The sequence below is a fragment of the Medicago sativa genome, chromosome 5 (genome assembly GCF_051527215.1).
Source record: "Medicago sativa cultivar Bolivia chromosome 5, Bolivia_mono, whole genome shotgun sequence".
NCBI classification, from domain to species: domain Eukaryota; kingdom Viridiplantae; phylum Streptophyta; class Magnoliopsida; order Fabales; family Fabaceae; genus Medicago; species Medicago sativa.
In genome coordinates, this window is record NC_140753.1 from 75,713,047 (window position 1) to 75,773,994 (window position 60,948).

The 60,948-nt window shown below is 34.1% G+C and overlaps 6 protein-coding genes across 11 annotated transcripts; 3 read left to right on the forward strand and 3 right to left on the reverse strand.

Moving 5' to 3' along the window:
* Positions 1–1,432: 1,432 nt before the first annotated feature.
* MAP65-1 (microtubule-associated proteins 65-1) lies at positions 1,433–5,815 on the forward strand. Its single transcript, XM_085710031.1, has 10 exons — positions 1,433–1,510; positions 2,666–2,759; positions 2,847–3,050; positions 3,186–3,434; positions 3,552–3,767; positions 3,939–4,094; positions 4,173–4,484; positions 4,804–4,891; positions 5,026–5,174; positions 5,319–5,815. Exons 2-10 carry the CDS (start codon positions 2,688–2,690, stop codon positions 5,622–5,624), a joined length of 1,752 nt encoding a protein of 583 aa, XP_085566157.1. The 5' UTR covers positions 1,433–1,510; positions 2,666–2,687; the 3' UTR covers positions 5,625–5,815.
* Positions 5,816–7,963: 2,148 nt separating this feature from the next.
* Positions 7,964–11,367, forward strand: EXT-LIKE (hydroxyproline-rich glycoprotein family protein). Its single transcript, XM_085710032.1, has 6 exons — positions 7,964–8,136; positions 8,227–8,327; positions 9,361–9,470; positions 9,818–9,893; positions 10,040–10,180; positions 10,291–11,367. Exons 1-6 carry the CDS (start codon positions 8,046–8,048, stop codon positions 11,236–11,238), a joined length of 1,467 nt encoding a protein of 488 aa, XP_085566158.1. The 5' UTR covers positions 7,964–8,045; the 3' UTR covers positions 11,239–11,367.
* Positions 11,368–13,754: 2,387 nt separating this feature from the next.
* Positions 13,755–25,581, forward strand: LOC146925065 (phosphoribosylformylglycinamidine cyclo-ligase, chloroplastic/mitochondrial-like). Its single transcript, XM_085710034.1, has 9 exons — positions 13,755–14,027; positions 22,461–22,651; positions 23,358–23,452; positions 23,535–23,636; positions 23,724–23,783; positions 24,506–24,678; positions 24,755–24,857; positions 24,949–25,107; positions 25,222–25,581. Exons 1-9 carry the CDS (start codon positions 13,909–13,911, stop codon positions 25,390–25,392), a joined length of 1,173 nt encoding a protein of 390 aa, XP_085566160.1. The 5' UTR covers positions 13,755–13,908; the 3' UTR covers positions 25,393–25,581.
* Positions 25,582–27,755: 2,174 nt separating this feature from the next.
* On the reverse strand, positions 27,756–32,914 carry LOC146925066 (indole-3-acetate O-methyltransferase 1-like). Its single transcript, XM_085710035.1, has 4 exons — positions 32,544–32,914; positions 31,745–32,164; positions 29,637–29,912; positions 27,756–28,577 (listed from the first exon to the last, which is right to left on the reverse strand). The coding sequence occupies exons 1-4, from the start codon at positions 32,652–32,654 to the stop codon at positions 28,221–28,223; spliced, it is 1,164 nt and encodes a 387-aa protein (XP_085566161.1). The 5' UTR covers positions 32,655–32,914; the 3' UTR covers positions 27,756–28,220.
* A 9,006-nt stretch (positions 32,915–41,920) lies between these two features.
* LOC146925067 (tRNase Z TRZ1-like) lies at positions 41,921–49,740 on the reverse strand. Of its 3 annotated transcripts, none has more exons than XR_015010349.1 (8): positions 49,250–49,740; positions 45,474–45,636; positions 45,293–45,363; positions 44,653–44,748; positions 43,833–43,946; positions 42,815–42,921; positions 42,633–42,707; positions 41,921–42,251 (listed from the first exon to the last, which is right to left on the reverse strand). XR_015010349.1 is itself a non-coding variant. In XM_085710040.1 (8 exons), the coding sequence occupies exons 1-8, from the start codon at positions 49,619–49,621 to the stop codon at positions 42,177–42,179; spliced, it is 1,035 nt and encodes a 344-aa protein (XP_085566166.1). In that variant the 5' UTR covers positions 49,622–49,733; the 3' UTR covers positions 41,921–42,176. The 3 variants fall into 3 exon arrangements, 2 of the variants coding, with proteins under 2 accessions (XP_085566166.1, XP_085566167.1); XM_085710040.1 differs by having other exon boundaries at positions 42,815–42,883; positions 49,250–49,733; XM_085710041.1 differs by lacking the exon at positions 44,653–44,748 and having other exon boundaries at positions 42,815–42,883; positions 49,250–49,735.
* Positions 49,741–49,890: 150 nt separating this feature from the next.
* On the reverse strand, positions 49,891–60,482 carry LOC146925068 (RING/FYVE/PHD zinc finger superfamily protein). 4 transcript variants are annotated; one of them, XM_085710039.1, is made up of 8 exons: positions 59,730–60,482; positions 58,472–58,850; positions 56,665–57,861; positions 56,480–56,589; positions 55,963–56,076; positions 54,973–55,127; positions 51,703–51,800; positions 49,891–50,298 (listed from the first exon to the last, which is right to left on the reverse strand). In XM_085710039.1, the coding sequence occupies exons 1-7, from the start codon at positions 60,138–60,140 to the stop codon at positions 51,752–51,754; spliced, it is 2,415 nt and encodes an 804-aa protein (XP_085566165.1). In that variant the 5' UTR covers positions 60,141–60,482; the 3' UTR covers positions 49,891–50,298; positions 51,703–51,751. The 4 variants fall into 4 exon arrangements, with proteins under 4 accessions (XP_085566165.1, XP_085566164.1, XP_085566163.1 ...); XM_085710038.1 differs by having other exon boundaries at positions 58,421–58,850; XM_085710037.1 differs by having other exon boundaries at positions 56,480–57,861.
* Positions 60,483–60,948: the final 466 nt, after the last annotated feature.

The window sequence follows — 60,948 nt, forward strand, 5'->3', positions numbered from 1 at the left end:
TTTGCTGTTCTCTTTATTATTCTTCAATATACAAAAAGTTGGAAATATCATCTATAAGGTGTATTTTCCTAAAAATAAACCATTTACAAATTTAATATATCGTTTTTTTATAAAAGAAAAAAATTGTCATGTGTGAACTCATGACTCGTCGAACACGTGGTTAAAGTGACACATGGTATCAAATGTTTATAATGGTTAGAGCATCCACAATGGAGACACCCATTTTTGGGTACTTAAATGGGTCCCACACGTACACATCACTCTTTTATCATTTTTTAATAGTAGTACCTAATAAGCACTTAATCCCTCCAACCCAGATCTCACACAAAGTTCTTAAATGGGACCCACTAATCAACTATCAATAACTTTATATCACTACATTTCAATTTTTTAATATTAAAAGCGTGCAGGTCCCGTTTAAAGTTGGAGGTCTTAAATAAGACCCCGGGTCTTAAGAGACCCCCAAAAAAAAATTCCCCAACAAGGGTACCTATTAGGTACGGTGTCTTAATTGGTAAAGACACCATCATTGGGGATGGTCTTATGGTTTAGGTTAGGTTCCAAAAAAGTAATTTCGTTATAAGGCTTCAAGCTTGCATCAGTAGGATTTTACAACGCAAACGTACTCTTTTGACATTTAGAGCAAATAATATAACTTTGGCCTAACACTTTTACTCTTTTAGGTGTAGTTGGAAAATTCATTTGTCCATGTAAATGTAACTCAGTTGACAATAATAATGCATTGTTATTTGTAGAAGTCAAGAATTAAACTCTACACTTTACTTATTTACTTTTATAAAAATTGAATTCTAGTTACCACTTACCATGCCACTTGACAAAAAAATAAACCTCATTTTGACTAACAAAGTACCATCTTTTTTACTAATGTATTTATTTATTATTATGATGTTTCGAAAAATATTATTCTCTCAAAAAAAGTATTTATTTATTGAGAAATGATATTTGTACAGTAATTTTTACAATTTTTTCTAACGTATTCATGTTATATTTTACTTTATCTCACTTATGTTTCGTCAATATATATTTTTTCTTTCTAAATTCAAATAACATAGAGTACATCTTCTTTATTTATGGAAAAAGTAGGAGGTAATTACGCGGGGAGAAGTGGACGGTGGTGAAATGCAGAGTGTCATATATGTAAATAAGATAGAAAATGCATGGCAATTAAAGAAATAAATTATGATGATGAGACTATAGAAATAGAATAGAGATTGTTGTGTGGGTCCATCCCCGCACTGTACGCTCTCTGTCTTCTCTCTTCTTCTTCTTGTTCATCGCTTTCTAATATCTACTACTTCTATCTATTTATACTAATCTAAAATCTAGTAGTTGTGTACCAATCTAATCTAATCTAATATATTTATTAATCACTCATCACTATAAACAATAGACTATACTAGACTTTGTCACTATTACACACTCACTCTCAAGAAACACAACACACACTCTGTTTCTTTTCAGATCTGAAACTTCACAAACCCTAACCCAGGTAACCATTCTCTCTTCTTCTTATTCTTCCTTTGATCTATACTCATACCTCTAAGATCTACTTCTTCTTTTTCTCAATGCATGCTCTCTTATATCTCATCTTCATTTCTTGCATTTCTTCAACTTTCTTTCTTTCATCGTTATTGTAATGCACTCTTTTTGCTTACTTCTTAATGGATTCATTTTGTTTTTCTTTGTTTGCTCAAGTGCGTTTTGTTGAAATTGTTTTGATCTCAACAGCGACTTTGATTACCTTAGTTGTGCATTCAATTATGGTTATATATGCTTAATGGAGCTTGATTTGTTTAAAGATTTGATTTGATTTTTATATGCAATTAATGGAATGCAACAACACAATTAGTAATACTAGTCATAATTTAGAAACAAAAAAAAATTGGCTTAATTTTCGAAGATCCTTGCTTTAATTTGTTAGTTTTATGTATTCATATGGATAATTCAGTGCACTGGAGTTCAATGTTTTTACTCACATTGAATTTTGAGTTTGCTTTGACTGTGGTTTTGTTGATTCTGAATTCACATTGTCTACTATTTTCTTGTTGGTGTAATTGTGTGTTCCCATAGTCTTTGACCAGTCAAAGTCGCTAGTTTTCATTCCCTAGAATCAGATGTAGAATTTTTTTCCTCTTTTTCTTTTTGTCTTTTGCTTTGTTTTAGTGCATTTTTGGATTTGCGGTGGTTTGTTGAAATCATGGTTACCCATCATGATTTTGCATAGTTTTTTGTAAAATCACCTGGTTCACTGTGATTTCAGCAGAAAAAAACTTGAATTTTGAGTTTGATTTCACTGTGCTTTACTTGATTCCGAATTCACATTGTATACTAGTATATGGTTTAGTTGATTCTTATAGTTTTCTGTCCCTAGAATGAGATGCAGCGTTTTTTTGTTCCTCTTTTGCTTTTTTTGTCTTTTCTTTTGTTTTATACAGTAACTTCGTTTTTGGTATAAAGATCAGTTTTTGGAAATTTGCTTTCAAAGATGAGTTTGTTTATGACGGTATTTGATTCATGTAGCCGACCCTACATAGCGGATAAATCTTGTTTCTTGTTGTTTTTGTTCACTGAAGAGATTTTTCTATCTGTTGGGTTGATGGAGCAAGACATTTCTGATTTTTTTTTTTTTTTGTGGGGTGTGCAGGCTAAGTTGCTCTGGAACTTCAATGGCCGTAACTGAAGCTCAAAACCCTCTTATTGGAGAGAACACATGTGGTTCCTTGTTGAAGAAGCTGCAGGTAACTTCATTTGCTTATTCATCTTTGCAACATTAGATGCACATGACTTTTGGATTAGTAGGTTTATGTTATCTTTATTTCTTGTAGGAAATATGGGATGAGGTTGGTGAAAGTGACGAGGAACGGGACAAGATGCTTCTTCAGTTAGAGCAGGAGTGCTTGGATGTGTACAAGAGAAAGGTTGAACATGCTGCAAAGTCAAGGGCACAACTACTTCAAGCATTGTCTGATGCTAAGCTTGAGCTTTCTACACTTCTATCAGCTCTTGGCGAAAAGGGCTTTGCTGGAATTGTTCGTAACTAACTACTTAGCTTTTTCCTTTTATCAGAAGCGTACATCACAATTGCTGCATTTATAGCGTTATGATGCATTAAAATAATAAAATTCTGAACTAATATACTACGCATTTCTTTTATTCTTTCGCAGCCTGATAATACTTCTGGAACTATCAAGGAACAGCTTGCAGCTATAGCACCAGCACTTGAACAGCTATGGCAACAAAAGGAAGAAAGGATAAAGGATTTCTCAGATGTACAGTCACAGATTCAAAAAATATGTGGAGAGATAACTGGGAGCTTGAACCTTAATGATGTACCTGCAGTTGATGAATCAGACCTGACCCTGAATAAGTTTGAAGAATATCAATCTGAGCTTCAAGAACTTCAAAAGGAAAAGGTAATTTTGGTTTTCGTGTCCAATATTATATCATCTAGTCGCAGATTTGAAAACTCCATTTGATATCATTTACCTAACAGTTCATCGACAGTTTTCTTACATTGCTTTGTTTGGCAGAGTGACAGGTTGCAAAAGGTTTTTGAATTTGTGAGTACTGTGCATGATCTATGTGCTGTCCTTGGTATGGACTTCTTTAGTACAGTAACTGAGGTCCATCCAAGCCTGAATGATTCTACTGGTGTGCAATCCAAAAGCATAAGCAATGAAACTCTAGCTAGGCTTGCTAACACAGTTTTAACGCTGAAAGAAGATAAAAAGCAGAGGTTGCACAAGGTTGTTAACTATATGCTTTCAATTGTTTGTAATTTTTACATACTGTTGTTTTTGTCTCACAAAATATCCATGCCTATCACACTTGGAAGTAAATTTACCTTTATCATTTTGAATTCATTTCTGATTGACTTTTAGTCTATGGTATAATTTATTTTGCTTCAACCATTGCAGCTCCAAGAATTAGCTTCTCAATTAATTGATCTGTGGAATCTAATGGATACTCCTCCAGAGGAAAGGAAACTGTTTGACCATGTTACCTGTAACATCTCAGCTTCTGTTGATGAAGTCACTATTCCTGGTGCCCTTGCTCTGGATCTGATTGAGCAGGTACTAGAGACCATCTGAAGTTTAAAAGTTTGGGCTCCATAACTTATGCTAACATATTATTTTGTTCTTTTTATGAAGGCTGAAGTGGAAGTTGAGAGACTTGACCAGCTTAAAGCAAGCAGGATGAAGGAAATTGCTTTCAAGAAGCAATCAGAACTTGAAGAGATATTTGCTAATGCTCATATAGAAATAGATTCGGATGCTGCAAGAGAGAAGATTATGGCATTGATTGATTCTGGAGACATTGAACCAACTGAATTACTGGCTGACATGGACAATCAAATAGCGAAAGCCAAAGAAGAAGCTTTAAGCCGAAAAGATATACTGGACAAGGTTGAGAAATGGATGTCAGCATGTGAAGAAGAGAGCTGGCTTGAGGACTATAATCGGGTAATTATAATCTCCCTTGTGCGTTTTTCTGTGTCCGTGTTGTTGGTTGTGCACAGTTTTGGTGAGAGAGGTGAATCAAGACATTTACTATCATGTTAGCGAAACTTGTAATCCTCTGAACTGAGTCAATTTGCATTTGCCTTTCTTCTATAGTCTATCAGTATCAGTGATTTGCTTTTTGATAGTGCCTTGCCATATTTCCGAAATTACCAAGTTTTAGCTTTACTGCAAGTTTGATCATTGCATTAAATGATTGCATAAGTTTGTCCAATATATCATTTTGGATTTAATAATTGTCTTACACAACAATGCAAAACAGGATGACAACAGGTATAATGCAAGCAGAGGTGCACACTTAAACCTCAAGCGAGCAGAGAAAGCTCGGATACTGGTAAATAAAATTCCCGGTATGTATGGAATGAAACCACAACCACCATCAGATACTGTTATTATTAATTATATTTGCTGTCAATATTAAGTAAAACAAAAAGATGCTACATTATTGGAAGAATTAACATCGTTTCTTTTGGTGCCTATGCAGCTTTGGTTGATACATTGGTTGCCAAAACACGTGCATGGGAAGAGACTCATGATATGTCATTCACATATGACGGCGTTCCTCTTCTTGCCATGTTAGATGAATATGCCATGCTTAGGCATGAACGGGAAGAAGAAAAACGAAGAATGAGGGTAAGTTTCACTGGTATGATGATTAGGATGACTGATTATCGAATTAACTGGAGCATTTGCTAATAATAAGACTGAGCACTTGACGAAATTCTGTTCACTACACAGTTTTACTGACTCATTTACTCTGGACTTTCCACTTTATAGGATCAGAAGAAATTTCAGGAGCAGCAAAGCACGGAACCAGAAGCCCCCTTTGGTTCAAAACCCAGCCCTGCTAGGCCAGTTAGCGCTGCTAAGAAGGTAGGTGGCCCTCGTGCTAATGGAGGAGCCAACGGTACTCCTAGCCGACGGCTATCGCTTAATGCTCATCAAAATGGAAGCAGGTCCATATCAAAAGATGGAAAAAGGGATAATACTAGACCAGTTGCTCCTGTGAATTATGTGGCCATGTCAAAAGAAGATGCTGCTTCCCACGTTTCTGGTACTGAACCCATCCCAACATCACCCTAATGAGAGCTTTGTTTCCAACCTCAATTCATCTTTGTAGCGTTGTCATATTACTAGTTACTGTTTTAGGAATATAATATGTAAGTGACAAGTAATTAGAGAGGAACTGTTCTGAGCTGTGTATGGTATATTTTCCATTTGGAGCTTTACTAATACATGTTGGATTATTCAAATGAAGCCCTTTAGTATGAAAATATACGGTTGTAGTCTTGTCTTTTTTCGTATTCTTCTTCCAAATCGTAGCTTCTTCCAAATTGATTGTGACCACAATGTTTTTTCAAAAAAATTTGTTGTTTTTGTTACTCCTTCCCTTTTTTGTTTAATACCTTGGAACGGCGTATTAACTTAGAAGCCTAGGTACGTCAGGCCTTAGAGGTACATTGGGATCAAGGAAGGGTTTAAGGGCCATAGATGCAATTATACAGTGCTTACCAATGAGGTCCTCCTCGTATTCCACGTTCTTGTGACTTTGAGATCAAATATGAATTGCTTAACTATCTCCTTGTTGGTAATTGGAATTTTATAAATGTTAAGCGTGGAATGGAATGCATTCTCCTTTCCTAGAAACTGGAAAGTCATGGCATTTCATAAATATAATTAAAGATGCAATACAAGGGGACTAATTGTGAATTGGAATGCTCGTGTTAATCGTTAAATATGTACACAACTTAAGCGTGTGAATTGTGAATTGGTCTAAGTTGAGTAGTTGGTTTGTAGGATAAGTAAACGTAAATTTTGTTGCAGTTCGAATTGTTATGATAAAAAAAAGCTCAAAGGGTTTGAGTTACAGCAAGGAACACCCTTACACCTCAGTGATGGCTCCAAAGGCAAATTCAATGAATGCAATGTGAATTGAGGATCGTTAATGAGATCTACAACTACTTAACAGTCCATCACAATGAGTACTCTTCCTAAGTTCACAGATGAGAGTCATTGAAGAGGATAACAAACCTAGGGCTTCACCTACCAAGACCTGGAGATTTTATGAAGAAGTAAACGTACATGTCACATAGAAAACAACTTAAGAATCCAAAAACACAAGCCTCAGGAGGTATAACTTGCTCTACATAATTTCAGAATCTGGTTGAAAGGTATGAAAATAATGTCTTACTCAACAACTGAAATTAATAAATCTGAAGCTTTTCTGAACCAAATAAAACTACAAAGTTATTCAAAACTCTGAGACCCAATATATACCTTAAAGTATCACTAGTGAAGATGGGTGAAAACAGCTAGTTCAGCTCAAATCTAAGCTTTAAAAAAACATAACAAATCAAATTTAAACAATCCTAATTTAGATTTGAATTAAAAGTATAGCAATTAAAATAAATTAGTAACTATATGATAGAATTTTGTCCAAAAAATTAAACTTTATTTTCGTCATGATGAACACCGATTATGGTCTGTATTATATAAAAGAGAACAAATAGATATTGTGAAGGTGTATACGCTAGTATTTCTTTTTTTAGTGATGGTCGGGGTTTGAACCCCAGACCTTGCATGTATACGCTAGTATTTCTAAATAATGTCAATGCTACTAAGGACTAAGAGAAGGAAAATTTAACAAAAAAGACAAACAATTAAATAATTTTATGAAAACTATAGAAAAAAAGTGCATGTTATATGAACTAAAAGAATAAGCATAATATACACACACACGCTTGAATTCGATTTTGAACCGACTTTATTTATCTTGTAGCTGAAATATGTATTATAGGGTCCATTCTGTAGAAACCGGAGAGTTAAAAAAAATATACCGCAATTTTCAACACAAAAAGTAAATCAATTGTTTGTTTCGTAGATGAACGAAATGATAAATAATTATTGAAATTTACACACATAAGTAGAGAGGAGCAGAGTTTTGAATATGGTTATACGGTTCGACCTTGTAATTCTTATAATTTTGCAAGTTGAGTTAAGACTTATGTTTTTTTTTTTTAATTACATAGACGTATCTTCCTCAAGGTCTCATGTTCAATTATCTTCGATGTCAATTTGTGTTGGTTAATTTAACTTCTTCAAATGAAATTACAGAGATGTATATGTGTTTTGCCAGAGGACCCAAAAAATGTTGGTTGACCAAGCATGTTAACTTATTTGGATAAAATCCTCAATAGAAAAAAAAACTTTTTGGACAAAATTAAGCATATTAATTAAAAACTTTTTTTAACAAAATAATCTATTAATTAAGAATGTCAAATCCTGGTTTAATTTGATTTAAATATTTTAAAACCACCACCAAAAATATAAAAATCTTTTAAAACCAAAGACAATCTAAAAAGTAGTAACCAACACGTCAGCTACATACATTATTTATTTCTATTTTATTATTACCGAAAATCAGAAGCTTTTTTCTTCTAGTCGAAGGCACAAGCGAATAAACGACGTCGTTATTGTGCAACAGTTTCTCTCCGAGAATTTTCCATGGCGGAGAACGAACCAGCGAAGCCTTTGTTACCATACCTTCAACGCGCCGATGAATTGCAGAAACACGAACCTCTCGTTGCTTATTACTGTAAGATCAATTCTTACGTTTGATTATAGTTTCATGAATTCTCAATCCAAAATAACCTAATTATATTAATTATATTTTTTGTGAATTTAGGTCGTTTATATGCGATGGAAAGAGGATTGAGGATTCCACAAAGTGAACGCACCAAAACTACCAATGCTCTTCTTGTTTCTCTCATGAAACAGCTTGAAAAGGTTCTTAATTTAATTAATCTAATTTTGTTTAACTATGTTAATTGTGTTTAATGACACTTTATAAATTTATGACTTGTATATTGATTGATCCCAAAGTTATTGTGCATGAATGGACTGAGTGCATGTTTAGTATCACCGTGGATTTGTCACGTTACAAGCTGTAATTTTGTAGAAGCTACACTTTGTAGCTTTTGAAAAATTACAGTGGCTCACTGTGATTCTGACAAAATGACCGTGATACCAAACATGCACTCAGGTTTCCGGCTATCAAAATATTGTGTTGCGTAGTTAGTAAGTTAAAGATGTTGAATGAAAATTGAATGAATTGAATTCATTGGATGTGCGATCTTCTGATTTAAGATCGAAATACTCTGAGACCATGCAGTCAAAATTTCGTATAGTTAGATAGGAATCTAAACGCTTAGATAGATGTTGAACGACTCACATCATGCATTGACAAATCAATAGATAGGAATCAACGACTAGATTGTGTAGACTATAGTGATCGCTGACTGCAGTGTTTACCAAGAAAATCACGCATTCATGTTGTTGCTATGTTGGAACTTAAGGATAAAGATCAAACGACTCATTTTAAGTTTGGTGAATCTGGTTAGATCACTGACTAAAGTGACCGCTGACTGCAGTGTTTCCTATGAAAAGCACACATTCATGCAGTCACTGAGTCAACCTTTGAATGAAGATCGAACAACTCATTTTAAGAAAGGAAACTTGGATTTGAGCTGTTTGATTTTCATCCGCTGGCTCAATACACTGACTTAACTGCAAAGAGTTTGAATCCTTCAATTTACTATTATTTACAGTGACTGCGTCATTTTTTAGCTGTAGTGAATATGCGTCATGCTTGAATTTTGATGTTGATAATGTGAAATTTTACATGACAACCTGTTTTTTTCTTTATCACTTGAAAACAATTTCAGCGCCTGACATAGTTTGATTGGTTATATTTGTTGATTTTTTATTTAACTGTATCCTCAATATGTTTATAAAATTATCGTTGTATTATTGTTTATAGGATAAAAAGGGACTCAAGTTGGGGCCTGAAGATAATTTATATCTTGAGGGATTTGCTTTGAATGTGTTTGGGAAAGCAGACAAGCAAGATCGTGCTGGAAGAGCAGATGTGTATGTTAAATCGCTTCTTTTTTAATGCAGATATATCATCATTATATTCTTATAATACTCATGTTCCTTTGTTATGCCTATAACAGTGTTGTTAAATAGCAGCTATAGCGGCGCTATATCGCTAAATCGTAGTGGAATTTAGACAAACCGCTATTCCGTGACACGCTATTTAGTACAAAATGTTGTCAAATAGCGGGTATAGTGGCGCTGTACCCCTATTGCCTTGCGAAATATTAACAATCCGCTATCCCAGATTGACAGCACTTCTATCACATAACTTTCTTGGATATTAATTATTTCTTTCATGTGTGATAGTTTTCAAGATATATTTCTGACCTTTTTTGCAGGAATACAGCCAAAACATTTTACGCTGCTAGCATCTTTTTTGAGATTCTTAATCAATTTGGAGAACTTCAGCCTGATGTATGTACTTCAATGCATTGAATTATTTGTAACAATGTCTCAATTGCATTTGCACAGTTGCTAGCCTGTCTTATATGGCAACAACTTGGGGAAATAATATACCTTTGTGTAATTGTATTTTTAATACTTCCGAGTTTATTTTCCAGCTGGAGCAGAAACAGAAATATGCAGTATGGAAAGCAGCTGATATAAGAAAGGCTTTGAAAGAAGGAAGGAAGCCTGTGGCTGGCCCACCTGCTGGTGACGAGGACCTGTCCGCTCTGCCGAGCTCTCCTAGTAATATATATGTATGATTCAAAACTCAACTCGGTCTGTTATGAGTTTGATCAGTGCATATAAATAAATAGATATATTAATAAATTATAAGCAATTAAAATTCAACTGTTTATTCCTGCAGGATATCGGGACTACTGAAACTTCTGCTTCTGGTGCTGGGTCAGAATCCGATTCAACACATAGTTATCATAACCCTGTCAACTACCAGAATCTGCCAAGCATTCCTCCTGCACCTAAATTCAACGACACTCTTAATGATCAAAATTCTGCAAACATTCCACCATCTTTGCAGTTTCATGATAGGGTAAATGATAATAAGCATTCTTCCGTTGTTTCTCCATCATCTCACTCTTATACACCTGGAGTTTATCCTTCCCAAGACTACCATCCTCCTCCATCTTCCCAGGATTATCATCACCCACCACCTTCCCAAGAATACCATCCTCCTCCACCTTCCCAAGAATACCATCCTCCTCCACCTTCCCAAGATTACCATCCTCCGCCGTCTTCCCAGGATTACCATCCTCCTCCACCTTCTCAAGATTATCAACCCCCTCCACCATCCCAAGATTACCATCAGCCTCCGCCTGCAAGATCAGACAGTTCTTATTCTGACCCCTACAACCACCAACAATACTCACAAGATCAGTCACAGAATTTAGGTCCTAATTACCCTTCTCACGAAACTCCCCCTCCTTACTCTCTTCCCCATTTTCAATCTTATCCAAGTTTTACAGAAAGCAGCCTACCGTCGGTACCAGTAAACCACACTTATTATCAAGGTCCCGATGCTTCATATTCTTCCCAGTCAGCTCCTCTGACTACAAACCATTCATTAAATTCCCAAAACAGTTCCAGCAGCAGAAAAGGTACTGTCCCGGAACCCAAGCCAACAACTCCGACATACCAGTATGACAGTAGTTACCAGCCTCCACCTGAAAGAATAGCAGAGGCACACAAAGCTGCAAGATTTGCTGTTGGGGCACTGGCATTCGATGATGTCTCAATTGCAGTAGACTACTTGAAGAAATCACTCGAGTTGCTAACAAACCCATCAGTTGGCCAGTAAGATTTTGTGTAAAAATTGGTACTGGTATGAATGGTGTCTTGTTTTGTAATATATTATATTCATTGTGCATTGAAGCGTGAAGAAATTCAGTAAACATGACTTGAATGAAAATCATGAAATTTGTCTGGAGTGTTTAGTTGTCATTAATATAGAATTGAGATTGGTGTCTTTGTCAAGGGGTTATGAGACATGAGATATCTGATTGATGAATTTCATTGTCTGTCTGGATCAATTTATTTTTATTTTTAATTGGTCTTTCTCTAAACTCAATTTAGGTCCACATTCGTTCATTTCTTTACCCTTAAGGAATCTGAATCTCAGCAGTAAAATTCCTAGGAACGGCATAAAACTTCTTTTTTAAGAAGTTCCATTCAGAGATTAGTACAATTTGGTCTGGTATAAACTAGATTAGTACAGTTTATAACTACATTTTACTATTTTAGTTTAAGGCTGGTTGTATTTTTCACAGCTGGACAGCCACATTTTTTTGACTGGAATTGTCATGTATCAAATGAGAACCAAAGTGGAACAAACAGGTTTGGTAAGTTGAAACAAAGTTGTGCTTAAAGCTAGTTTGGATAAATTTTTCAACAAACACTTGCAGAAAAATAAAACTTAAAATGATTTTCCAAATGAGTCTTCTAAATAAATAATGTTCTTCATTTGTTGGAGTTAGCTTCTGCATTTTAACTTTTTCATAAATTATTTTATCATCTAACTAAACCATGAACACTTGTACACTTATGACAACCTATCATCGAAGAACCGAAGTCACCTATTTTGTTTTTACGTGTAAAACGTAGTAATTACCTTGCTTTAAGATCTTTTATGGAATTAAATAAATGCTTGCTTTTAAACAACTTCAATCTCGCAAAGAACTAGATTATAGATAGATTGTTAAACAACTTCATAATGGAAGTGATTAATGTTTGCACTATTTGGAGACAGCTTCCGCTCTAGGTGTAAGAAGATAACATAGTTGATTTTCAATCCATTCGGATGGCTATGGGACCATTATTGAATTCTGCATTTTCAGTTTAACTTTTTTGCTCCTTGAAATCGACAAATTGCTCTCCCTGGAAAGAAGTCCATGGTTAGGTAAATTGGACGTGAAATAACTTTAGAATTCTCAAAGAGAGTTTGCCATTCATTTGAATTCCACAATATTTGAGTGATTAGCATCTACAATTGTATGTATAAGATGTGATTAGCATCTACAATTGTATGCATAAGATATCCGATTTATGTCAATAATCAATTGATAAATCCTCATAACTGGTCTTTAAATATTAAATAAAAAATTAAAGTCCATCTAATTAGTTAAATAATAAAAATAAAACCATTATTATGGTAGGTAAACCTGTCCTGCTCATTGTCCGTTTTATTATACATTGTGCGAGGCGAGGAAAGACGGACAACGGATTGGGTTATATAACTTTGTATTCCTTACCTTTTGGTGATTTTTGGCATTTTCCATAGATAGAAAAGTGAGAAAGAGAAGAAAAAGGAGAATAAGATGAGAGAGATTATATTGTAGAAGAGATGTTGAGAGAAATGTGGATGATGATAGTTCTCTCTGTAAAATCAAATAATTTTCTCAGCTCAATTGTGTAAAAGAGCAGTTAAAGGCCTAATGATAGTAGAGGGTTCAACATCATTTGAGTGAAGTTTCTCTCTTATTGATCTTGCAATCTTGTCTTCACTTCAATACAACATTGATTATGATGTTGTCTCCAACTTGAATATTCATGAATCATGAATTCATCATGATCACTATTATGGATATTCCATAAACTCCTGCACGAATTTTACTGCTATCTATAAGATGAAAATTGAGGTTACACAAGCGCCTATGTATAAAATGAAAATGAAAATGAAAATTGAAAGACCAGTTATTGAAAATTGAGGCCGGTTTCTTAACCATTTAGATATTTTTCTAATTATTTATAAAATGAAAATTGAGGTTACACAAGCGCCTATGTATAAAAATTAAATAAAAGCCAAGATCAATAAAAATTAAATAAAGCCATGTATAAACATTAAATTGTCACTGTTTATCCTAATAGTGATATTTGTCAATTAAGGATTTAGTTTGCATACACCGACAATTTAAATCTTGTTTTACACATATATATTCAATCATATCACACAATATTACCATAAAATATTTTTTAAAATATCTAAATTATGTGATTTGATTGAATGTACGTGTAAAAAGAATTACATTTTGCATTAAAATTAATATCTATAAAACTGTTGAAATGGAAGAAATTCTAATTGCTGATAATATATACACATATTTGGGATTATAAAATACGAACGCAGTTCGAATGTTTTTGGATTTTATAATCTGAAATCCCATGAACATTTTTGTAAAAATTATAGGATGCGTAAAAAGTAGATAGGGTGGTAAAAGTAAAAGTTTTTTTTATCTGTCCATCCAGCCCAGCCCATCAGACACTCTTTCCTTCTGATTTCAAAACCCACCATCGCGTTTCCTTCTTCTTTCCGAACACGCACGCACGCGCAGCACAACCTTGCCACCACCGTCACCGGCCGTCGTCTCTCCTCTCTCAGGCCAGCACCCCGTAGCCGCCTCTATTCCACCCTAACTAGCCTACGCTTCTCTCTTCATATATTTGTTCCATTCCACCACTCTTCAACAAAGCAATGAGTTTCGGAACTTGCACAGAGCTATCACATTTTCGTGCAGTTGCATCAGTTAAACCTAAAGGCACCGCTACAATCACCCACATTTTGCGCATTGCAATCGGCGGTAACAACAGAGCACTATTGTCGCGTCATTTTTTGGAGATCAAGGCTATTTGATTAGCTTTTGACTTACTTTTTATTTCACGACTTTGAAAAAATTTATTTAAATTGGGGGGTCCGGGGGTTGGTTATATTTAGGGAAGGTATTAGCACCCTAAATATTCGTAGTACTCTACGAGAACCTTTTGATTTTATTTAACATTTTGTGCTATAAACTTGCTTGCTTTTATTTTTAAAAAAATGAAACTTTGAAATGATTAAAAAAAAAGGAAGACCTAATTATCTACATTTTATTGATTTGGAAGGACGAGTGTCCTCTGCCTACGTACCCGTGAGGGATCAAAACCTCGTAGTTCGGGGTTAAACAAATGACGTTTGATTTGTTTTGTGTTTTTTATTGGTTTTGAAAAAAGGTTTTAAAATAAAAAGCCAAGTGGCAAATGAGAATTTGTTTGTATTTTTTATATTGAAAGAAAAATGGACTCAAGGTATGATTAAATTGATTGAAGTTTGATTAAGAAATAAAATAAAAAAGAACGATCACTTGATTGAAAATCAAGGTTTATTATGAAAATATTTTTGTGATTTTTGATTTTTTGAATGTTTTTGTTGTTTTTGGAATAATAAATGAAAATTAAACTAACGGAGCAATAAAATTAAAAGCGCGTGGATTTTTGTGGTGACGTTGGGTCACCACAAAATCCCTAATCTAATTTTTTGTATTTTTTTATATATATATAAAGCGATAAAGAAATAAAAGACACACACCCACACACACACACTTTTCTTATTTATATTTACATTGGACCTAAATACATTCTAATTGCAGGAAAATAAATGACAATAATTAAAATGCTAAATAGAAATAAAATAAAATGCTAAAAATAAATAAAATGCAAGAAAATAAAAGAAAGGGAGAACCGAAGGGACAAAAATTACCGAAGGGAAAAAATTCCGAAGGGACTTATTCCGAAGGGACAGAAAAAAGAGAGAGAAGAAAAGAATAGCTCGTCAACACAAGCTAAATGAGGGAGAAGAGAGAAAAGTTCTTTGACAACTCAAGAGAACTTTTGGTGTCCTTTGAAGTGTGGAATGAGGGCTCTATTTATAGGTGAGGAGGTTGATGAGAATGGAAAAGTGGTTTAATGGATTTTGATGGTGATTTGAATGATGTTTAATGGTGAATTTTAAAAGAGGAATGTGAAAGTTGACACTTGACTTGAAAAATTTTGGACCATGGACATTTTATTTTTGGACTCATTAAAAAAAGTTATATAATAAAAAATAAAAAAAACTTATAGAAGTAATTAAACTAAAAATAAAAAAGGTAAAATGGAAAATAATAGGAAAAAAAGTTTCTGACTCTGAGATTGTGCCTTTGAAAGTGGCGTGTAAACAAGACTTGTACTATGTTTTTTGGACATTTTCTTTTGGACATTTAAAAAAGGAAAAAAAAAAGTGACTAAAATAAAAGAATAAAAATAACTAAAAATTAAAATTAAAATTACAAGAAAATTAATAAAAGATGGAAATTTTACTAATAAAAAAGAAAGGAGAGAAGAGGGCCCAATATCGGAACAAAAAATGAGGTATTTTAAAGTACCCCTCTACCGAAATTTCCTTGAAAAGTCAGAGACTAATCAGGGTCAAAAGGCACATGAATGTAGGACCTTAGGTCAAAAATTGGGGTATGACAGATGCCCCTATTTAAGTTTCTTCGTCCGGAGATTTGAAGATGGAATCTTCGAGTTGACGGAACGAAGAGACTTAAATACAAAAGTACACCAATTTTGGACCTAAGATGCTGTCAAATGCTCATGATATAAGTATGAATGCAAGACGGCAAAGATGATTTGACTGGGGAGAGAAACAACAACGGGATACCCAAGTTTGTTAAAGAAAGGGATCCGACTCCGCTAGGGAATGTAGTTTCACTGGGGAAAAGATTGTCTACAAGACTTTTAGCGACATCTCTTGAACAGCTAAGCTGGGAATGACACTATTGAAATTGAAAGTGATTAGTGACATCACTAGAACAGCTAAGCTGGGGATGACACTATTGAAGTTGAAATTGACCGGTGACATCACTAGAACAGCTAACGCTGGGGATGACACCTCTGAAATTGAAATTGACCGGTGACATCACTAGAACAACTAATGTTGGGGATGACACCATTGAAATTGAAATTGATTAGTGACATCACTAGAACAGCTACGCTGGGGATGACACTTTTGACATTGATTTGATTAGTGACATCACTAGAACAGCTAACGCTGGGGATGACACTTTTTATAAGACAAGAATTTTTGCAAGCTATTCACTTGACACTGGTGATGACAAAAGAGGCTTGCAAGCTATTTGCTTGACACTCGTGATGACAAAAAGAGGGTTGCAAGCTATTCGCTTGACACACAGGTAACAAAAGATGTTTGCAAGCTATTCGCTTGACACATAGGTAACAAAAGACGCATGCAAGCTATTCGCTTGACACAAAGGTAACAAAAGATATTTGCAAGCTATTCGCTTGACACTCGTGATGACAAAAGAGGGTTGCAAGCTATTCGCTTGACATACAGGTAACAAAAGATGTTTGCAAGCTATTCGCTTGACACAAAGGCAACAAAAGATATTTGCAAGCTATTCGCTTGACACACAGGTAACAAAAGATATTTGCAAGTTATTCGCTTGACACTCATGATGACAAAAGAGGTTTGCAAGCTATTCGCTTGACACGCAGGTAACAAAAGATGTTTGCAAGCTATTCACTTGACTCATAGGTAACAAAATATGTTTGCAAGCTATTCGCTTGACACCAAGATAACAATAGAGGTTTGCAAGCTATTCGCTTGACACGAAGGTAACAAAATAAGTTTGCAAGCTATCCACTTGACACCAAGGTAACAAAATAGGTTTGCAAGCTATTTTCTTGACGCACCATGAGGGAAGATCGAACTGAAGGGATACGACAAAACAAGACTATGGGTGACCAATGCGGTTATGTATGAATGATGTTGTGTATATGCTGGGTATGAATGAATGTATGAATATGTGAAAGTATTAGTGTATGAATGTCTGAATGTATAAATGTATGAATGTAATTCGTATGACTGTATGAAGTGTATATGACAGGTGACTTGATGAAACGAGACAAGACAGGTAAGACAGGAGGCGGACTGACATCGCAGCACAAACACTCGACAAACTTCCTTGGAGATGATATTATTGTGAACCAATCGAGCCATTGACGAGGTAAAGTCAGGCAAAAGGTAGCAACAGATGTCTCCTGGGGATAAAGCCCATTGTTAACCAAAAGAATCTGGAAGAAGTTGCCATTTTGTAAACCGACGCGGAGTGTTCTTCCACTGGTATGCTTCAACAGTCATTTTTTGTATATTTTTTTTTGAAAATCCCTAACTTTTGCCTGGACCGCCCTTTCAGGTTTTCAGTCCACCGGGAGTATATTCCTTTTTTATGCCCCTAATTTTTGCCTGGACCGCCCTTTCGGGTTTTCAGTCCACCGGGACGCTCTCTATTGCCTAAGCCGCCTTTTCAGGTTTTCAACTTAGCGAGCTTTTATTTTTGTATTTTTTTTGTATTTTTGGACTGTGATAGCATCTTGCTCAAAGCAGAGGTCCTTTCCACATTGCTTAGCCATGTTTCTATTTCGGAGTGTAACTGTTTTCGAGGCGGATGCTGATGTACGCTTCACCTACTCATAAGTTCAAAGAGAGCGTGTTTGTTGTTCACACTTTTCAAAAGATGTAAAAAAGTTTTATATTTTGAAAATTTTTGCTTCAAGTATTGCCATCAAAAATAGAAGAAATTTTGCAAATAGAATAAACGGGAGTTCCAAATAAATGGGCACAGGCTCAAATTTGATGAATTGAGTGGGGACCTGCCAATGGCATGGCTCCACGGATCTTTGAAAAATTTGGAAAATGGTAAATATATTGGAAGGTACATTGAACACAATAACCGTTATACTCCCAAACAACTTTGAATGCCCCTGTTTCGAGTCTTTGATTTGCAGATGCTTCGAATCGAAGGTTCTTTGATAACATGTATGCCCCAAGTGGATTGTGCCTGACTGATGCAGTTACTTTGTCATGATCCTTAACTTTTGCATAGATCGCACTTTTCGGGTTTTCAATCTATCAGGATAAATCATCATTTTTTTTTGTCTCTAATTTTTGCCTGGACAGCCCTTTTGGGTTTTCAGTCCACCGAGACGCTCATTTTTGCCTAAGTCGCCTTTTTAGATTCGCGACTTATCGAGCTCATATTTTTGACAGAGTATTTCTTGACTGCACTGGCATTCATAGGACGTGTGAGTTTGTTGCCGTCCATAATTGTAAAAGTCATTGCACATGGGCCTTCATAACTAGGCATCCACTTGCCCCTGGAGTCTGGTTGGAAAGTAGTACAAAGTTCCCTTCTTGAAATTCATGGGGACGGACCTTTTTGTTAGAAGCTTGTTTCAAACCTCTTTTGATATATTTGTACAAGGTCGTCATGCGTTTAAATTCAATCAAGCTTGGACTTTATCAGAACTCCTATTGACGGGACTTCGATCTTCGCGGGAAGCACGACCTCCATGTTGCATATTGGGGAAGGAGGGGGGGCTGCCCCTGTTGAAATGTGTATTGAAATACGATATCTGAGAAAAGCGAATGGTAGCACCCCGAGCCAGTCTTTGTAATCGAAAGTCATCTTCTGGACAATCTCCTTTTGTTTGCAGCTTCAATGGCTAAGATGCCCCAGTATGTGAGAGATCTCATCGGGAATCTCTTCATTCTCCTTCTTCAGCTTCGGACACAGGGAACTCACAGTTGGAAGAGAGTACATGGTTAATGTGTTCAACGGGTTTATTAATGCATGATTTGATTATTGATATAAACATTATGATTATGTAGATACGTGGAAATGATTAAAGGAAAAAAATAATTTTTTGGTTTTTTGTATTACCATTTTTTCCAAGAAAAAAAGCACAAAATAAAAACAAAGTCGGGATCAAAGCGACTTTTTTAATGATGAAAATACATAAAGCAAAAAGCCATAAACAAGTTCACTTCCATCTCGGGTGGGACGAAAGGATTTTTTTTGAAAAACACAAAGCAACAAACAAACATATTAATTGAACAGATGAGTAATAGAAATAAACATCAGCAACGACCCGATTGCAGATTAAACATTTCATGTGTCAACCTTAGATACCAAGATCTGATAGCGGATTAACTTGCACATTCAAATTCAAACTCTTCGAAAGGTATAAGGTTTTTTCGGATCAACTTCTGAACTATCTTCTGCAACGCAAAACAGTGCTCGATATCATGACTTGGTGCCCCTTGATGGAAAGCACAGGATAGGTCAGGTTGATACCAAACCGGCAACCCGTTAGGCACCTGAGGAGGCGCTCTAGTTTGGACAAGGTTCTTCATGAGCAAGATGGGAAGCAGCTCCGCATATGTCATTTGGATTGGGTCAAACTGCATCCTTGGAGCCTGTTGTCGAGGCTGTTGATATTGTCGTTCGAGCCCTTGCTGGAACTGCGAAGCTACCAGTGAAACTACCAGGGTACTCAATCTCTTTAACTCGGCCTGGAGTGTTGTTGCCTCTTCGCGAATGCTCGTGGATTTCTTGTTCAAACATATATGTTCTTTCTTTTTGTTTGCACGAGTGTTGTAAGTGCGAGTTGACTTTGGATGAGAACAGTCGGACCACTTTTGAAACGGGTTGACCTTTTATGGAAAAGAAGAATTTGTGAGACTCGGAATTGAGACTATGAAATGTAAAATGATGCATGATGCTTATGCAAAAAAAACACATTTTTTTTCGAATGACTTGTCAAAGTAATTGTAAACATCATAAGGAATGTTATTTCATTTGATTATTTTGAAATATTACATACAGTTCCATTAAGAACAAAGCAAAGCCAAAGACAAAGTCCCCAACAAAGCTAAGGTCTATTTTAAGACTTATGAAATTGTATTACTTGGTATTCCTTTTTACAAGGTCCATACCTCTGATATTTATAAAAACTTATCTAAGTCCTTCGGTATTTAATGAGAAAAAGTTTATGAATGAATGCATGTATGCATGATTATGCAACAAGAACGATGAAAACATGGTGAGGTTTAAGTCCATATGTTGGAGTCAAGGGTAACAACGCCATTTGGTAAGGACTATGGTTTCAAATGTACCTGTATCACGGGTTCTACAAAGTTCCCAAAGTTTTCAACCACTTCCGAATATTTGTTAGGTGACGAGAGTACTCTCGTTCCAACAAAATTCGTAGGTTAGTCTCGTTTGGGTGTAGTATCGCGTGTCAACCAATACGAGAGTACTCTCGACTAGCCACCGCACTACGTCCTAAAAGGCCAAGATGGGTTAAAGGTGACTAAAAGTTCTCAACTTCGACGGTCACTTGAAAGTAACATGCCATACGCGAGTACTCACGACGACAAAAGTATACCTCCAAGATCCCTCCATTGAGTGGGTTATCACATGTACCAATACCGAAGAGTACTCTTGGCATGGAAACTATGATTATACCCGGTCCTATCTTAATTTCCCTCAAGTCCGGGTGTAGAACTTATCTCACCACTCACGTTAAAAGAAAGAAGAAAGAAGAAGGGGAGAATATACATACACGTATTTCCATCTTTTTTTTTTTTGATTTTTTTGGATTTTTTAAGCAAGTTTAAAGCACAAAATTTTAAACAAAACCAAGTTAGGCTTAACCCTCTTAAGGTATCCCCAGTGAAGTCGCCATTTTTGTCGCGTCATTTTTTGGAGATCAAGGCTATTTGATTAGCTTTTGACTTACTTTTTATTTCACGACTTTGAAAAAATTTATTTAAATTGGGGGGTCCGGGGGTTGGTTATATTTAGGGAAGGTATTAGCACCCTAAATATTCGTAGTACTCTACGAGAACCTTTTGATTTTATTTAACATTTTGTGCTATAAACTTGCTTGCTTTTATTTTTAAAAAAATGAAACTTTGAAATGATTAAAAAAAAAGGAAGACCTAATTATCTACATTTTATTGATTTGGAAGGACGAGTGTCCTCTGCCTACGTACCCGTGAGGGATCAAAACCTCGTAGTTCGGGGTTAAACAAATGACGTTTGATTTGTTTTGTGTTTTTTATTGGTTTTGAAAAAAGGTTTTAAAATAAAAAGCCAAGTGGCAAATGAGAATTTGTTTGTATTTTTTATATTGAAAGAAAAATGGACTCAAGGTATGATTAAATTGATTGAAGTTTGATTAAGAAATAAAATAAAAAAGAACGATCACTTGATTGAAAATCAAGGTTTATTATGAAAATATTTTTGTGATTTTTGATTTTTTGAATGTTTTTGTTGTTTTTGGAATAATAAATGAAAATTAAACTAACGGAGCAATAAAATTAAAAGCGCGTGGATTTTTGTGGTGACGTTGGGTCACCACAAAATCCCTAATCTAATTTTTTGTATTTTTTTATATATATATAAAGCGATAAAGAAATAAAAGACACACACCCACACACACACACTTTTCTTATTTATATTTACATTGGACCTAAATACATTCTAATTGCAGGAAAATAAATGACAATAATTAAAATGCTAAATAGAAATAAAATAAAATGCTAAAAATAAATAAAATGCAAGAAAATAAAAGAAAGGGAGAACCGAAGGGACAAAAATTACCGAAGGGAAAAAATTCCGAAGGGACTTATTCCGAAGGGACAGAAAAAAGAGAGAGAAGAAAAGAATAGCTCGTCAACACAAGCTAAATGAGGGAGAAGAGAGAAAAGTTCTTTGACAACTCAAGAGAACTTTTGGTGTCCTTTGAAGTGTGGAATGAGGGCTCTATTTATAGGTGAGGAGGTTGATGAGAATGGAAAAGTGGTTTAATGGATTTTGATGGTGATTTGAATGATGTTTAATGGTGAATTTTAAAAGAGGAATGTGAAAGTTGACACTTGACTTGAAAAATTTTGGACCATGGACATTTTATTTTTGGACTCATTAAAAAAAGTTATATAATAAAAAATAAAAAAAACTTATAGAAGTAATTAAACTAAAAATAAAAAAGGTAAAATGGAAAATAATAGGAAAAAAAGTTTCTGACTCTGAGATTGTGCCTTTGAAAGTGGCGTGTAAACAAGACTTGTACTATGTTTTTTGGACATTTTCTTTTGGACATTTAAAAAAGGAAAAAAAAAAGTGACTAAAATAAAAGAATAAAAATAACTAAAAATTAAAATTAAAATTACAAGAAAATTAATAAAAGATGGAAATTTTACTAATAAAAAAGAAAGGAGAGAAGAGGGCCCAATATCGGAACAAAAAATGAGGTATTTTAAAGTACCCCTCTACCGAAATTTCCTTGAAAAGTCAGAGACTAATCAGGGTCAAAAGGCACATGAATGTAGGACCTTAGGTCAAAAATTGGGGTATGACAACTATCAATGTCGAGCTCGAACTCGAAAAAGAACAACGATAGAAGCAGAGTTGTTGCTGTTAAAGCTGAATTAGGTCAAGGTCTTACTTACAAGGACTCCGGAGTTGACATTGACGCTGGTTCTGAGCTTGTTCGAAGAATTGCCAAGATGGCTCCCGGGATTGGTGGCTTCGGTGGTTTATTCCCCCTTGGTAACTCATTTTTCTTTTGAACTTGTTTCCATTCCATTTTGCATGTAGAATTGATTCTAACGTAACGGCTTATTTGAGTTTATCTATTCAGCTTATGACTTTGTCAGCTCATTTTCATGAGTTCACTAGGATAGCTTATGAAAACAGCTTATACGTTGTATGAGAGAAGCTTGACTCTCTTACATCTTGTATTACAGAAATAGCTTATAGATAATTATTTATATGATAACCGTTTATGCTATAAGCGCTTAATTAAACTATTTATCCTATCAAGACCTCAAGCTGAGATTCATAGCTTTTGACTCTAGAATTGAATTTTAGTAAATTGAAGTCATTTTTTTTTAGAATACTATTTTCCAACATACCCCAGTGGCCCACTGTAAAAATGTTTTTTGCAATTCCAACCTTGTAATTTAAAGATTCTTTTCTTTTAGACCTTCCTGACATCAAATTTCAGAATTAAAGGTACTTTTGGCCCCTGTCATTTGGGAAAATCACCTCCCTACCACATCATTTATTTTGTACAGTTAAATAACACGAAAGTCTAAATGCAAAGAATCTTTAAATTACAAGGTTGGAATCTCAAACAAGGAAATTACAGACGGGCAAACTGGATTTCGATCAAATGTCAGGGGGCAAAAATGTATTTAACCCTTGTTTGTTTAGTTCCTTTTTATTGGATATTGATTTGACTTGTTTTGCGTAGGTGATTCATATCTCGTTGCTGGTACTGATGGTGTTGGGACGAAGGTGATGCTTGCCTTTGAAACTGGCATTCATGACACTATTGGGATTGATCTGGTAAACATTTTGGAATTCTGATTTTTGAATTTTGAGTGTTTCTGTTACTTAGGGTTTGAGTTTTGATTGTTTTTCTCTCTAGGTTGCGATGAGCGTCAATGACATTGTTACTTCGGGGGCAAAGCCTTTATTTTTCCTAGATTACTTTGCTACTGGTCACCTTGATGTGGATGTTGCTGAACAGGTAATGGATGTGCTTCTAGCTGGTTTGGTTTGAACTTTGTGAGTGTCGTAAAAATGCCTATTCCTCATTTGATTTTCTCTTCTTCAGGTTATAAAAGGAATTGTTGATGGTTGTAAGCAATCTGATTGTGCTCTTCTCGGAGGAGAGGTATTGAAATATTTTGTGGTTTATTCTTTCCAATTGGATTTGCCGTCTCGTCTATTCTTGCCAACTCATAATAAATTTAGGGTAGACAAAATGAAGTAACTAGAGCATTCATTCTTAAAATATCTCTATTTTTGAAAGAACTTATTGCTAGTATCTGATATTGAGGGGGCATAGCATGAAATATATGCGGGAAAAGTTTGAGGTATACTTATTGAGGTGTGATTTAGCTATTTGAGAAAACCACAATAGAACAAAGGCTGCATTTAGATAAGCTTGAGTCGGGTAGAGGAAGACTTAAGAAATTTATTCAAAAAAAAAAAATTAACTATTATAGAAGACCTCATTCTAAATGGTTTTATTGGAATTTGGTTTATCCATGCAATGATCTATTCAAGTCGTAATTCTTCTTATTAGGATAAGACATGTTCAATTGCTTATTTGGATAGGACATGTTCAATTGCTTCTTACAATAAGAATTGTTAAATTTAAATTTTCTTGTTTTATTGTAAGTGTCCTATTGACATTTTATTCAAACACCATTAGCTTATTGCAATCTTATATTGTTGTCAATTAAATTAAGCACATGAGTATATTACAATCAATCTCTATTTAAATACATAACTTCCTTTTCTCACACACGCACAACTGCATTCTATTATAAATGTCGATGAAGATAATGATTATTTATATTGCTCCTCTAATTAGTTTTATACACTTTTCAGACTGCAGAGATGCCTGGTCTATACAAAGAAGGTGAGTATGATCTTAGTGGTTGTGCGGTTGGGATTGTAAAGAAAGATTCCGTTATCAATGGAAAAGACATTACCGCGGGCGACATTCTTATCGGTTTACCATCAAGTGGAGTTCACTCTAATGGTTTTTCACTTGTTAGAAGGTTGGTTTTGAGTATGAAATCTATTATATTTTATAAAATTATTGGCTTACTGAAATATATCAATATATTTTGGTAGAGTACTTGAGAAAAGCGGTCTTTCATTGAAAGATAAACTCCCTGGCGCTAGCACTACAGTTGCAGAAGCTTTAATGGCTCCAACTAAGATCTATGTTAAACAGGTTATTTATGATTCTTTGCAACATTCTTCATTTTTTTTTTAAACTCACTCCCCTTTTGATCTTGAAGTTGTCTCTTGTCTTTTTGAAATAGGTGCTTGACATAGTCAGCAAAGGAGGGGTAAAGGGAATTGCCCATATTACTGGTGGCGGTTTCACAGACAATATTCCTCGAGTTTTTCCAGAAGGTTTTGGTGCTTCTATATACAAAGACTCGTGGGAAATGCCTGCAGTTTTCAAATGGCTTCAGCAGGTAAATTCTTAGAATTTTGTTTAAAATTATTTATATCAATAATAATATACTTAAATTTGATCTTCAAATCTTTTGGAGACAAAAGTGCACAATACTAATTACCTCTCACATTAGGCTGGGAAGATCGAAGATTCTGAGATGATGCGCACTTTTAATATGGGCATTGGGATGGTCCTTGTAGCCACTCCAGAGGCAGCTAATAGAATACTTGAAAACAGAAGTGATACAGAGAAAGCCTACCGCATAGGTGAAGTTATTAGCGGAAAGGGTGTGATTTACTGTTAGTTTAGCTTGTTTATAACTTTGGACATATGAACTTTCAAGTATTACTGTCATGTTCACTACCTATATTGCTAGGAATAGTACTTGCATTGCCTTCTAGATTTCTAATGTATGAGAAATGAGTTTTAAATGATGGTGCATACTTTTTACCCTCAAAATTTTAATGCATTATATTCATATCTTTGGCATAAATGCATGTATAGAAAGATCCAACTGAAGGCATTCCATCCGATGTAGCAGACCTACCCTCCTCACCTGAAGGAATTTTAGTACAATTTTTCCAGCAGTTTGTGTTTTTTTTCTTTCTGTTTGAATGTTTTCGAGAAACTCAAGTCTAATGGCAGAACAAGATACTCTGACTTGGGGTTGGATATGATAAGGACATTGTCCTGAAGTTGAGAAAATAAGTCAAATATTAACAAATTAATTGTACTTTTCATGCATATCGATAATTGTATTATCTTCTAAAGACAAAAGTGTGGCTTATTTGGATTTGTATGTGAGCAGGGTTGAGAACTGTATTATGTTCTAAATTCTGCTCAATGGTGAAAATGCGTTTTTTCCACTCATGATAAAGCAAAACAACATCATCATTTAACAGAAACATATGTTAAAAAAAGAAAAATACTGATTAAACAATGACAGGTAAAAAATTATTGTAACAAATAGTAGCATTCTTAATTGAGAGGATGAATTTCAACAATGCATTAAGGAGTATATTGTAGTATATGTTGTCTATAAAAGGGCTGGCTAGACAGTAGACATATGGATTGTTTTCGTGTTGTATGAATTTTAGTGAGGTTGGTTTGTAGCTTTCCCCTGCTGCTAAGCATGCATATGTTTGTGTTGAATCTATGTCCCATTGATATCAAAATTAACAAAAAGGGGTGAAATTCCAATGTTGAATATTAATAAATAATCACACATGTTCAGTTAATAAAATTATCCCTCATTGATTGAATTTAACTATTTGAGAAATGATTACAACTAAGTTAATCACACACATCAACTCAAAAAAAAAAAAAAAAAGAAGTTAATCACACACATACAACACCCTTGCTCAACTAAAATTAAAATAATAATAATTTGCCAAACAACAACGATTGTTGGTGCATGCTGAGGGCAATCCTCTTTATGCAAAATGGTGCAACCAAACGTCTCTAATTTATTCTAGCCCTGACTACTTCGACCACATTGACTCTAATCAAAACGTTCACCCCGTTCAAAATGTAAAAAATGGTAAATTTCAAAGTGGTATGATAATGTGCTCGTCTTTTTAAATTTTTAAGTTTATTGATGGTATGTATTTGACTTTCAAAATGTATGAAGAATGTTACTATAACTTCGAATTTGATTACACTCTTACTATTTTAATATTTAAATGAAGTTTATTCTATGAGAGAGAATGCATGTTATTTTCTCTAATTTAGTTAAAGGGTGCTTTCTTTGGTCAATTGAGATATGGTATACGGACAACTTTCCCCAGCTCAATGGTGAAAAAGAACAGTTAAAGGCTCAACATAATTTGAGTGAAATTTCTCTCTTATCTTGTCTTCACTTCACTACAACATTGATTATGATGTTGTCTCCAACTTGGATATTCATGAATCATGAATTCATGATCACTATTATAGATATTCCATAAACTCTTGCACGAATTTTACTGTTATCTTGATTTTAGGGGCCGGTTTTTTAACCATTTAGATATTTTTCTAATTATTTATAAAATGAAAATTGAGGTCACACAAGCGCCTATGTGTGGGATAAGCTTCAGTTCACTCAAGTTCAAAAGATCAATAAAAATTAAATAAAAGCCATGTATAAACATTAAATTGTCATTTTGTTTATCCTAACTTTGTGAATTAAGGATTTAGTATGCATACACCCACAATTTAAATCTTTTTTTACACATGTATTCAATCATATCACACAATATCAACATAAATATTTTTTAAGATATTTAACCGATGGGATTTGATTGAATGTACGTGTAAAAAGAATTACATTTCATGTTTAAATTAATCTCTATAATTAACATGAACATAAAAAATAAAAATGTCAGTTATTTTGGATTTTTTTTTAAATAGATTAATTATTGTGAGAATGGAGTATATTATATATTTTTATGTTGTCTCTCGTTGAGTTTGTGATTTTGATTTGATTTAAGGTTCACAGTTGGTCATATCAATGAAAAAAAGTGTACAATTGATTTGATGAGGAAAATAAAGAAAGGGCAATGAGACTAAAACCAAATGTTGTATCTAACATCATAGTTTGTCAGGCACAAAAGGTATAACATAAGTTCAATTCCAATTTTCACAATATATGAACACAATAGTATCCTCTACTTAGAAAGCAAAAATTAGTTCAAAAACAAGGGAACACAAGTCATAACCAACATTATGTGTAGAAAATAATTACAATCGGCAATATACAATACACAAAAGAAGGAAAAACAAATGATATTGATCCTCCACAAGTGCACCGGTAGAGGATCCATATCCAATAACAAGATGCTACAAATTGTGAACCTCTCTTTTCTCTTTCTTTTGTGTATTTTTTGAGTCATATATATATATATATATATATATATATATATATATATATATATATATATATATATCAAAACACGATAGAGTGAGAGGCAAGAGTAAAGTCTTTGTCGTCTTCAAGTGTCTTTTTTCTATGAAATGTATAGAATGGTCCACCCGATTTTTGATCCATTGTAAACCAATTTCTAACAATTGTATAAACTCATAACCAATTTCTAGGCAGATGGTAATGAATCGGGACTCGTGTGGACCATAACATATAAAGATACATTCTTGTTCTCATTGACTAAAAGAAAGGGACGCGACTATGTGAAAGAATTGTAGTTTCTCCAGAAGCTCCTTGGCACGATTAGCAGCTCGGCGCTCCACTCTAAGGAAGAGCTCCTCACTGAGGTTATCACCAATGTGAGCATCAACAAGGACTCCACACACAGTCCTGCAGCTGTTGGCTAGAGCCTTACCTACTTCATTAGCATCATCTGGTTTGTTCAAAACAAGGGGACTTCCTCCTTTGAATACCTCAAGTTTGTTTATGACAAATGAACCATTTGCTTCAACTACCTCCTTGAAGTCTTGCATACTTGGTGCATAAACTGGAATGTTAAAATTGTCTCTTTTTGTAGAGCTAATTAGTCCCTGCATTTTACAATGTGATTCAATTTGCATTAATTCTACTATGTACATTTCAATTTCAATGATAAAAAAATATACTATGTACATTATTTGTAGAGTGTTCAAAAGTGAGTGTTGCTAGCATTCCTATAGTTGGAAAAGCTTGAAGGAAGCTATTGATCATCATTCTAAACACAAGTTGCAAACACATTACTGCTCATAGTACTCAATTACATACACACTAGTCAAGGTTTTCACTTTTAATGTATAAATAAAAATTAGTTCGAACTTATTATATTGGGGAAATGCTAACATGTGCCCTTAAAGCAGGGCACATATTAGTATACCATCAAAAATAAAAATCATGTATTGAAAATTGTGTCAATTTATTTCTCAAAATGTTGAAAATTAATTTTTCTAAATAAATATATTTTATTTGTGGAATTCTTAACATGTGCCCTTATGACACGTGTTAGCACGATCTTATAATATGACATGCATCGAAATGTCATAATTTATCACGTCTTATCATAAACATGATGTTAGAGACTGTTCAAATTCAAATCATTATTAATTTAAACTACTAATTTTTCTTGATCTTTCTCTATAAATATGCAACTGAAGTTATATTTGACCGTAATTGTGTTTAGGAAATCCTATTATGCAGCAGGAGTATAAAGTGTACGAAAGAATACCACTTGCGTAATTGCTTAAAGTTTAATGTGATGATCCCCAAGACCCTCCCTTTAGGACCCAATTAACATCCTGTACTGCACTCAAGACATGGCAGATGACAATTCTTGCAAGTACACAGTATTGAAAGACATCCTATTTCTGCCAACATCATATGATCTATGATGAAAATATGGTTGGCCAGAACTGTTAATCAATGGCTGGGATCAATTTGTTATGATTGCAGTGATTGTGTTTTTTTATTGATATTTATCTCTATAGTGTCTATCTATCTACAACTCCTTTTTGGTCTGCCAATTGTAAATAGAGGTTATATATATGTGATTGTGAAATGACTAATGTTCAAAAAACACAAAGCATGCATAAAAATGTTTCTAATTATTATTATACCTCTTGTACAAGGTCATCCCAAGCATCCTGAAAGTGTGTCCCAAAAAGAACTCCAGCACCACCTTGTTCTGTGGGGTCCACTGAAGTTCTGCCTAAGCAAACTAAGAACATGGACCCCTCTCTCCTCATTTCCACTGACCTTGCACTCAAGAAGCTTGCCAAATCTGTTTTGAACTGTCTCTTGTAGGCATTGGCTGTGCTCTCATTAGCACCATGAATAAACACCTTCCCTTTGTTGTATGCAACTGAATTCTTGTCCAACACTGATTCTGGTATCTGTAAAAAGTATGCAAAGTGAGAGTGAAAATTCATTATAATTGTCATTTTAATTACATAATGCACACTTTTTTAAGAAATATTAGTTATTTAGGTGGACTATTTATTTAAAATGACGAAACAGAGAAATATTTCAAATGACACACTTAAAATGAGATTGATGAAGTTAACAAAGTGGATGTATAGAATTTTTTATTGCAAACAAATACATGTTCAAAATAAAGTGGATAGACTTTTAATAATCATTGATATCTTGTAAAGGAATAAGTTGGGTCCATCATGTATGAATACTCTTTTGGACCATAGTTATGCACTCTCTAAAAAGTTGGTGAAATTTCTGCATATAAATGTACTCCAAGCCAAGGTGTGCATGAAAGTTGAATAAGGAGTATGATCACAATAAAAAATGATATATGCCGGCTGGATATATATAGACACACACACACTATAAAGTCCAAGGTGCATGAAAGTTGAATAAGAATTTAAGAACACATATTATGTGTTTTACTATGCATATGCATTGAAAACTACTGTTCAAACACGTTCTTGTTTCCATGAAACACGGTCCTTTTTTCAACCGACCATGAATTTGTTGCATTCACTTTTTGACCACATATACATAAATTAGAACTTAGCATTCAAAGTAATATTGGTTTTACTATATTGTCCTCAAGAAAAAGTAAATATATTATTTTGTAGTAGAATTGTTTTTTATGTAAATTTTGTAGTAGGAATTACAGAATCTATGAATGCTGAATTATATTCGGGTGTGAATTAAAAGACAAGGAGAAATCGCTTTAAAGGTGTTCAAAAATTTACGTAATCGTGATTCATCAATAGTTTTCATGGGATTTTTTTTTTTTACGACTAATCAAAAGTTTATGTAATATTAAAATAATCTCATCTCAGATTCTACATAAAAAATTTGATATTCTTTTTATTTTAATATATTTTATTAATTATGTCTGGATATTAGTGATCTCGCTCAAGATTTATTTACACAATATTTGGTACCTTAAAATTGGAATTCCAAGATAAAAGGTTATAAAAGATCACGGGCAAATGAATGATAAAACAACGGCATAGAATGATTCGAAATTATTGTATTATTTAGGTTGCACAGAAAATTAAAGGAAAAAAATCTTTTAATGAAATCTTAGGAACATGAAATTAACGATATATACCGGACTTCTTCTTTAGGTGCCAAATAAAAAACTATTTGTAGATAGATTATTGTGTGTTTAACTCAATTGATAGAGACATTGTATGCTATAATATATGTAGAGATCAGATTTGAATGACACATACTCTACTCATTCATCTTTAAAAAGATGAATTTATAATCATTAATCTACTTAACAAAAAAACAAATGAATTTTCAAAGCATGTCAAAATGCTTATAAAAAATACAAATACAAAGCAATTCAAAATTTAAGGGAGTCTTTTAAAAAGGAGAAAAAAAAATATCTTAAGAGAGTTCTATATTTAAAAAAAGGAAAAAATAAAATTCTTCTATAATTCCTTCTTCACAAAATTTATAGTGACAGATTCACAAAGAAATCTCATGTTTTTCTCTAAATTTTCATTGCTAGTTTAATTTTCTTTAGTAAGTTATGAGATCAAACTTTAAAGTATGTATAATGTTAGAGTATACTCCCTCTCCGTCCCTATATGTAAGCACCCTTTTATTAGAGGCAAAGGGTGCTTACATATAGGGACGGAGGGAGTATCATCTAAACTTTTTAGTTTAACTATTGTCAAAAAATAATAATTTAGCCGTCATTAAAAAACCTTAATAATAATAATAGGACAAATTAATTAAGCTTACTTACCTTAGATAACCAATGCAAAGAAAAGGCAGAGTGAAAAACATCAACAGACCTCGCCGGAAAAAGCCTCCGATAAAACGAACCGGGTACTCCGGCAACAAAGTAGGACCTTTGGTTGTCAGCTGCTAAACACTCTTCCATGCTAACACCATTGGCAAGTGGAGGAAGAAGCTGAAAGAGAGTGTTGAAGTCATTGCTAGGAAGATCAGAGAAATAGGCTGAAAATTCAGGTGGGTTGCAACCTAAAGCCTCATAGCGCTTAATGATGTGATTTATGATCACATTCACCACATTAATGGTGTTGCTTCCACATGAACACCCCAAATCAGCAACTACAAAAGCCTTGTCACCATCACCACCACCAAGCTTAACGTTATCTAGGGTTTCTCTCAAAAAGTGAATCATGGATTTGGCATGTATGGCCTGCATGTACGTTAGCTTGAATTTTTAAGCAGCAGTTTATGCTATACATCATTTTTTTTTTTTATGAAGATGCTATACATCATATTTAATATGCAATATATATTAAGAAAGATTAAATACTTTGAGGGTAAGTATATATGTCAATGAATATCACTACTAAAAAAACCTTAAATTAGCGAAGGAAATTTACAAGGAAATCGTGAAATTCCACTTTAATTCGTTACAAAATTTATGAGAACGAAATTGGAGAGGGATTTCATTTTTTTTTTTTTTGCATCACTAATTTTTTCGTCCCTGATTTTACTTTGTTTTAGTAGTGATATTAGATATTTACTAGCTAGAATTAGAAAAATAAGATAATATATGTAAATTAATGTACCTGTGCTTGGGAATTGTTGGCATAGCTGGCCTCTCCTTTGCCTCCTTTCATGCTAAACAACTTCTCCAGCTCCAAATTGGACACAACAACATTTTCTTCCATAGGTGCCATATTTGTATTAATAATATTTAGGGAAGTGAGAATGAATGAAAGAATATATGAAAAAAGATGGTTCTATATATGTATGTGTAAGATAGGAAAACCAAGAGAGAAAGAGTTGATATATATAGCAGTGGGAGGATATTGGACAAGGCTACTTTTGTTTTTTTGTTAGAGGAAAAATTACTTTAGGTTAGATTGAAAAACCGTGGCCACAAAATGGAGAGTTATTGTGCAAGTTTGGTATTTGTTTACTCAGTTGGATTCTAGACACAAATGGCTAACAACGTATGATAATTGTTAAAAATTACCTAGTTAACTTTGCAATTGGACAAAGGAAAATTGCAAGGAAACTCCAAAAAAGTTAAAGGCACAGAAATTAGGCCTCATGTACAACCGGAATGGCCCAAGGCTGGCACCATATAATATATATTTTTATACAGAGGTATTTTATTTACTTTTTTTTTATCGAAATATTTGCTCAATAGATCAATGATCAATACAATTAATTTTATAAGTTTATGTTAAAATATTGTAACGCTAACCAACATTAGATTAACAAATGTTTTGTTTTGAGTTAGTTCAGTCGGCATGAACATTGCATAATATATTATGCAGGGGTCGGATTCGAACCTCAGACATGCCACTCGTTCATTTTAAGTGACGAATTTCTAGCCACTAGATTATGTCACAAAAAAAAAGTAATTAATGTTTTGAAAAGTATGGAGTAACTTTTTATGAAGGGAAAAGTATATGGAGTAATGATACGTGTCATAAGAGATAATCAGCTACCTCGTCAATTAATTGTTGAAAAACAAAAGTGGCATACAGTATATAATATGGAAGTTTTCTTTCATTTGGCCTAAGTTTGTGATGCATAAGGAATTTTATATTGATTACTCTTTCGTAAGCAACTTTTAATTTTTGGAGTGTATTCTTGTTGGAAGATTAATTGCATTTGTCGGCTACATGGGGCTTTATCATAAACTAATAAGAGAGTCAAAGTGACCCATTAAAAGCCAAATGATGGTTAACTATATCATGGTTTGTTAAGTCATCACCGCAGAAATTAAGGTTCATCGGTTTGTAGTACCTAGCTAACATTAGTAAAAAAAAAAAAAAATCAATTTATACGTAACAAATAAATATGATTCTTAGCTAGAAGCAAAAGGGTCATTGTCCATATTATGAGTGGAATAATTCCTCTTTATAGTTAATTGTATTCTTAGAAATTAAATAAAAAAACGTGGTTTCCATTCGGATAACGTCAAGGCATGGTAATGAGGCGGGATGTGAACAAGTTTTACCGTCTTCATCTCTATCCTCGATTTTCATATATTTACTTGTTACCCGCTCTGTATCCAATATGGATGAGAAATTGAATTTCATATCGCCGTTTTCGGCGGGTTCAGGTATTCAACCCCACTCTCATCTCTGCAGTGAATCAATTTTTCAATAAAGACAAAAGTTTTTTCCAACCCTGGGGACAATGTTGTAATGCATTGTCTTGAAATATGTCCACTTTAATATTTCATCGATCGAATGATTTGGTTGTTCCTTTAAATATCAACGACAATTTTTATACCGGCATATCAACCACCATAAAAAAAAAATAGCATATCAACATATAACAAAAATACCGATTTTCTACATTTGCATACTATACTATTATTTTCTTATTGTTTTCCGAAATGCTAAGAAATTTCAAGTCCATTAATTTATTACTTATAAAAGGATGTTTAGCTTTTTTAAAAAGCAGAAGGTTATATCGGAGGATTTTAGTAAAGCATAGGGATTTCATAAAACTGCATTCAAAAAAAAAAAAATCTCAGAAATATTCACATACCTCCTATGGTTGGTATATGGGAAAAGAAATGCGGCAAAAGTTTTCTTATGGTCAAATATTAAATCAAGGGTTAATTATGTTTCTAGTCCCTATAAAATAGCGACCTTGTAAGTTTAGTCCCTACTTAATTTTAATAGCATTTTTAGTCCCTAATTTTGTTTTTCTGCACTGAGTATTAGTCCCTACCCAATTCAAATTTGTTTAATTTATGCTTAAACTCTTAAATTTTTGAACAATTTTTTGCAGACATGTTTAGAACATTACTAAAAGTTCGTCCGCAAAAAATTATCGCAAAATTTGATTTCTACATCCAGATTTTATTACTTTTTATCTTTAACTTTTGTCGTTTTAAAAAATTCATATTTAATTCATTTCATGTCAGAAAATTCTAAATTTTAGTAAACGAACCTTTCATAGTGTTCTAATCTTGTCTCAAAAAAATCGTTCAAAAATTTAAGAGTTTAAGGATAATTAATCAAACTTTGTTTTAGCAGGGACTAAAATTATAAGTAATTTTTTTTTATAGGGACTAAAAATGCTATTAAAATTAAGTAGGGACTAAACTTACAAGGTCGCTATTTTATAGGGACTAGAAACATAATTAACCCTTAAATCAACGATCATTTACATTTTCACGAGAAAGTGAAACATTTATGTCTCCCCCGTAGAGTTTCGGGTTAGTTGTTGAATCTTGACCATTTGCCTCTATAAAGAGTGTTAAATTAAATGGGTTTAGATTTTTAATTCCCAAAAGTGATTTTCTTCGTCTCATTATAAGTGTTTAATAGTTTAGTTTTGCATGGTTTTTTCAAAAAATGATCATTAATTTCAATGATAAATATTAAAACATTTTTATTAATTGTAGACTTGTAGTTACGTTACTGTAATTACATGGATTGAAATGTAATTACTGGAGATATATTAATGGTAAAAACTAACGATGATTTAAAACTCATGAATACAACTGCAAGATCTTAGATTTAAATTTGAGTGAAGAACTGGAGATATTCAGCCTAAGAATATCAACATTGTCGTAGAGTTAGACTTAATGAACAAATAATTAATATTTTATTGGTACTATATAAAGAAACAACTCATATTTTACTAGTAGAGTTTGATACAAACAAATATTGCAAATGAAACATTTAATAGGAGACGAAGGGAGTAGCTCATAATCTAATTGAGATCTTCTCAATTTCTTAAATAAAAATAAAATGGAAATGTCAATGACTATAATTTTAAACAAAATAAATGATATAAAACGTTGGTAATGAAAAAATGGAGAGATCATAACTCCTCACGATCATCGTTAAAATAATGTTAGCTAATAGTTATATATATTTATAAAACAAAGAAATTAACGCATAAGATAAACATGTTCAATCACATATACACATTCAAGAGTTTTGAAACCTTAATATTGCGAGACTCCAATATAACTTCAATGTATATTGCCAGCTCTCTAACATGAGTCGTGGTCTAATTTTCACATTGTTTTCTTTAACTCAGCCCATGTTTAATGTATTGTGATCTATGTCTCAGAAAAAGCTTGTCCATAAAATAAGCATGTTCAAACCACTTATATGTCGAGAATCCCAACTGATTGGAAACCTTGGCAATACAACTTCTATGTAGAGCACTCAAAAAAGTGAAACTCGTGTTCTCCCAAAATTACAAGATTTCTTGTTCTATTTTTATGGAAGAAATATTTATTGTAAAACGCTTAAAAACATTTGAGATGATAAATTAAATTCTCTCAGGTCTCAAAATAAGTGATTTAGTCAATCTACAATTTTGACATTTAATATTTTTAATTGTTCATTAGCAAAAATTATGAAATATTAATATTTTAAAAATATTTACGAGGCGAATCCATTAACATCTTATAATAGGCTATAATTTATCTTTATATGTTAGTAGAAAAATATGGTCAAAATATATTATGTGAATAGTACACGTAGTTAAGCAATGTCGTTTATCTTATGATGAAGGGAGTAGATCTAGAGTTCAATTGGTCAAAGGATATTAAAGAGGATGATGTGTATAAATTGACAATGGGTTCCATAGTATATGCTAAAATAAGTGACAAAGTTTTCAACATCATGACCAGGTGAAAGAAAAGTTTTTCTTTGTTTATTACTAGTTACTACTATTTTTTCCTCCAAAGTTGAAGTATGATTATACATTACAATAATTATATTCATTAATCAGAGCATAGTTATCATTAACTCAACAACGATCATAGTCCAATGAGAGTAAATAATTAATTTAGTCCATAAAATTGTAATGCTTACATATGATTAAGCTCTTGAGGTAGCAAATGATCTAGTTTAAAATGAGTATCCTATTCAACAAACTCAACATACAATAACTTGAGTCATGACTCATGAGTCATATGGCTGGCATTGATTGGGAAACAAATTAACTTAATTTCTGCTAATATTACTTAACCTGAGTTTGGAAACAGTTTAGTTTAGCATTAAAATGAGAAACAAGACCATGGTCAAAATATACATGAACGACAAAAGTAAGTATAATGATGGGATTTTGACTATATATATATATATATATATATATATATATATATATATATATATATATATATATGATCTACGGTCTATAAACTCCAAAAGGTTGGGGAAAAGGAATACCAGTGATATTTGTACAACCATTTGTGATAACTTTTGTGATAAATTTCTTTTTCTCTCTTTTTATTAGTTAAAAACAATATAAAAAAAGAATAAAAACATAACATGAATACAAGATAAGAGTTGTCAAGATATTATCATAAAATAGTTGTACAAATATTATTTTTCAATAAGAAATCGATTCCTAATGCTTTTGCAATAACAAAGCAAAAGAAAGAATAAAATCCTAATAATTAACATTGTACTAACCAACTAACCAACTAAGATGACCCCTCTGAATTTTTACATTAAGATCCAAAAATTCGGAATCATGTCATCTGATTTTCAGCCAATTAGTAAATGGCCCTCCTCCTTTTTGAGCTCCTACAATTCATACTCCAAAAATCACCGTGATAGTCGCTGGTTCACGTGAAACTAGGCCGGAACATTTTCTTCTGCTACCATTTATTTATCACCAAAACCAGCTTATACAAAATGTTTTTGATTTAAATAAGAGGCAGGCAGCACTATAGACTGTTTCTTTCGGATCTTTAAAGATTTAAATGGATGTCAAACTATTTCCAAGAAATTTTTTTTTTGACAGATATTTCTCAGAATTTTAATGTTGTTGCATGTCTCGGTTCGAGTTCATCATACAAAACAAAATGTTATATATTGCTTAAACATGATTCATTTCTTATTGGGGTTTGTTTTATGAGCAGTGTTATATTGACATCCAAAAACTAACAACTTACCTCACACCGTATCACTTTTCATAAAGCAATTCAAGCTGACACGGTTTTTGAGATAAGATAAAATAATTAAAAAAATCAATTTGTACTAGTTAACCGTACGAACATATGGTGTGAACAACTTAAAGGTTTTTCATTAATCATTCCTGGTGTTTTGTTTGGTAGTAACCCACGCTTCTATGATTAGAGTTGTCAAATAGGTCAGTCAAGTCTACCATAGTTCAACAAACCAATTTTTTTTTATTTGGACTAATCTGGTGGATAAAAAATTATTATTTTTATGTTTTCTTTCTTATGGCTCAAACAATGTTAAAATACAGTTTAAAATGACTGGTCCATTTTGATAACTCTGATTGTTTGTTTTTATGTTTGCTTAATTTGTTTAATTTTATGATGTAAGAGTGGATTTCCTAATATATTTTGATCCTAAAATACAACTCAATATCAATTGACATTTGATCAATGGGTTATTTTTATTTTTATTTTTACAAGAATTAGTGGGAAATTAGTAATCAGCAAAACTCATTTTTCTTGGAGGAACCAAAATTGTTATGTTGGTGTGGACTACCATAATGTTACTAAATATGGTCATTCAAAAAAGAGAACTATAGACTTTTAGCCACTAAAAGAGAGTTGAAGTTTATGGTGGCATGGTCAAAAGATGTTTAAAAGACAATTATTCTTTCACTTTTTCATATATGCTTTGTGCAATGGCTTCTATGTGTGTAGTTTTTCTTGCGTGTCCCGGCTGGTTCATATTTGGACTTTGGAGACATGTGGATGAGGCCCCTCGTACTTTGGAACAAAAGTTTGTAATAGAAATGTGTTAGATATATATGTTGTTTGATGTTTTGTGCTTTATTTCTAGGATCTTTTAACCTAACTAACAACATGCTTGTTTAACTTTAAAGAGGAATATTTGGCCTTGCTAGTCCTTTTACAAAGTCAACCAAAATCTTTTATTTTTTTAATAATAATAAAAAAAAAAACATTTGAGAGAATCATAGGAATTAAATAAGAATTTGAGTGATAAAGAGGTCATGGTTCAACTCCCTCCTCGGGAAAAATAAAGAGTTAGAGGGGTAGAGAAAAACACATCCGTGTGTGTGTTTTGATAATCAAATAACACAACTTACATTTAAAAAGAAAAACTAATCTAAAATATTGATGTCTACTGTAACTCTAGAAAGGAACAACGTTCTCAAAATTATTATAGCAGGGTAGTTATTTGTATTAAACTTTTCAGACAAAACAAACCGTAAAGTGCATGGTTTGTCACGACAAAGAAGAGGGTAGTATGGTTGTTTCTACAAAAGAACATTTATTAGCTAGGTTTAGTATACATAGGTTTTGCGTATTTATAAATATCTCTATACATACCGATTTAGTGCATTGATTTTTCAACAAACTGATTGGCTAACTATGCTGAGCTTGATCCCCAAGTGCCAGACCAAATGAGTATATATAAATAGTGAAGAATACAAGTATTGATGAAATTGAGGTTGGAATCCACATGTCTATCAAACTACTAAAGTTGATAGGCGTATTTCACATGATGGTGTATGTAGGTGTTCGTCTGGTCAAGAAGTAGATTTCAAATTTTTAATATCATGGTTGGATATAATTGAAGCAACCATCATCTATCCATACAAGCCTTCTTGATCAGATCGGGAATTCAATGATATTGATATTGGGAAAGATATGAGCATGAAATTTAGGAGTTGAATTTTTTTGCTAATTAATACTCCGTATCATAAAATATTGTAGTAGCTATACATTTGCATGCTTTAGCTATACATTTCCAACGCTAGTCCGTTAGGCTTGTCAAATGTCAAAAGCTTATTCAATTCGCTACATTTCGAATTATGTATTATCGCCTTGTGGATTTAGTTAAAAAGATCATGGAATGGAAAAAGGGATGAAATGGATTGGATAAGACAACATTTTTGTAACAAAGTAGTGTAAAAGTTAAGGATATCAATATAGAGATTTACTTTTCCCACCCTATGCATTTCCTCGTGCGCCTTTTGTTTTTTCCAATTTTACCCCTGGTCCGAATTTAGTTTTCTGAACTGCATTGATAGGGATTTTCAGATTTATCTGGATTTTAAAATCCGGAAGGCATTTTGCAAAACATAAGTTGACATTCATAAGAATTTGACGGAGAGTGTAAATTGATTAACATTGTGCAATTTCAGAGATAATTGAAGTTTTGTTAATTTTATGGAGTAATTGACGAAACTTGCAATTTCAGGGAGTAATTGTCTATTTACTCCAAAAAAATATATATATTTGATTTTACTCATACCGTGAATCAAATGAGGAATGCTATATGTCGCGACGACATTAGCTCGCGATTTTCCCGATTGTGTAACACTCTAGTCAAACAAAACAAAAAAAACCCACCATTCCAATTTCTATTTTTTTTTTTTTTTCAACAATCATTCCAATTTCCAGGCATCTACTCCAGTTTTGTTCTCAGAATCATACCAAAAGCAATTTTTTTTTAACCAAAGTTATCAGACACACAAAAATTCTAATGAGAAAATTTAATGAAGTAAATCAAAGAAGCCTCATCTTAGAAGCTCCAAAGATCCTAATGAAGTATTGAACAACCTTCTCAAATTTCAGAAACGAAGTCGCTAAAAGGCCCAAAATAAATCACACATGTTGAAAAGAAATGGTAGATGCTCAATTGAATTTTTGGAGAGACCAAATTCTTCATTTTTGTAAAGAAATGTCAAAGACCAGAGAAAATTTGCAATACATGCAAGACCATGTTGAAAAGAATTTGGAAAAGAAAACAACCACCTACTCTCCAGTTTTGGTTTCTAATTTTGACTTGGTCAAGATGCATAGTCTAGTCAGAGAAAACAGAATAATTAAATGCTTGAAATTTGCAAGTTAGCTGCGGCGACACGTCAGTCATTCGCGTATACTTCGTGATGAATATGTTTGCGGAGATTAAGCGTTTGCCGAATCAAATTGTTACGGGTGTAACGCTAATTTTAAATACAAACATTTCGGGTAACAACGATAAAAGCCGTACAAAAGGCATCACACCAAAACATATTGATTAATTCAATATAGTTAATGGAATTCACAAAGTATTAAAATGCCTTGAGATCACACAAAAGAAATTGTAAAATTCTGCACTTACAATTGTATCAATGGAGCGGGAGGTTTGAATCATCATGGCATCTAAAACTAAAACTAATAAAACTTGAGTTTTGCGTAATACATTTCAGAAATTGTAATTCACATGTTATGTTTTACCTCTAAAAGAACAAAGAACAAAGAAAGGTTATGTCAGTGTTTCAAAAATAACATTCTTGCCTCAGAAAGTAAAAATAAAATGCCTAGCTTGTCAGAAACGCTTGCTTTTAGCAAGTGTGGCAAAAATGTAAGAGAAATGATATTTTGACAACCACTTTTTGACAACTTTCTTTCTCATTGTTATCCTCTCTCTTCCTTTTTCCCTCTCCATTGTTTTTGACCAATAAGAAGTGAGAAAAACAAGGTTGTCAACAAAGTTGTTATCAAATGGATGTCAAAATATCATTACTCAAAATGTAATTGGTTACAAATTCCTCCAACATTGGACAACTGTAGACAATTGAATATCACCGCAATCTGGTGAAGAGCTTTGAGTCGATGGAGGTGTGCACTAAAAGGAAGACAATAGAGAACCAAACTCTTCAACTTCATAGATGTAAGTATATAAGCATCCATTTTTCAATTTTTTGAGTGCCTTCATGAGAAAGAATATTGGAAATCCAAAAGAGGAAACTTTAGGGTTGACTGTCTTTGGGTAAGGTTCTTAGGTTGGGAAACACTTGACAGATACCTTGGGTAGCGTGATTTCATTAGATACAGGGATCATAAAGCTTTCGCTTTTGTTTTGTCGTATGATTAATTGTGGGCTTGAGTAACTTGAAAAATAGGTAGGAATTAGGGTTTGTTCTATGTGCACAAATGTGAATTATATAGAAAATTTACAATAAGAGTGTTCCCAGTGGCTTGTAGAGAGAAACATTGAATGCAAGAAGAACATAAGTCAATATGTACAAGTTCATTTATCAATGATTAACATCATCTAAACGACATTTTTCTTTAACTTAATGAAATGAATCAAAAGTTACTAGAATGAAATTAATCAAAAGTTACTAGATAAAAAGCTATTTAATCGAAGAATACATCCGTGGATTTATCCTTTCTTTCCAGTGTTACTACATTTGCCAACAACGATGATGGAGAGGAAAAAACAACTCCATTCATTTATGTTTTCAATCAAACTTCCAAATTCTTGTCAGAAACCTTCAGTAAGTGCAAAAGTACGACCGGCTAATGGAGGAGGCAATGCACTTACAGCTTGTTGAATTTCCTGAATATCATAAAGCACAAAACGGTGCATCAGCATTCCAACGAAAAAACTTACCTGGAGAAAACTAATATTGTGCTAAAAGCAACATGGTATTAATTTCAATCTTTTGGAAATATTGAAAGCAACTTGAATTTAGATTCAGGATGTGAAAAAGCATGGCGTAGTCATTACAGTCAAGAGATTGGAGTCATTAGACGAAAATCAGACAGTTCACATTCTGAGTTTGTGTTTTAAATCTAAGTTATTGAATTGACATGAGTCGTTAGATTTTCATCAAATGACACCGATCGCATGACTGCAGTTACTAATATGCTCACTCAGAACAAGGTTTTGGGAGGGGTGATTTATTCTTCTCAAGAGCCAAAAACAATAATGTCATACCTCTACTGTGTAACGAGCTGAAAAGTGAATCAAAAGGATTGCTTTGTTCTGTAACTTATCAGCATAACTTATTATCTGAAATAACACAATGAGAAGAAATAAACAAATAAATAGAAACAAAGTGATAAAACTACTGATATTTGCTTGAAATTGTATGCTATTGATTGCAGCAAGCAGCATACCTCAGATAAATGAGTGTGTCCATAATCTCTGGCATGTTCCACAGTCATTTCATTGTTAACAAAGGTGGACTACACAAATAATGGAGGAAAATAAGGTTGAGTATAAACTGTGAAGCCATAACATCAACCATCAACACCAGTTCATTGAGGGTTCAGTACTTCACTCACATAAGAATTTAACTTTAAGTAAGTGGTGAAAGACTCAAAATAAAGCCTAACTAAAAATTGAGTAAATAGAGAAAACTGATTAAGCATCTGAAATCAAAGAGGCACATGGCCACATTCCGCGAGGTGTTTGGTTGTAGTTTGATTCCGCGAGGTGTTTGATTAAGCATCTGAACTCAAGGTCTCTTTAACAATTTCTACTTTAAAGGTGGGAGGATAGTGAATTAGATGCTCAAACTAATGGCACCTTTCAGTGACGAACTTGAAAATATGACCTTTTGAAAATCAAAAGTAAAAGGAAAAAGTTTTCTCAAGAGTCTTTTGAAAAAATGTGTTTTTTTTTTTTTTTTTTTGAAGAATTTTGAAAAAATGTGTTAAAAAGTTACCACTCACTAAGCATATAAATCACCAAGGAAAAACATTATCAGAGATAGAAATCAAATAAAGCAAACCAAAGATCATATAAAATGGCTTCAATGACCTTAAGGAAAGGCAAATGGGAGGTCACTATAAGATCAGGATGTGAACCAGCAAGAACAGAAAAACAACTATCAAGAAAATCAATTCATAATTTCATTTGAGCCTGGAATTTAAATTTTACGAAGGCCATGTATTCTAGGTTATCTGCAATATAACTACCAAACAACCTACCTAAGTGAGAGGTTTCAACAAAACTAAAGGTCTATAATTCCAAATCTTGTTTTTTGAAGAGATAAGATAAAGAAAAATTGGCAAAATAAAACACAAATCAGATTATATAAAACACAGTATTTCAGATATTGCAACTTGCAAGTGCAAATTCCAATTTAATTTGTACTTGGTTTCTTCTAAAGTATTGGACAAAGTGGATTACCTCCAATACAAGAACTTTAGCCCGCAAGACGTCAGTGTTATTTTCATCAATTATAAAATCTGACATGGTGTCTCCTGTGAAAGCAATTTCCGGTTCTTTCAACGTGTTTGTTATCTGCCAAAAGACCAGCTTATTTAAGCATTTGTAGTGAAACCGAAGCTATCAATTGAACTAAAGAGACATAATTTAGTCATTTTACGAACACAAATCACAAAATCACTGTGTTCAGCTGTTAACAGTGTTGTTGATGGTGGAAGGCCGAAAATCTGCCATATAAACACGCCATTGCAACCTATGGCACCACCATGGCGGGCATCCCTTCACAAATCGGCTATGTTGTCAAAAAAACCGGCCATGCCATTCCGCCATAGTAACACCCTGGCCACCATTTAAAAACACTGGCTGTTAATTACAAGTTTAATTCCTCTTTTTTTGGCCATTGCAACTATTCTATATCCTGCTGAAAGTTCATTATTTTCTGCTCATCAAATCGAACTAAAATGAGGGGTAACCTTGGCGCAACTGGTAAAGTTGTTGTCATGTGACTGGAAGGTCACAAGTTCAAGTCCTAGAAACAGCCTCTTGTGTAAAAACAGGGTAAGGCTGCGTACAATACACCAAATGGTGGGACCCCTTCCCGGACCCCGCATATGCGGGAGCTTTAGTGCACCGGGTTGCCCTTTTAAATCGAACTAAAATAAATGGAAAACTTACCAGCTGACAAGTTCTAAAATTGGATGAAACATGCAAAAGATAATTAAGATGCCTAGATGTAAATTTGTGAAATCATTGACTAGTACATACAGTACATAACACTTGCCTCCACACCAGAGAACTTCAATTTCTTAATTTCGTCACAAGAAAGACCAATATATTCTGGTTTACGTTTGTTTTTTACAGAGTAAAGTATATAACCCTGCCAAAAACATGCAGAACAGTTAGGGCCCCATATGCGATGAAAGGTGCCTCATATTGCAATATTAAAAAGGTGTTTGTTGAATATCATATTAAAAAAGTAAGAATTTAACAGAAAACAGATCCTTTGTATTTTTGACATCTATGAAAGTTTAAAAAGTCATTCCCTATGGTTTTTTCGAAAATTCATGTGGCCTTCAAAAATTCAGTGTTGTCAATTGCATTGGTTCAAATTATGCTACACTACAATGCTATATCGCAGCTATATGACAATACTTTGTACTAAATAGCATATCGCAGAACAATAACAGTTTGTTCAAATTTTGTAACACCACAGTGCTGCAGTGCCGCAGTTTGACAACATTGTAAAAAAATAACAGAAATAGTATGAACAAAACAATATAAGAAACACTCATATTTTGACATTCATTTTCAAATGAAACCGCAATCAAAAGTCTCAACATTTTTCAAACCAAACAATATCCTAGTCTGTAGAAATATTGAATAGCTCAAGACTCAAAAGACGCGAGTTGCTGGTTAACTACCTGGCTGGGTATTACATGATAAGTCCGAAAAGCTTTCACTTTAAGATCATGTCCCAGGGAAAATTCTTCTCCTGCAGTAAGTCAAGAATTAGGATCAACTGTACTGTACACAGGTGAAATTTTTTTGAAGTTTCAATCTTTGATAATTGTAGTCTCCATTTTGATTGAGAGCAACAATTACCTACGTCCAAGCCTATGAGGTTGTGCTTAAGCTCAGATTGGTCCATTTTCTTGTGAATCTCAAAGAGTTTCTCTACATCCTCTTTTACTGAAATTGGTACAATAATTGTTGGGGGCTTCATACGGTATAAACTACGTGTGGCAACTTGCATTGGTAATCCTCCCTGTCAAAAGTGAACATACATCATAAAGTTCAACAACAAACTAATTCAGCTATACTTTAATTTCATCACACAAATCTGCACATGTAACATACATTGTAGCATTGACACTTCTGATGGAAGGTGTGTCTGGTGTCCGACACCAAGACATGTGACTATATTCAATTATGACATTTTTTCAAATATTACCTGTGTCAGTGTCAGTGTACTTGTGTCCGATATCTGTGTTAGTGTTTCATAGGTTATATATATAAAGGGAAAAAACATAAAATGAGACGGCAAGTTCTACACCAATACTTCAATATTGCCGGAAACCCTAACGGCAACTGACATCAACTCCTAAACGTGTCAGTTTGACATAAATAAAAGAAACAGATGGCTCAAAACATAATCATATTTGTTTTCTCTTGTTTTTTTTTTTTTTTTTTTTTTTGTCAAACCAGCACCAATCATGTCCCAGTCTTAACACTGTTTGGATAAACAACTAAATTATACTAGTCCTTATGTGTAAACTATTTCTATAACAAAAATAAATTCAAACTGTTTTCATATAAGCTATAAGTTGTTTTCATAAGGCATCATGGAAAGCTTATGAAAATAAGCTGAAACAACTCACAGACATGCCATAAGTTGTTTCCATAAACTCTCTTATACAGTCCTACAAGTGCTTATGCTAATAGATAAGTTCAAACTTCAAATAAGTCAATCCAAACAGAACCTTGGTCATTAGAGTGAAGAGGACACTAAGCTTCTACTTCGTAGGTTCGGCCCATGTCATGGTGGTCCAGTGTATAACTTGCAGTGATTGGTTAACAACTTTGATACACCGACACTTCTGATTGAAGGTGTGTCTAGTGTCTGACACGACACGACACGACCACATGTAATTTTTTGAAATTAATGCTTCATAGGTTAACAATATTACTTTTGTATAAGCTATAAGCCGTTTTCATAAGCTATCTTAGAGAACTTACGAAAACAAGCTGAAGAGAGCTTATAAACATATCATAACCTGTTTTCATAAATTCTACCTAACATTCAAACAAGATTTCGCGCAAATAAATCAATCCAAACAGAGCATAATAAAATAACATTATGTGAATGAAAATAAAGAGAGAAACTAACAATGTGATCCATATGAGCATGAGAGATCAAAAGAAAATCCTTAGAAACAGCACGAGGAGGGCAACGACCAATATCAAAAGCAAGGGAAAATAACACAAGTTTCAAGTCCTCCAATTGATAAACCCTCAACTTGGTATCCTTCAATATTCAAACCCTTTGATTTCTTCTTTGACTCTGTTTCTGAACTTTCTGACTTTAACTTCTTCTCCGTTCCAACCTCCATCAACGCAATAGAATGGTACTGCGGCGGCGTTTCCTTTTTAAAGGGAAGTTAATTTGATAAAACAAGAAAAACGATGATGATCATTGATCATGCTAATCCATGTTCTTGAATCACACTGATTAAGCAATAATCAACAATAAAAAGGTGATTGGATAGATATTGAAAAAAGTGACGAAGCATTGAATTAGCGAGTGAGTCTGAACCTTGACGATAACACGATTAACAGAAGTGACGAAAGCTCGAGTTGGAGTTTTTCAAAGGAACACAATGACTGAGTCAAGATGAACGAGTTACAAGTGACGGAGAGACCCGAGTCGCGGAAAACGAGTTTCGAATGGGAAAATGGTGAAAGCGGGAGACCAGAGGAAGGAGGAAACCAAAGAAGATGAAGATTTTTAGAGAGAGAGAGAGAGAGTCATGTAAGCTGAATCAGTGGTGCTTTTTTTTTTGTTCGGAAAATCAGTAGGTTTTTACTGGTTTCAATGAAATGGATACAGTTTTCACTGGTTTTAATGCAAATGGGTTGGGTCAGTTTTTATACATGATCACTTTTCGCTCGCGCCCTGCTGCCATTCTCAAAATACTCCTGCGCTAGTTAATTAGCGCAAATGTGAAAAAACGGGACTTAGTTTTTACACATGCGTGACTTAAGTCACGCTGCATGAGTTAACTCACGCACCCCGGGTGAGTTAAAGTTCTGTTCTGTCGCTTTAATAGTATGAATTGCGTTTGCTGCTTGTAGAACTTGAACCTATCTGCATTTTGGTGACACGTAGATAGTTGAATAGTAGAACAACATTGACTACCTTGAAGTTCTGCTTCCAAATGCCCCTTTGATTTTAAATTCCTATTTTTAGTTTCGATCTAGGATTTGAAGATAATATATCTATTCCTTAAGATTGTAAAATAGTATAACAACATCTGGAATTAAATGACTGAGGCTGTTTGGATGAACTTTTCAACAAATACTTGTAAAAATAGTTGAAGATAATATATTTATGTTGATGATCGCAAATCCTTTAAATAATAGATCCTAGGCACCTATAAATTTGTTAAGGGTTTTTCCATTGGTTATTAGCTGGGTACATAACTCAAAACGCTCCCGTAAGTTGGAAACTAATTTAAAGTGATAGAACAGAACTTTGTAACTAGGGTGCGTGAGTTAACTCATGCAGCGTGACTTAAGTCACGCATGTGTAAAAACTAAGTCCCGTTTTTTTACACTTGGGTTAGTTAACTAGCGCAGGGGTATTTTGGGAATGGTTGCAGGACGCGAGCGAAAAATGCAGGGTGGAGAGCAAAATTCTATTTGTTTTCTCATGTTTTTTGTGTCAAACCAGCACCAATCATTTCCCAGCCTTAACACTGTTTGGATAAACAACTAAATTATACTAGTCCTTATGTGTAAATTATTTCCATAACAAAAATAAAGTCAAACTATTTTCATATAAGCTATAAGTTGTTTTCATAAGCCATCATGGAAAGCTTATGAATAAGCTGAAACAACTCAAGGACATGCCATAAGTAGTTGTTTCCATAAACTATAAAATAATCCTACAAGTGCTTATGCTAATAGATAAGTTCAAACTTCAAATAAGTCAATCCAAACCAAACAGATCCTTAGTCATTAGATTGAAGACGACACTGAGCTTCTACTTCGTAGGTTCGGCCCATGTCATGGTGGTCCAGTGTATAACTTGCAGTGATTGGTTAACAACTTTGATACACCAACACTTCTGATTGAAGGTGTGTCTGATGTCCGATACGACACCAACACATGTAATTTCATTCAGTTATGTAATTTTTTTTTTTTTTGAAATTACTACCAGTGTGGACGTGTCAGTGTCAATACTTCATAGGTTAACAATATTACTTTTGTATAAGTTATAAGCCGTTTTCATAAGCTATCTTAGAGAACTTACGAAATCAAGCTGAAGAGAGTGTATAAACATATAGTTTTTAATTAATATACTCTGTCAGTGTACAATTGTGTCAGTGTACAATAGTTTTACACATGCATTCAATAATGTTTTGCCACATCAATTAATATTAATGAATATGAAAACTTGTCATATTCATTAATTGACGTGGCAACACATCATTAGATGCATGTGTAAAACTATTGTACATTGGCATAGATCATACCAGTTAAACTCATAAACACATCGTAACCTGTTTTCATAAGTTCACCGTAAACGCAAATAAATCAATCCAAACATAGCATAATATAATAACATTATGTGAATGAAAATAAAGAGAGAAACTAACAATGTGATCCATATGAGCATGAGAGATCAAAAGAAAATCCATAGAAACAGCACGAGGTGGACAACGACCAATATCAAAAGCAACTCTAAAGTTGGAAAAAATAACACAAGTTTCAAGTCCTCCAATTGATAAACCCTCAACTTGGTATCCTTCAATATTCAAACCCTTTGATTTCTTCTTTGACTCTGTTTCTAAACTTTCTGACTTTAACTTCTTCTCAGTTCCAAGCTCCATCAACGCAATAGAATGGTACTGCAGCGGCGTTGCATTTTTAAAGGGAAGAATACAGTGGCCGGAAATGGTGGTGGTGATTGCTAAGGCTAAGGGTAACTTTACTGCTGCTAATGCTATTTGCTTAAACCTAACCAGCATTGATTTTTTTTTTCTCCATTCAAATTTCACTGTGTGTACCCACAGATGAACCAATATTATGCTCGGTGACTTTTAGGGTACACAAATTGTTAATGTAGGGTACACAACTTTTGTACATGTAGGCCATCACCACATCCAGGCCATTCAATTTTTAAATAGTAAATCCAAGGTTAAAGGTTTGCTTGTGTATGGGTACACAAATTTAACTTTTGATACATTACCTGGCACTGGCTAGAAAAATCATTACTGGTCATTGAATAGGTGTTCAGTGATCAACGAAATTCCCATGGATATGCTTTTTCAGAAGTTGTATAAACGAAATATTATACAGTTCCAGCAAACTAAGAGGACTACAAGTCTACAATGATTATCTAATTTTTAAAGATAAAAATATGACCAGCGGGGCTAAAGAGCCTACATACACCAAAAAAGAATTATACAAAATGAAAATCTATAAAAAAATAAATAAATAAACAGCACTAATATAGCTTAAACTTAAACTAAGCAGTCACAGCTACAGCTACAGCTACATATATGACATCAAATGCAATTCACGTTCCCCAGCTACATTTTTGCCTAAGGCAATGCTGCTGCTATGCGCCTTGAAATGGGTCTCACATGAATTGTATGTTAAACTACCCATACGATACAAAACCTGTTTGAAACCATCCAAGCACCTGCATCCACAAAGAAGGTAATGAGATATTATAAAAACAGCCAAGTCGAAGGTTTATCTAGAACTCAATTATGCATGCTTCAATTTGTTTGGTTCACTAACGTCCGTTAAAGCTTAAATATTGCTTCAGTCCCCCAAAATATAATAATTATTGTTAATTTTCATCGAGTTTTGGTTTGCTTTTCTAAAAAAATGACATCAATTGACTCTTTTGGTCCTTCATTTTCATAAAAGAGATACTAACCAAGAAATTTTGAAGGAACAAAAGGAATAATTGCCTAGTTTTGTTTTGGGCGATTAAGAACATATTTAGGCCTATCATTAATTAGAGAAAGATGGAAAAAGAAGAAAATATATAAAGAAAAAGTGGATCATAACTTAGTGTACATGTAGTGAAATACATGTAATAAATGAATCAAGTGAAGTCAAGTTTGTTGCTTCCACTATCTATAGTCTGCTCTAAGTCTGTTCCATGCTTAAGTTTGCCATTCAATTCTACCTACATCCATGGCCCCAACCTAACTGTTTCTATGTTGTGCTTTTGGTTTCAAAAAATGCAAGTAGCAGTAGTACTAGTTTTTTCTTGTTGGGGTTCTTTTGAAAGAGAAATGCTAGGAGAACTCTTTCTAGCACTCTAACACTCATTCTCCTATTGGGTGAAACCCATGTGGGTCTCACCACTTTATGTGGGATTCATTTCCAATCTGTGGTACCCACATAGATTTCACCCAATAAGAGAGTGGCTGTTAGAGAGAGTGTTAGAAAGAGTGACCATAGCACTCCTCTTTGTTCCTTTAGTGATGTTCTCATATACCATATTTGTTATCGCATTCCCACGTGAAAGCTTGAAACCATTAGGACAGTAGTCAGTAGGTTAATTATGTTTGCATGCTTTTAGTTGTTTACACTTTCTAACCGTTATCCCAAATCTCCAACCAATTTCTCGTCCATGTCTCAATTAATTTTATGTTGCTTGCCTCGTTATATTTCTGTTTTTAGATTGTGCTTTGAATTGGTGAATCTTTAATATCATTTTTAAATGGGTAAACTGCAATGGATATACAAGGCAAGTTTACGAATTTACAGAGGCTCTAGCACCCAATGTTTCCACAATTTATTGCAGCACACATGTGATTTACTGGGTTAGATTCATCGATCCAGTAGATACAAGACTAAAGAGAGTCTCGGTTAAAAATTTGGATAAATGCCAGGGGGTCAAATACTCAGCACAAAACTGCAATGGATTTCAAGGCAAGTTTATAGAGGCTCTAGCACCCAATGTTCCCGCATTATTATTGCGGCACACAAGTGATTCACTAGGTTAGATTCGCCAACCCCGTAGATACGTTAGACTAAAGAAAATCAAGTTAAAAATTAGGATAGATGCCAGGGGTCAGATACTCACCACAAAACTGCTGTGTAGGCATCACAAAAACATGTATGTTCGACACAGATCAACTGATAACAGGTTGAAATGACTTTTTGATTTCATCATAAAACCACCTGCAAAAAAAGGTCAAATCACCTTTAGAACCTCCCAAATCAAGAACTAACAACATAGCTGTGGAAAAATACTTGAATATTATTAAACAACTAAATGAGTATAAGCACTCATGATTATATAGACTATGCTGCACACCTAATAGATTTGATTAATGGATACAGTAATCTAATAAAATCAACTAGTAAGGGTGTCTCTTCTTCATAAATTATTTTCGTGTCTTGTCTCTTCAATGTGGAACTTGAGTTTTTTTTCTTCTAATATAGTTACTAGTAACCTGATAGACTGGCTAAATCATCTCAAGTTTTGAATTGGGTCTAACTTATCTCTAAAAAACAGCTTCTAAGATGAGGAATGTCCCTTCTTTTAACTACTTTTAGGTCTTATCTATTTTCAATATGGGGCTTGGGTTTTTTCGAAAAATGGCTAAAATATCAACCCTGTCAAATATGAAGATATTCAGATTTAGTGGGTGGCCATACAAGCAGAATACAATACCTACACAGCTACACCGTGAACCTTTTTAGTGGCTGGCCATACAAGCAGAATGCAACTACACAGCTACACCGTGAACCTTTTTAGCGGGTGGCCATACAAGCAGAATACAATACCTACACGGCTACACTGTGAACCTTAAAATAGGAACTCAATATTTGATTTCAAACACGATAAGTTGAGCATCTAAGGCAGTGTTGTCAAATATCGACCATGGCAGATATCAGTGGTGGGTTTTGGGGTTTTTGCCATGGCCAACTTTGCAAATGATGGCGGCGCCATGCCACCATATGAAGGCCAGTATGTCGGATATTTGGCCCTCCGCCATCGACATTACTGCTAAGGCATATAAACTGATGTGCTGCAGTAAACAAAGGGACATGAATGAAAATAGAACAGCTTTCTTTTGCATTAAATGCCAAAGACTTTAAATAAATATAAAATAAAGTGTGCCAAATTGTTAAAAGAGTCCCACATCGGAAAAGTGGTGGGATGACATTGTGTTTAAAAGTGGGGGCAATCCTCGCCTCACAAGCCTGTTTTGTGAGGTTTTGTTAGGAACCACGAATTCTGAGAAGAATCAAGTACTTAAACATGATATATTTTCTTAATAAAGCTCAGTCATATTGGCAGGTAGCATGGAAATATGTTTTAACTTCCCAATTTTTCACCACTGATAACAAGCCTAATTGATAATTATAAATATACTTTTTGTTAGTAGGCACGCAATCTTGTGCATAAAGTTTCCCTTAACCAGGACCCTGACCTTAAGTCTCATATTGACAGCTAGATAGATGTCATCATAATAAGATCTCATTCCCCCCTTCAACCATATGTAAATAGCTAAATACATGTATCAAAGTATGGCAGGTGCAAAATCTGACAACGGCCTTTTCAGTTTTCACATCTACCAAATCCACTCCACAAAGTAAATAAAGAGATTTGTAATTCCTAGAACCGCAGCCCAAATCCCTAACAAAGCGGAATGCACAAATGAATTAATTGAGCACCAATAACAACAAAACCAATTTCCCCTATCATACTTTGAAACTAGAGAGCCAACAAAGTGTTTTAGTCATTCCAAAACACCAGCTCCCAAACCTTCCACGATCATGATAATACCTAATAAGTGATCCAAATCACCTAATCTGTGTTCTCTATTTCTGTTATACCATTACCGGCAACCATAAAGTAACAATACACAAAGTGCCATAACAAATAAATGCTTCTACCCATTACAATATCAATTAGTCATTTAGTTGTGCTCATCCACCGTAAACATGCGACAGAAACCCCAAGTTCGCATGGTTTTAACATCCACACAATCAGATTGCACAATGTTGCAGCAAAAGGCATTCAAATCCCAGATACAAATTGAATCACATAAAAGTAATGAGCCTAAAATTTCAATCTGAAGCACTTCAAGAATCAGAGAACAATGTCCCTACGAAAGATAACTTCAAAAGTTCACAGGAATAACTAAATCATTGTGAAAAACACCATATGATAAACAGGCAACTTCATATTTTCACCAAATAGGGCATTCTGAATCACTTAAATACAAAAGCACAAAATTATACGTAGAAAAGAGTATCTAAACAAGGTTAACACAATCATTTTTCATGTATCTGCAATAAGTTATTGTTATAATCTTATAATACATGTGTAATAAATGTAACCCTCTTTCTACTTGATGTCTGCATTCAAAACCGTGGGTGGGCTATAGAAGACCAATTACATCCGTTTCGTCTTATGGGTTGGACAGGTTACCGGTTGGGCTGGTTTTCAGATTTTCGGGTGGATTGATACGGGTCAAATCAGATCTCAAACGACCAACAAAAAAAATAAAAACAAATCATCAGCCTCAAAAGCAGATCTGTATCAAGACATGAACAAAAATTGAAGATGATGATATTGAAGATGGAGGAGAAAGGGTTATTATCATCTTCATGAGATCCGTCATGGTCTGGTCTGGTTGTTCCCTGATTCCCGCTACAGCAAGGCTTGAGAGCAAACGATATCATGAGACAAGGGAACGTGAGAGACATAGAAGCACAGCGGCGTTATGGCATGGCGAAGGAAAGAGATAGTGTGTAAGGTGGTGTGGCTAGGGTTTCAAAGAGAAAAGGTTCAAAGGAACTAAATGTAATACAGCTGTAAATCATTTCATATTTTTATTATAAATATAAATAGCTATTATGAGAAATTATATATTATAAAAAATTGTACCATAAACCTCATATTTATATAGGTATTAATTATCCTAGTAAAAATATATAATATTACCTCCCACCGAATAGGCAGCTAATTGACTAATATCAATTGTATGGCAAAAGGCATAGTGAAACGGTCGGTTACCAGTCATCTACGGTTTGACTTCAATTAATATCAATCTCAACCGTATCAATCCATTCCAAAAGGAATAGTGAAACAGTTGGTTACCAGTCATCTACGGTTTGACTTTTATTTAATATCCAATCTCGACTGTATCAATCCATTCCAAACTGAGAAAAATCACCCAACAACCCACTTTCACCCGTCTATGTCCCTATTTTTCCATACGGGTAATTAGGTTTTGGGTGGGTTTCGGAGTTAAGCAGATGAAAGAGGCATAAAATAAAACAACAAAATGAAAAGAAAAAAAAAATTGGTCAGAAAACAATGGATAAAGAAACAAACCTGCAAAGGAAAATGGGTTGTACACTAGCACTTGCCTCAACTCCAAATTGACATCTTCTGTCATTTTCTTGTTTAAATTTATCATATGGAAGGACTACACAAGGGCCTCGGATAGAACTAGCCATTTCAACTCTATCACTATTAGATTCATAAACCTTCAACAAAGAAAAAAGAAGATGTATATAAGAAAACATCAAGCAACATATGGTTCTAAAACGATAAGTAAGAGGTGTAGCATTATCATTTGATTGGAACACCAATCAAACTACTGTAGATGATACACTCTAATTGTTGCTGAATTTGCTTTTGAGATAACCTTCAGCCATATGAATTTATAGATATAAAGTTGTACAATTTTAATCCCTTGATTATAGGGATTAAATCTTACTATAACATCTTCTAATTACGTCAGAAGTCAGAACTATACTCCACGAATTACTTGCCTAGATGAAATAAGGAAATGAATATATCATCGTATGATTTGGGACTAGTGCTGACGTCCCGACCTTGGTCGTTTCTGGTTTGGGACACTAGGGTTTTATCAGGGCCAACCGATGTGAGCTTTGAACCCAACTGGAATTTGTTATTGAATTACTTTGAGAGAATAACTCTCAGTCATAAGAATTTATAGAGAAATAGTTGTTGTACAGTTATAATCCCTTGATTATAGGGATTCAACTCATTCTATAATCTCTCCTGATGGCATCAGAATTATATACAAGGAAATTGAGACTATTTACATAGATGACATATGGGAAAGAAAATCTCATCATATCTCAAGAGTTACAACTCCAACCAATCAACAGTTGTTTAGAGTACACGTGTTTGTATGACCAAAATCAATGTAATTTTAGGGAAACACTGATTGATAAGATACCAATGACAAATTTTCACACTTGTGAGTTGCGATAATGAATTGGTATCCATTTAAGAAGAAAAAGACGCGCCAGTTTTAAATGAAGATTTACAAATAAAAATAAATAAAGTTACCTCATTGACTTCAGATATACAAGGATGACCAATATTCCCCGGCAAATCATCAGGAAAGTAGCACTTTGTCACCTTAACCCACTTCACCCCAGTTTTGGAATCTTCCCACATGGACTGAAAATTAAATAGGAACAAATCTCTTGGTTAAAGTTCTCTAAATTTTATAATGACACGATTTTGCACAAGGGTACAAACCAATCATTAATCATTAATTAAAAAAAAATCACAATAGTAATTGTAAGGTTCGCCTAAACAGGAAACGCAAGTTGTTTTTATTCATATGCCCTTTGCAATTTCATAGGTGAATTTATACAAGTACACCCTCCGGTCACTAATATAAGCAAAAATCCAATTTCTAGGTTCATTCAATTAATGATGTATGTAGTCTTTATTATAGGCTACATACATCATTTATTGAATGAACCTAGAAAGTGGATTTTTGCTTATATTAGTGACCGCAGGGTGTATGATATAACCAACTGCTAGATTACGAAAGAATGTATGATAATTTGCTTGCCTGAAGTTTAGAAGGTGTTAGTTTGCCATGGCTGGACGTGAAAAATGCATGACCTTGCAGCCTATATGTTACTCCATCAATGCAGCAAGATTGGTAATGCTTTTTCTCATCTACAAGTTGTACAACATCACCAATCCATTCTACAGCATGTGAGCTATCTGAAGATAAAGCACAGTGCTGAATACCTTCAGTATTAGTTCCAGAACCTCTAACAGAATTCGGTTGTGCAGCATCTAGGTCATCACGCTTGATATCATAAGTTGTACTTTCTCCTTCATGAGATTCCTTTTGATTACTAATAATAAAGCTACTGCTATCGTGTCTATCAGATGATATTTCAGCATTGTCCTGTGACACTGCATTCTCAACTTGAGAACCTGGTGATGATTGTAAATTTCCACTTTTAGCCAGCTCAGATATGTTAGGAAGAGTTTCAGATTCAGAAGTATCTTTACAGGTGAAAGCCTTAGAATCTATTTGTTCAGCATAACCTTCACCCTGCACGCCAGTGGAAGCACTACAAGCTGCAGATTTCACACATATGTTTGGATCAGGCTTCTCGTCAATGGTTTCAATGCTAGATGAAATGTTGGAACCTTGTATATCTCTCGTATCTGGGGTATTTGAGTCAAATGACGGCTCAGTATTGTGATTGGTACTGGAACCAGTTGGAACAGAGTTTCCATTTGTTGTTAACATCTGTGGGCTGACCTTCGGATCTAAGTTATCTGGTTTCTTCTCTGAAGATGGTTGAATACCAGCTGAATTAGAGGGAAAATTTGGTGATGTAATTGAGGATCGCATCACACGGCCATATTTTGGAGGCAAAGGCTTTCCACCGCTTAAACCCAAGCACTTCATGCAGTGCCAATCAACTCTATTATGAATTCCTCTAATGACTGATGGCTGCAGGCACTTCAAGTGAAATCCCTTTTCACAGGCATCACAGAGAAGAACAGAATCAACCTCACTGACAGTGAGCTCACACGTCTGACATGTGAAATTCTTACTCATATAATCTCTTGACGGAGGAGTCCATGTGGGATGATCAGGAAGCTTTGGTATTAACAACTTCTGGACAACCTTTGCAATATCAGAGTGACTAGGTATCAAAGGAGGCCGAACCATATTCCCACCCTGCAACGGCTGGTGCATAGTAGACATATTTCCAGGTCCCGTTTGAGTAATGAATGGCCTAATGTTCTGAGCTGCTGTTACTTGTGGACCTGCCCTTGATACGGTTGCATCAGCAGTTCCTTCAACCTTGACAGAGTTATGAGCAGGCGCCTTGTTTTCTGATACATTTCTACCTAATGACACAGGTTGAGTCTGTACTGACCATGAAGGAGCATTCACTGATGATTGGTTTGCCAATGAATTTGCTACAGTTTAGAAAATTTTTCAAAATCAGTTGCCACTTCTATGACTGAAATGTCATAAGATACAGTCATATGCATATTATTAAAAACATACAATTGATTACAAGTATTGCAAACTACGAGAACAAAACTAGAAAGCAGACAATCCCAGTAGAAAGTTAAAAACCCATACTTTCTCCAATTTCCACAACGTTCACCTACAAATAATATAAAATGAAGGAGAAAATACAACTGAAGGGAGAGGGTCAATCATTCAATTTCAGACTCTTGAAAAACAAGGAACAATTTCTGCTTAGAGACTATATCCACCTCAATAACCTCAAAAGCACCTAGATACACCAATGTATTGAACTTTCAGGTTTCTTCAAGCATCATTGCATTCAATGTCTTATATAGAAGAAACTCAATAATCACAATACATAAGCATTTTATTAGATTTAGTTTAAATAAAAAAAGAATTACAGCAAAACAAAGTACAAGTCCACACCACATGTTCAAAACACCATACAGTGGGAACATTTTGATATTGCAGTATTAGTCAATTCATCAATAGTAAATGTACCTCCACCACCCCTTGGAATATGGAATTGATGAGAAGCTTGGTGGAAATTACCTTGAACCTGAAGGACATAAGGAGCCCCACTCAATCCTGCAGTAACTTTAAACTGTGGGTTTTCAACTCTAGGCAATGCTACAGAAGATGGATTTCTCCCCATGTGACTGCTAGGCATTACACCAGAAACAATGGGGGGTCTCACTTCATTGCTGGTTGATTGATATTGCGATGGTGCAGAAGATCCTGCAGCAAGATGGGGAGGCATAGACGCCATGGAAACTGTAGAAGGCATTGATGTGTGGTTTGATTTATCAGACGTAAACATTCGAACAGCAGTTGTTGGTACACGATTGTCAACCATTCCACCGGTGTTTGTTTGAAAGGGTTGAGATGTATATGTTGTAGAAGGTGCAGCGAATTTCTTTGATTCCTCCATCTAGAAATAAAAAAAGATAGCAGAAGAAACGGTAAAGAACAAACATTTCACATTAACAACATTATCCACATGCCATAAACAACAAACAAATGCTCTTATTTATGTAAAAACAAAAAAGTAAAAAGCTTTTCACATTAGCAGAGTTCATCATCTTTCCAACAAACTCCGCAAAGTGCATTCCCAATAAGGTAATTTAAGATTAAAATGAGTGGTAACAAGAAATAAACTGAAAGGAAAATAATCCAATACTTAACGCAAGCAATTAAAGTAGTATTAAATAATCCCCCCAACAATGTTGTTAAATAGCGGCTATTGCATAGCAAAATTTGAGAAATCGCTTTTGTTCCGCCTATTTAACACAAAATATTGTGAAATACCGGCAATAGAACCACTGTTGCGTAGCTGAATTTGAACAACCCGCTATTTTCCCACCATCCACAATCGACAACACTGCCCCCCAATTAAAAAGAAAAAACTACAAATAATTGCATAAGAAGTAGCAAAGGACCTAACACTCTTATCCTCATCTTCTGAACACATACTCTCAAAAACGAAGATATATACACTGTTGTTAAATAGAGGCTATAGCGCAACAGAATAACGGAATTTGAACAAACTGCTACTGTCCCCCAATACACTATTAACTAAAAAAATATTGTCGAATAGCGACTATACTGAATTTGAAGAATCCATTATTTTTCTACAATCCGCAATTGACAACATTGTATATACATAATGTCACTTATGCATCTATTACAATGTTTCACTATCACACTAAGCAATTATTCAAAACAACCAGCAACACATACACTGCAATTAATTCTGATTCTACGCAATCAATAGTTTATAAAAATTGAAATCAATTGAATTAAGAAATACCTTTGATTTTGCGAACAAATACTTCTCAGCAATCGACATCTTGGGCACTCGAAACCCTAACCTCTGATCCACAACCTTAGCATTCAATCCAAGATCATCAATCACACTACCAATAGCTTCACCACCAACAATATCCTTCGGAGCAATCCCTTGACATAGTACCGCCAGCTTCGTCCTCGCTTCTCTCATCAGCTCAACCTCAACATCAGTTGGCTTCTTTCCACTTCGCATCGTCGCCATCGTCGATAACACCAAAACAATCTCCGCCACTCGTTTCAATTCCGCCTCCGAATTCTCATTCTCCTCCACCTTCGCCTTCTTGCTCAACCGCTCCTCTTGTTGCTCTCCTCCTCCGTTTTCAATCTCCGGTGGCGGATCCAGCATCGGTTCCGACACAGGCACGTCCTCCATCGGAGAGAAATCTAGAGAAAGAAACGGAGAGAAATGGAGGGAAGAGGAGGAAGACAGAAGGAAGGAGAGATTTGAAAGAAAAATAAAATTTCAAGCGGTAATTTAAACAAATCGGTTCGAGTGATTAGTCTCTACAGTTACGAGCCGAGACCCCCAAAAATTATATTAAATATGTAAAGGAGATTTTAAGTGTTTTGGCGGGTAAGTGATTTAAGTGTGAAATTGAAATAATTTTGAGTTTGGGAGAGACGAAGGTTTGGTTTTGGGGGTAAATTGTTTTTAGGTTTTGGGATTTTGGGATTGGTTTGGTTAGTGAAAGAGAGCGTCGCGTGCGTGTGCAGTGTGTGGCTATAAAGATAAAACGTGCGTTTTATAATCAGCTGGCTTGTCACGTGTTTCCACTTCCTATCTTTTATTATTTTATTTATTTAAGAGGAAAATAATGTCTTTTGGTAATTATGTTTATTTAGACAAAAAAATAATTGTCTTTATTTCTGGTCAAAATATGACTTACTTTTTGAGGAAAATAATTATGTTTATTTGGTAATCCAGTCAAAGAGAAGTTTTTATATAAACTCAAAATTATCGAGTATCTTTCTATCAGTTCTTATATTATACTTTTTTTTTTTTTGAAAGAAGTTCTTATATTATACTATTTTCTCGTACTATGAACAATTTTATTTATCGATTAATCCTTAGTTATTAAATTAAATATTTATTTTTTCATATAATTATATTTTTTTATAAAAAAAAATATTGTAGAACAATGTTTGAAGTAATCCCCTTAAAAAATATATTTTTCCCTTAC

Coding starts and splice junctions, on each gene's coding strand:
- MAP65-1 (XM_085710031.1), top strand. CDS start 2,688: ATGGCCGTAACTGAAGCTCAAAACCCTCTTATTGGAGAGAACACATGT. Junction 3,051..3,185: donor AAAAGGGCTTTGCTGGAATT/GTTCGTAACTAA, acceptor ATTCTTTCGCAG/CCTGATAATACTTCTGGAAC. Junction 4,095..4,172: donor CTCTGGATCTGATTGAGCAG/GTACTAGAGACC, acceptor CTTTTTATGAAG/GCTGAAGTGGAAGTTGAGAG.
- EXT-LIKE (XM_085710032.1), top strand. CDS start 8,046: ATGGCGGAGAACGAACCAGCGAAGCCTTTGTTACCATACCTTCAACGC. Junction 8,137..8,226: donor ACCTCTCGTTGCTTATTACT/GTAAGATCAATT, acceptor TTGTGAATTTAG/GTCGTTTATATGCGATGGAA. Junction 9,471..9,817: donor CGTGCTGGAAGAGCAGATGT/GTATGTTAAATC, acceptor CCTTTTTTGCAG/GAATACAGCCAAAACATTTT.
- LOC146925065 (XM_085710034.1), top strand. CDS start 13,909: ATGAGTTTCGGAACTTGCACAGAGCTATCACATTTTCGTGCAGTTGCA. Junction 23,453..23,534: donor ACACTATTGGGATTGATCTG/GTAAACATTTTG, acceptor TTTTCTCTCTAG/GTTGCGATGAGCGTCAATGA. Junction 25,108..25,221: donor TTTTCAAATGGCTTCAGCAG/GTAAATTCTTAG, acceptor CTCTCACATTAG/GCTGGGAAGATCGAAGATTC.
- LOC146925066 (XM_085710035.1), bottom strand. CDS start 32,654: ATGGCACCTATGGAAGAAAATGTTGTTGTGTCCAATTTGGAGCTGGAG. Junction 29,913..31,744: donor CTTTGCATTGGTTATCTAAG/GTAAGTAAGCTT, acceptor TACTTTTTACAG/ATACCAGAATCAGTGTTGGA. Junction 28,578..29,636: donor GGGATGACCTTGTACAAGAG/GTATAATAATAA, acceptor TGTAAAATGCAG/GGACTAATTAGCTCTACAAA.
- LOC146925067 (XM_085710040.1), bottom strand. CDS start 49,621: ATGCTGGTTAGGTTTAAGCAAATAGCATTAGCAGCAGTAAAGTTACCC. Junction 45,364..45,473: donor CCTCATAGGCTTGGACGTAG/GTAATTGTTGCT, acceptor GACTTACTGCAG/GAGAAGAATTTTCCCTGGGA. Junction 43,947..44,652: donor TGAAGTTCTCTGGTGTGGAG/GCAAGTGTTATG, acceptor GTCTTTTGGCAG/ATAACAAACACGTTGAAAGA.
- LOC146925068 (XM_085710036.1), bottom strand. CDS start 60,140: ATGGAGGACGTGCCTGTGTCGGAACCGATGCTGGATCCGCCACCGGAG. Junction 58,851..59,729: donor ATTTGTTCGCAAAATCAAAG/GTATTTCTTAAT, acceptor TTTTATTTCTAG/ATGGAGGAATCAAAGAAATT. Junction 51,801..54,972: donor CAACCCATTTTCCTTTGCAG/GTTTGTTTCTTT, acceptor CTTTTTTTGCAG/GTGGTTTTATGATGAAATCA.